Source organism: Ursus americanus, chromosome X (genome assembly GCF_024610735.1).
Source record: "Ursus americanus isolate L20-20 chromosome X, mUrsAme1.1.p, whole genome shotgun sequence".
Classification (NCBI taxonomy): Eukaryota; Metazoa; Chordata; class Mammalia; order Carnivora; family Ursidae; genus Ursus; species Ursus americanus.
Genome location: NC_142164.1, coordinates 15,416,223 through 15,488,311, shown reverse-complemented (window position 1 = coordinate 15,488,311; position 72,089 = coordinate 15,416,223). Strand labels below are relative to the sequence as shown.

The window sequence follows — 72,089 nt, the reverse complement described above, 5'->3', positions numbered from 1 at the left end:
GAGACAGAACACACTAGGGACAATCCACCCCTTGAGGCAGAGCCAGAGCCCCCAAAATGCTCCCCAGCCACAGCTGAGTCAGCAGCCAGGAAAGAGTAGCCCCCCCTACATCAGGGAGGGGAAGTGCCCAAGGAACCCTCCTCACCCAGGGCTGAGAGAGCTCTCAAGGCACAATCCTCCTGCTGGCAGAGATGGACCCTGAGGAAGAGTCTCAGCTCCCCAGACCTCAGAGGGAGCTTCCAGAAAGAGCCCAAACCCCCAGTGCTGAGAAGGCGCCCACGGTGAAGTTCTCCCCCTGCCCCTCGGCTCACACAGAGCCCCCCCTGGGAGAGTTTCCCTCTCGTCTTGAAGCATCAGAGGAACAGCACCCCCATTGGAAGGGACGGAGCACCCACGAAAGTCTCCGCGGGACTAAGAGTCCCCACCAGGGACCAGCGGAACAGCACGAAAGCCCAGCCCCAGCATGGCTGAGACAGAGCACCCAAGGCAAAGTGCGCCCTCGTGCCGAGCTAACCCCCAAGGAGAGTGTCTCACAGGCTGAGGCAGAAGCCCGCAGGGAGAGGAATCCCAGGGCTGAGGTGATGCACCCGAGGAAACATTCTCCCCACAGAGCCTGACATGAGAGCCAGGAAACATCCCCGCTCCTCCCCCACGCCTGCCCCGATCGCCGGAGCCCCTGCCGCCCCCCGAATCCCCACCCTCTGTGTTAGGACTCAGCACCCAAAGACGACCCCTCACCAGCGCTGAGAGCATTACACAAGGAACATCCTCACAGAACTCAAGGCACCACCAAGGACAGATTCCTCTCCAACATGGCGGAGAGAAGCCGCCCCGAAAATGCCTCGCCCTGTGCTGAGATCAGAACCCAACCACGTGTCTCCACAGACCGAGGCAGATTCCCCAGGAAGACACCGCAGCCAAGGGAGAGGCACCTGCAGGGCACAGAGACAGTCCCCAGGGAGATGAATCCGCACTCCCACGATTAAAATACAGACCTTGTTCCCGGAGCCTGGAAGCAACTCACACAGTGGCAGTGAAGTTGTGGCGCCTCTCAGGTGGAACTTTCTAGAAATGTGCCCCCTGGGAGTTGCTGGATATACGCCCCCTAGGGGGTCTGGGAGGGGTACGCACAGGGAGGTGTCTGACCAGAAGGCTCATCTATTATTACTGCCCCAGGGAGGGAGGTGTAAGGGCAGCTGGGGGCCATGGGGATGTTGCTGGCCACACCGTCCTGCAGCAGCCTGCCCCCCCCTCCCCCGAGAAGCTGTGTGCGGTGCGGAGCCTGGTGCTGGAGAAGCCCCATGCTTCCTGGGAGCCGGCTGTGCCAGAAGCAGGAAGCAAGTCTTCCCTGGACGCCTCTCTGGCGCCCCCTACAGGCAGAATTCGGTCACACACGGCACAGGAAAAACATTTATAGGAACCAGAATACTTTTTACATATCAGCGAAAGGGTTCGGTTTGAAGCTGAGAGCGGAGCAATCAAATACTGGCTGACTGTTTTAACAGAAGTAGAGGTGGATTATTTGGTCATCATAATCCTGAGGAAAGCTTAAGACCATTTGGTAAAAATTTGACTACACAAATCCACTTTGGAAGTTGTTCTTGGAGGAGAAACATATGATGTATTTCTTGCACATAAAATGAAAGCAAGACTGCATTGCTCACCGTCATCCCATCTATTCAACACTCCCCACAGCAGTCCTGCCTGGCACCTTAAGATGGTTAACAGGGCTGTGCCCACAGAGGAAGCTCTCAGATTGTTCAGTGACAGATGAGCCCCAGGAGAGGTGCTTTTCAGGGAGTCACCAGGCACATCAAATAGTGACAATTGTCTGGGAATAGAGATTTGTGGGGGACTCCAATCAGTTTAGTCCCCTCCAGTGGCCGACAGGTCGCTGGTGTTCAGAGCTTTGTAGACATGAGGTCATTGATTTCAAGGCCACCATGGAGCTGAAGAGAGGGCGGTGGGAACAGTTCTGGTCACAACAGCCCAGAGCTGACTGTCACTGTACGGATGGAGCCATCCTTCTTGAGTGAATGCTCTTCCAGTTGTTGCTGGGCATGGGTGAATTTGCACAGTTCCGAAACCAGTTATTAAGACAGGGTTTGCCTGTGTTCTCATTGCCTGTATGCTAGAGTGAATTTTCACAGGTCTTCCTCCACCAATGCAGAAGTGCCTCCTCTTACAGGTTACATTTTAAATAAGTTTTATATCCACTGCATCTGACTGTAAATTATTTATATTGCTTTCCTTTTTCTTCTGGAAAGGATCTACCATACACAGTACCCGCATACTGTGAAAACTACCTGTAAACCAGGCCTCCCGGATTGCTTCTCTAGCCAACCGGTTCCTTGAAATGCACATGAGGACGTGGGTGCAGATTCAGAGAATGTTATTGGTTTTTCATTTTGTGTAACAAATTACCCAGATTTGGTGGCTTCAAAAGTTCCCCCAAACACGGTGGCTGAAACAACACCCATTTCTTCTTTCTTCTATCACATTTCTGAAGCCCCGAATTCGGGTTCATCTTGACTGTGGTCTCTGCCTCGGGGCTTAAAAAGCTGACTCACGAGTGTGGCCAAGCCAAGCTGTCCTGTGAAAGGCCAGGGGTGACAGTGGCCTCCACACTCGGTCAGCATTGTTGGCACAACCCAGATTCCTGCCACGTGTGAGTATCGTCCCTGGGTTCTCGACGGCCGTGAGCTGCAGGCCACTCTCACCTTTCAGAGCCTGCCGTCAGGTCCCCCCTCGGGTGGCCCCGTCATCTTCAGGGTGGCGAGGGCACAGACCCCATCGTCCCCATGCAAAACGCTCCTTACTTGCAAACGTGTAGTTTCACACAGGAAGGTCGGCAGAAGGTGTCAAAGTAGAGAACAACGCGGTTGAATATTTTGGAATGAATTTGGTGGTTGATGTGTTTGTGCACAAAATGACTGACCTCTTAAAAGATCCCAGGAGATGACTGAACGTCCCAGTGCTTTCCTATTTTACAATTGAATTGAACTCAGAGGTCAATATGACGTTGGGGGTCATAATTCTATTGTAGACTGTTGATAGAGCTGCTAACTTAGCTGGTTATAAAGAACACTTCTGTGTCATCCTTCTCTTTAAAATTAGAATCAAATGTTTCATGCTTCTAGGAAAATACTTTAAATGTGGCACGTGTTGAGAATAAAAGAAGCAAAATGTGTGTTCTTGCCTCTTGATTATACACCAGATGTGGCTCTTCCCGACCAACATTTCTGATTATTCTGTATGTCCACACTAAAGATAACGTCACGACAGTAATTGACTTGGCTGAAATGAAGAGAAAAAGCTGGCTATAGCCTAGCGGATAAACATGTTTATACATTATAAGACGATGACATTGGGCTAAAATGCTCAGGCCAGGGACACGGTACGGGACCGAGTAGGACAGGTACATACAAGCGTACAGAAAGGCTATTATGCCTGCAAGAGTGATTGTGCCAAATTTGTATCTTGATGGGCTCATTTTTTGATGATAACAACTGGCCGAGTAATATTCTCTATGTCTGTGAGAAAACTATATTTAAGTACAAACTGAGACATGATAAGGCATCAGACCAAATGCAATCAGGACAGTATTGCACACCAATTAGAGACTTCCACCGAAATTTTTTAACATTTATTTATCTATTTGAGAGAGAGAGAGAGAGTACATAGCTGTGAGTGGGCGTGGGGGCGGGGGGGGTGGCAGGGGCAGAGGGAGAGGGTGAGAGAGTATCTCCATCCAACTCCCTGCTAAATGCAGAGCCTGTCCCGGGGTTCCATCTCATGACCCTGAGATCATAACCTGAGCCAAAACCAGGAGTAGTGCATTCAACCGACTGAGCGCCCAGGCACCCCGAGACTTGTACAAATGTTTAAAAGATATGATATCAAATGACATAAAGGCATTATACCAAAGCAAAAGCATATTGTGAAATGGACTACAGTTATCTTATGTAACTTATGTAGGTGGGATGGTATTATGAACAAAGCAGAGAAAGGTAATTTAGCTCTACAACCATAAATCATGACTGTATATAAAGCCGTTTGCTTAAAGGAAAGTCTATTCCCTTGCTTGCATGAATGAAAGAAAGTAACTGAAAGTGTGTTTGATGACCGTGTAGCCATAGCAAAGATGGGAACATATTTCTTGAGTATCCGGTGAAGGGAAGATAAATATAGACCTTAGAAATGCACAAATCACCAGATGCAAGTTTCAGTTTCAAAGGGGAAAGAGTACATATCAAATAGAAAATAAGGAGATTACAAATGTACTAATTTCACATTTGAAACAGAGATATTCCTGATTAAATGAAATGCCCTCGAGGCTTGGAGTTTTTAACGAGGAAAATGTTACTTTGCATGACTACATCCGATTTACAAAAGGAATCTACTAGTGTGATTCATAAATGTGCTGACGATATAAGTTCTTTAGAAATTTTATCGATAGTAATTAGTTTAAGGCAGAGTCAATGTCTAGACCCTGAAACACATCAAAATCGTATATGGATCTTATAAATCTGACTCATGAGTTTTCCTTTGTCCACTCTTGTCCAAACGTACAAGTAGCTTTGAGATTTTCTGAACACCAATCACAGCAGCATCCTGCAAAAGAACTGTCAGGAAGCTTAAGTTAAATAGAAATCATTAGAGATCATTAATTGGCAAGAGAAGTTGGCGCAGACGAAAATTTGCTCATCAAAAATGACTTTGGCAACAAAGCATACTTTGAAAATACGATTGATCGGTTTGCTACCACGAAAGCCAGAAAGTCAAATTATAATAAACTCTGTTTGGGTACAAGAATATTCAAATTGAAAATAAAATTGTAAGTTAAGCTACACCTACTTTTCATTTTTACAATATCTTTTCAATGACTTTTGAAAATATATTTACTTACTTATTTTAATTCCAATATAATTAACATAGTGTTATAATAGTTCCAGGTGTACAATATAGTGATTCAATGAATTTACACATTACTTAATGCTCATCATGGTAAGTGGGCTCCTAATCCCCTTCACCTATTTCACCCACCTCTGCACCCCCTCCCCTCTGGTAACCACCACTTTGTTCTCTATCCTTAAGAGTCTGCTCTTTTGTCTGTCCCTTTTTTCTTTGTTCATTTGCTTTGTGTCTTAACTTGTACATACGAGTGAAATCATATGTTATTTGTCTTTCTCTGCCAAATGAACAAAGAAGAGGTGGTACATACTACTGAGGGTCTTACTTTAGATGGCTGACACAGCGCCGCTCTGAGGAGGTGGCATTTAAGGAGAGAGGAGAAGGGTGACAAGACTTGGGAAGGGGAGTTGAGGCAGTGGGAAATCCAGCTGCAAGGGCCCCTGAATGGGCGCAGGATGCCACATGCAGGGAAGCAGGAGGCAGGGGTGGCTGCAGCGCAGGGATGGGGGAGAGGTGGGGGGTCCCAGGTGTGCTTGGCCAGCTGCACGGCTCTTTTCAACTGCACCTTCCGCGATTGCACTTGTCTGTCCTTCCCGGCTGAATGGTTCAATGTCATGGTTAAAGCAGTTTAAACAGGGGTCTGTGCATCCCACTGCTGCCCACACGAGGGACTTTTGCTAGAAGGGGATAACTCTATTTCTCTCTTTAAGTTCCCTGACCATCATGTTTAGTGATTATGTGAATTTAATAATGAACCCGTGGAAAGTCGGCTTGAACCAGATGATCAGGTGTAGGTGGAGGCCTGCTGCACATCCAAGGGCACAATAATGCGGGACCCTGATTTTCGATCTTCAGAGATGATCTACTTGTTATGCGAAAGCTCTTTCCTGAACCATCAGGGTAAGTTGTCCTAGAGGCAGGACTGGGAGATTAACATCCCAAGGTTAATTTCACACCCCTCATCAAGGCTCCTAAAACCATTCTCTGGCTCCAGAGGCCCTGCTGCTTGTCTGTTCCCGATCATTAGAGTTGGCCTTACCACTTCCTGAGAGGGCCACCATGCCTGTCCCCTCACCTGCCTTGGCCTGAATCTCCTCACGACACAAGGGCTAAATAATCTCTACTCCAAAAATCCTGTGCAGGAGTGGAAGAACTCAGACATTCTGAGTGTGCTCAGGGCCTGGACTCAGTGGCACCCAGAAATTTGTGGGTTCATGCTGAGGGTGATGAGGAGTCATCTCTGGCTTCCTTAATGCTGTGTGACCACTACAGGGAGTCGAACTTTGGGGAACCCAGAGTACAAGAGAGACACTGTCAATGTGCAGAGAGCTACACTACAGGCTGACATGCTCTTGGGGGGCAGGACCACCATCCCTAAGCGGATGTGGGCTTTAACTTTCAGCAGACTCTCTGATGTTAATGTGAACTGGTTTCCTGAGTCAGTCCCCTTGGAGGGAGACGTTGTTGTTCTAGGTGCAGGCGTTCAGAAGTAAGGCCATCCTTTTTTCCTTGATCCACTCCGTGTTGCAGAAACAGTCTGCCTAGGAGCACTCAGCCTTCTGTGCTGGTCTCTCGAACCCAGGAGGCCTCATGCTGTACTTGGAGATCAAAGAGAGTCTTGCCGTGCACTTCACGAAAATTAAAAAAGGAAAAGTTCACTAAGTTGAGGTCAAGAGTCCAGAAGGTGGAGCTCTCACACCCTACCATCTGTGGCTAATTGTGAATCCAACAGGAAGAGAGGACCCTTGCAAATTCGTACTACTTGAGCTACTGCTTTGTAATCACAGCAGAAGGAAGAAAGCTTTTCCTCCTTGCCCAAGCCGCCCAGCCAATGAGGAACAGTCACAGCTCAACCAATGAGGGACAGTCATAGCTTAACCACTGAAGAACAGTCACAGCCCCGCCACGAGGGACCCTCAGCCAAGCCAATGAGGGACAGGCACAACCCAGCCAATGAGGGACAGTCAAGCTCAGCCAAAGAAGGACAGTCAGAGCCTATCCAATGAGGGACATTCACAGCTTACCCAGTGAGAGACAGGCATACTTCAGCCAATGAGACACTGTCCCAGTTCAGACAATGATGGGCAGTCACAGCCCATCCAATGAGGACAGTCACAGCCAAGCCAATCAGGGAAAGGCACAGGCCATCCATTAAAGGATAGTCACAGCTCAGCCAATGAGGGACAGCCACACCCTAGCTAATGAGGAGCACTCAAGCTCACCCAACGAGGGACAGTCACAGGTCAGCCAATGAGGGACAGACCCACCCAACCATTAAGGAATAGTCACATCTCAGACAATGAGGGACAGTCACATCTCAGACAATGAGGGGCAGTCACAGTTCAGCCAATGAGGGACAGTCAGAGCATAGCCATTGAGAGATGGTCATAACTCAACCAATGAGGGACAGTCACAGCCCAGCCAATGAGGGATAATCACATCAAGCCAACGAGGGACGGTCATGCTCAGCCAATGAGAGACAGTACCAGCACAGTCAAAGAGGAACAATCACAGCCAAGCCAATGAGGGAGAGTCACAGCCCAGGCAATCAGGGAACGTCAAGCTCAGCCAATGAGGGAAAGTCACAATTCAGCCAGTGATGGACAGAGCCCAGCCAATAAGGGACATTCACAGCTCAGCCAATGAAGGACTGTCATGCTCAGCCAATGATGGACAGTCACAGCTCAAGGAAAGGGGGACAGTCACAGCTCAGCCAATGAAGGATAATCAGAGCCCAGCCAGTGAGGGACAACCACACCCAATCTAATGAGGGATAGTCAAGATCAGCCAATGAGGGATAGTCACAACTCAGCCAAGGAGAGAGAGTCATAGCCTAGTCAATGAAGAACAGTCAACCTTAGGCAAAGAGGTACAGTCACAGCTCAGCCAATGAGGGACAGTCATAGCACAGCCAGTGAAGCACAGCCACACCCAAGCCAATGAGGGACAGGCACAGACCGTCCATTCAGTAATAGTCACAGCTCAGCCAAGGAGCAACAGTCATAGCCCAGCAAATGAGGAGCAAGGAAGCTCAGCCAAAGAGGGACAGTTACACTAAGCCAATGAGGGAAAGTAACTGCCTAGCCATTGAGGGATAGTGACAGCTCAACAAATGACGGACAGACACACCCAAGCCAATGAGAGACAGTCATGTTCAGTCAAATAGGGATAGTTACAGCTCAGGCAATGAGGGACAGTCACAGCCTGCCAATGAATGATAGTCACAGCCCAGCCAATGAGGAACAGCAACATCCAAGCCAACGAGGGACAGTCATGTTCAGCCAATGAAGGACAGTCATATCCTAGCCAATGAGGAAGAGTCAGAGCCAAGCCAATGAGTGACAGGCAAGCTCAGCCAAGTTGGGACAGTTACAGCTCAACGAGAGAGGGACAGTCACAGCCCAGCCAATGAGGGACAGCCACACCCAATCAAATGAGGGACAGTCAAGCTCAGCCAATGAGGGACAGTCACAGCTCGGCCAATGAGGGACAGTGACAACTCAGCCAATGATGGACAGTCACAGCATAGCCATTGAGGGACTCTCACAGCCTTGCCAATGAGGGACAGTCACATTCTAGCCAATGAGATACCACTCTATTTCTAAAACCCAGCTTCTTCCAGTGGACCCTTCTTTACAGCTGCCCCCTCTCCTCTAACAAGAGCCGTCCTGTCTTTTGTTCTCTGGGCCCAGCGTGTGGTTTTGTGGTAGCTTGCTTGTCCTGGATTTTTATTCTCTGCTTTTCCCAAATAAATGCATTTTGCTGGCAAAATAGCTGACAGTTTTATTTTTAAGGTTCACAACTTCTTCAATTGGGAAGGAAAAGTCCTCGCCCTTGTTAGTCTTCAGATCTCAATTTACTAAGGAATTCAGGTTCCCCTTTTGAAACAAGGGCGCGGTATTGCACCCTTCTCAAGAGCACACGCCATGGAGTGAGGGACTCCCGGGTTTCACTCTGGCTTCAGCTCCCAGGCAGCTGTCTGACCTGGAGCAAGGCCATGCTCTCTGGGGGCTCAGTGTCCTCGGGTGTTCAGTGGAAATCGAGGCCTCTGCCTCATAAGGAGGCTGTGGGGTTGAGGGGAGCAGGATGGGAAGAAGCCATAGCCCACCTTGACACGTTTGAGGCACTCTGGGAAGGTTCTCCTCAGGCTCAGTGCTGCCTGTAGGAGACAGTCATGGCTCAGTACCTCAGGGATGCGAAGGATCTGGGCCAGAGAGAAGTGCTCGGTGGGTCATTTACTGATGGTGAGTGATCTCATTTGGGGAACACACAGAGAGCAGACTCCCCTCTGGGCCAGGGATCCCCTGAGGGACAGAAGTTTAGGCCTGTCTGACAGGTAGCTCTTCCTGGGAATCCTCAGGGCTGAAGAGCTAAGGCAGCGGCTGAGGTAGATGAGAGCTAGGCCCTCCCGCCCCTGGCAGCTCCTGTCAGGGAGGGAGAGTGAGCAGAGAATGTCCCAGATCCAGAGTCAGATGACCAATAAGGACCAAGGCAGAGTGTGGGCCAGGGGCAGGCAGAGGCTGTGGAGTTCGGGGGCAGCACTTGGCCGAGGAGTGGAAAGAACTTGGCTGGGTGATGGGTATTAAGGAGGGCACGTGTTAAAATGAACACTGGGTGTTATACCCAACTAATGAATTGTCGAACACTACAACAAAAACTTATGATGTACTATATGCTGACTATCTGAACGTAACTAAAAAGAGAGAGAGAGAGAGAGAGAGAAGAAAAATAAATTGAAGAAAACAAAAGATAAAAAATAAATGAACTAAATGAAAATAAAAAAAAAAAAAGAACTTGGCTTCAAGCCAGAGCTGGCTGAGTGGTTGGTCTAGGTCCTTCCTTATTTGCACGTAACCTGAGGATATGTACCTAACCTCTTTGTGTTTCCACATCCCCTCCTGCAAACTGAGGCTCCTGACAGCATCAACCTCCCAGGCCTGTCATGAGGATTAGAAATAATTCATTCGGTATTTGCTAGAAGCCATTTAAGTGCCAGCTGCTTATCTACGTGTGAAGGAACAGTGAACTGGACACTTTTTTCATAGCTCTTCCATGAGACACTAGACAAGCAGAGCAACTGTCAGGTAGTGGTAAGTACTCTGCCCAAACTTGAAATAGGATGGAGAGATGCAAAAGGGTGGACAATACTTTTGATGAGGCGGTCAGGGAAGGCCTCCCTGAGGAGACATCTAATGTGAATCAGACTAAAGGGCCTTGGGAGTTAGTCCTTTCTGGCCCTGACCCCTGCAGAACACCCTCTTCCCCAAGGTGGGAGGAAAATGAACAGGCATGGGCTTGAGCTGGTCTTCATGGGGCGTGAGGCTCATGTCTGTGGCTTCTAGCCTGCTCCTCATCTCTTGTTCCTGAATTTCTGCCCTGCTCCAGCATCAGATCAGGATGCGGCCTGACAGAGACCGCCAAATGAGCAAGGACCATTGCATGAAATCGTTTCCATGTAACAAATCCATACTAGCACACGCATCAACATGCATGTGCATGGACACATACAGACACGTGTCCATACGGTCTCCTACTGGTTCTCCTCAGGATGAAGCATCTCTGATACAGATTTGATACTGAGAGTGGTTCCAGAAAAACAGAATCTTGAACGTGAGACCTGTGAGTTGTTTCTGGGTTTCTGTAATTCCTTCTCTAATCTGATTCATAGAAAGGCATTATTGACCCTTTATCCAGTGGTAAATGGCACTGGTAGCTCATGCAAGAAATGATAAAGGAGTTTCTCGAATGATCACACTTAGAGACCTGTAGTCAAGACCAAGCGTCTGGGTGACCACGTGTGTGGTAGCAGTGAGCACTGTGGTCAAAATGAGGAGTATAGTGGAAATGAATGGTTGCTTCTAAACGTGCTGAAAAACTAGGGGACAAAATGTACATGCTCAGGTCCTTAAAGACCCAGCTAAGGTGCACAGAAAGGACCCGAAATAGTCTATGATTGCCTTGAAAACAAAGCATTCTCTTCTGTAGCCTAAGAGCTGAGATTCGGGGAAAGCCAACAAAAAATCTAATCCTACAAGTGGCTGAAACAAAACACACACTATATCCCCACCTCACATGACATTTTAAGTTAATGTGATGGCACCAACTGGGAAGGAATGGGATGCTGGAACTTAGAATGGGTCATATCTGCAGACTCTGGTGCAACTGGGTCTCTTGAACCCCAAAATTCTGTGAAATGCCTTTGCAAAGAGAAACATACTTTCCACTCCCGTCTGCAGAGGTTATTTTCCCTTTGTCTGCAGACATAGATGGTCTCCCCTGAGGGAAGTGCCATGGAGGGCACTGCTGATCCTGCTTCCAAGTGACACCCACCACCTCTCAGTCATTCTAAACTCTCTAACTACACTCAAGTTCCCCCATGCCCCAAAAGTGAGGTACAAATTGTGACCCATGAGGAGTGGCAATATTCACCAAAAGATCTACATGATTTTTTCAAATATGTTTACGTAAGAGCATGGAGAATTTGCGTAGAAATATTTTTAAGAGTGCTGTTTGCAGGTAGAAGGAAAGTAATTGTGAATAAGATCAGATTTATGTATACGGGATCATTAAGGGAGGATGTGGATTCAACGTTATCATTTTCAGAGTTAGGGATGCCTCTCATACTTTGCTTGGTTGGTTGACGAAAGAAGTCCAAAGTGGCCTATTGAAAATTAAGGAGAAATGCCAACAACTTCCTTGGTGGACTTCACAGGAAGATACCGTTAAGCAGACTAGAGTGTTACCCTGAGTTTATCATGTAGAAGTGATTACGTGGGTTGGGAAGTCCAGAAGACACGACATTCACCAAGGTGGTGGTAGGCTATTTTCTAAGGGGAGCCCACGCATCTGTAAAGAACTCTGTGTGACTCTTCTCTTCTCTGTTGGTCAGAAATTACGGTGGGCTTGCCCTTGAGGAAGGACCATGCTACACTGCCAAATATTTATGCTGTTAATTGTTATCCCAACCTTCCCCTGCGGACCTGTGGCCAAGTACTACCATGACAGTACACAGTGAAAAGTTTAGACAGTAATCAGAATTCTTGAAGATTACTCAATACTGGATCAGAATGACACTAATTCCAGGAGACCCAAAGCATCATGGTGGTCCCCCTGGCACAGTGAGGGTCATTAATGGATTTTTATTTCGGTACTGTCTCTCAGTGGTCTCAGGTTTTCTGCTAACCCACACAGTGCTGATTGGTGGCACCATCAAGAATTTGGAAGATGCATGGTGCTAATTCTGCACATGTCCTTTTCATCTTACCTATTTGGCCTGTTTTAACCAAGTTGAAAGCAAAAAGACTATTAATGAGATGCAATGAAAAATGGAGGCTCTAACAGCTAGGATAAATGAGGCAGAAGAGAGAATTAGTGATATAGAAGACAAAATGATGGGATCCCAGAAGAAGGGGGGGCACAGAAGGTATACTGGAGTGGATTATAGTGCAGAACTTCCTTAATCTTGGAAAGGAAACAGGCATTCCAGTCCAGGAGGCACAGAAAATCCCCCTCAAAATCAATAAAAATAAGTGAACACCCTAACATATAATAGTGAAACTTGCAAATCTCAGAAAGAAAGAGTAAATCCTGAAAGCAACCTGGGACAAGAGGTCTGTAACCAGAAGCGTAGAAACATTACACTGGCAGAAGACCTATCCTCAGTGACCTAACAGGCCAGAAAGGACTGGCATGATATACACAGCATGCTGAATGAGAGAAAAAAATGCAGCCAAGAGTACTTTATCCAGCTAGGATGGCATTCAAACTAGAAGGAGAAATAAAATCTTCCAGGACAAACAGAAAGTAAAACAATTTGTGATCACTAAACCAGCCCTGTAAGAAATATTAAAACAGATCCTTTAAGCAAAGAGAGAGCCCAAAAGTAACATAGACCAGAAAGGAACAGAGACAATATATAGAAACAGTGACTTTACAGGTAATACAGTGGCACTAGATTCATATCTTTCAATAGTTACCCTGAATGTAAGTGGGCTAAGTGCTCCAATCAAGAGACACAGGGTATCAGACTGAAAAGCAGCAAGACCCATCATTCTGTTGTCTGCAAGAGACTCATTTTAGACTCAAAGACACGTCCAGATTGAAAGTGAGGGGGTGGAAAACCACCGATCATCCTAATGGACATCAAAAGAAAGCTGGGGTGGCAATCCTTCTATCAGACAAATTAGATTTTAAACAAAACACTGGGTATTAAGGAGGGCACGTATTGCATGGTGCACTGGGTGTTATACGCAAGTAATGAATCATGGAACTTTACATCAAAAACTAGGGATGTACTGTATGGTGACTAACATAACATAATAAAAAATTATTATTAAGAAAACCCCAAACACTGTAATAAGACATGAGGAAGGACACTATATCATAATTAAAGGGTCTATCCAACAAGAAGATCTAACAATTACAAGTATTTATGCCCCTAATATGGGAGCAGCCAGTTATACTAAGGAATTAATAACAGAAGTAAAGAAACACACTGATAATAATACAATAATAGGACGGGACTTTAACACCCCACTAACTGAAATGGACAGATCATCTAAGCAGAAGATCAACAAGGAAACAAGGGCTTTGAATGACTTGCTGGACCAGATGGACTTCACAGACATATTCAGAGCATTCCATCCTAGAGCATCAGGATAGACATTCCTCTCCGGCACACATGGAACATTCTCCAGAATAGATCCCATCCTGGGTCACAAATCAGTTCTCCACTGGTACCAGAACTTTGGGATCATTCTCTGCATATTTTCAGGCCACAATGCTTTGAAGCTTGAACTCAATCACAAGAAGAAATTTGGAAAGAACTCAAATGCATGGAGGCTAAATATCATCCTAGTGAGGAATGAATTGGTGATCTCGGAAATTAAAGAAGAATTTTAAAAATTCATAGAAACAGGGGCGCCTGGGCGGCTCAGTCGTTAAGTGTCTGCCTTCGGCTCCGGGCGTGATCCCAGAGTTCTGGGATTGAGCCCCGCATCAGGCTCCCTGCTCCTCTGGGAGCCTGCTTCTTCGTCTCCCACTTCCCCTGCTTGTGTTACCTCGCTCGCTGGCCATCTCTCTCTCTCTCTGTCAAATAAATAAATAAAATCTTTAAAAATGTTTTAAAAAAATAAAAATTCATAGGAACAAATGAAAATGAAAACACAAATATTCAATACCTTGAGGATGTAGCAATGGCGGTCCCTAGAGGGACGTATATATCATTGCAAGCAATTCTCAAGAAACAAGAAAGGTCTCAAATACAAAACCTAACTTTTCACCTAAAGGATCTAGAGAAAAAAAAATTAAGGAAAGCCTAAATCCAGCAGGAGAAGAGAATTAATAAAGATTACAGCAGAAATCAATGAAATAGAACCCGAAAGAATAGTAGAAGAGATCAATGATGTAGGAGCTGGTTCTTTGAAAGAATTAATACGATTGATAAGGGCACATGTTGTGATGAGCACTGGGTGCGATAGGCAACTAATGAATCGTTGAACACTACATCAAAAACTAATGATGTACTGTATGCTGGCTAACTGAACATAATTAAAAAACAACAAAGACAACAAAAATAAAGTAAAATACAGCATGTACATTCAAAGTTTAAAACAGACAAACAAACAAAAAAAAAGATTGATAAACAGCTGGACAGACTTATCCAAAAGAAAAGAGAAAGGACCCAAATAAATAAAATCATGAATGAAAGGAGAGCTCATAACCAACACCAAAGAAATACAAACAGTTATAAGACCATATTATGAGCAACTATACACCATCAACATAGGCAATCTGGAAGAAATGGATGCATTCCTAGAGACATATAAACTGCCAAAACTGAAACACAAAGAACTAGAAAACCTGAACAGACCCACCACCACCAAGGAAATTGAAGCAGTAATCAAAAATCTCCCAACAAACAAAGAGTCCAGGGCCACTTGGCTTCCCAGGGACATTCTACCAAACATTTAAAGAAGAATTAACAGCTATTCTTCTGAAGCTGTTTCAAAAACATAGAAATGGAAGGAAAACTCCCAAACTCTTTCTATGAGGGCAGCATTACCTTGATCCCCAAACCAGATAAAGACCCCCACAAACAAGGAAATTTACAGACCCATGTCCCTGATGAACATGGATGCAAAAAGTCTCATCAAGATACTAGCCGATAGGATCCAACAGTACATTAAAAGGATTATTCACCATGACCAAGTGGGATTTATTCTTGGGTTGCAAGGTGGTTCAACATCTTCAAATCTATCAATGTGGTATGCTATATTAATAAAAGAAAGGACAAGAACCATATGAGCCTCTCAATAGATGCAGAAAAAGCATTGGACAAAGTACAGCATCCTTTCTTGATTAAAAGTCTTCACAGTGTAGGGATAGAGGGAACATACCTCAATATCATAAAAGCCATATATGAAAAGCCCACAGCGAATATCATTCTCAATCAGGGAAAACTGAGAGCTTTTCCCCTATGGTCAGGGACAGGGCACGAATATCCAGTCTCAACACTGTTGTTCAGTATATTACTGGAAGTCCTAGCCTTAGCGATCAGACAACCAAAAGAAATAAAAGACATCTGAATAGGCAAAGAACAAGTCAAACTCTCAATTTTTGCAGATGACATGATACACTATGTGGAAAACTGAAAAGACTTCACCCCAAAATTGCTAGAACTCATACAGGAATTCAGCAAAGTGGCAGGATATAAAATCAATACACAAGAATCAGTTGCATTTCTATACACTAACAATGATACAGAAGAAAGAGAAATTAAGGAGTCGATCCCATTTACAATTACCCCTCAATACCAGAAGATATGTACGAATAAACCTAACCAAAGAGGCAAAGGGTCTGTACTCAGAGAACTATAGAACACTCATGAAACAAATTGAGGAAGACACAAAGAAATGGAAAAACATTCCATGTTCATGGGCTGGAAGAAGAAATATTGTTAAAATGTCTACACTACCTAGAGCAATGTCTACAATCAATGCAATCTCCATCAAAATGTCAACTTCTTTCACAGAACTGGAACCAATAATCTTAAAATTTGTATGGAACCAGAAAAGACACTGAATAAGGCAAGGAATGTTGACAAAAGAAAACCAAAGGTGGTGACATCACATTTCTGGACTTCAAGCTCTATTACAAAGCTGTAATCATCAGGACAGTATGGTACTAGCACAAAAACAGACACACAGAACAAGGAACAGAAGAGAGAACCCAGAAATGGACCCTCAACTCTATGGCCAACTAATCTTTGACAAAGCAGGAAAGAAGATCCAATGGAAAAAAGACAGTCTCTTCAACAAATGGTGTTGGAAAAATTGGATGGCCACATGCAGAGAAGAATGAAATTGGACCATTTCCTTACACCATACACAAAAATAGACTCAAAATGGATGAAAGACCTAAATGTGAGACACGAATTGATCAAAATGCTAGAGCAGAACACATGTAGGAACTTCTGTGTCCTTGGTCGCAGCAACTTCTTGCTGGACCCGTCTCCAAAGGTTAGGGAAACAAAGTCACAAATGAACTATCTGGATGTCATCAAGATAAAAAGCTTTTGCACAGTAAAGAAAAAAGTGGACAAAACCAAAAGACAACAGACAGAATGGTAGAAGATGCTTGCAAATGTCTTATCATACAAAGGGCTAGTGTCCAAACTCCATAAAGAACTTATCAAACTCAACAACTAAAGAACAAATAATCCAATCATGATATGGGCAGAATACATGAACAGACACTTCTCCAAAGAGGGCATACAAATGGGTAACAAGCATACAAAAAAAATGCTCCGCATCACCTGGCATCAGGGAAATACAAATCAAAACCACATTGAGATGCCACCTTACACCAATGAGAATGGCCAAAATTAGCAAGACAGGAAACAACAAGTGTTGGAGAGGATGTGGAGAAACGGGAAGCCTCTTACACTGTTGGTGGGAATGGAAGCTGGTGCACCCACTCTGGAAACCAGTATGGAGGTTCCTCAAGACATTAAAAATAGAGCTACCCTACAACCCAGCAATTGCACCACTAGGTATTTACCACAAAGATGCAGATGTAGTAAAAAGAAGGGGCACATGCACCTCAGTGTTCATAGCAGCAATGTCCACAATAGCCAAACTGTGGAAGGACCCGAGATGCCCTTCAACAGATGAATGGATAAAGATGTGGTCCATACATACAATGGAATATTACTCAGCCATCAGAAATACCCACCATTTGCATTGACATGGATGGAACTGGGGGGTATTACGTTAAGTGAAATAAGTCAAGCAGAGAGAGACAATTATTGTATGGTTTCACTCATATGTGAAACATAAGGAAAAACATGTAGGACCACTGGGGAAGGGAGGGAAAACTGAATGGGAAGAAATCAGAGAGGGAAAAAAGAATGAGAGACCCTGGAATTTGGGAAACAAACTGATGGTTACAGAAGGGAGGGGGCAGGGGGTGGGGTAACTAGATGATGGGTATTAAGGAGGGCATGTGTTGTGATGAGCATTGGGTGTCACATGCAACTAATGAACCATTGAACACTACATCAAATCTTAGGATGTACTGTACGCTGGCTAACTGAACATAATAATAATAAAAAAGAATATCCATCAAGTAAAGCAAATAAATAAATAAATAAACAAACAAACAAATAAATGAAATTGCAGATGTCTAACTTCACATTTGAAATGGAGATATTTCAAATTATATGATGTGTCCCCAAGGCTTGGAATTTTTAACAAGAAAAATGGTACTTTGTATGACTACATCTGATTTACAAAAAGAAGCGAGTTATGTGATTTTACGTAAGTGTGCTCACAATATAAGTTCTGTAGAAGTTTCATTGATAGCCATTAGTTTAAAGCAGAGACAATATCTAGACTTTGTAACACATCCGAATTGTGTTTGTATCTGATAAATCTGACTCACAAATTTTCCTTTGTCTACTCTTGTCCAATGTAGGAGTACCCTTGAGATTTTTATTGAACAACACTAATCACAGAAGCATCCTGAAAAAGAACTTTCAGTAAGCTGAATTTAAATAAAAATCATTACAGACCATCAGTTGGCAAGAGAGGTTGGTGCACATGGCAGTTTGCTCATCAAAAAGGACATTGACAAAGAAGTATAGTTTGAAAATATGTTTGATGAGTTTGCTATCAGGAAAGCCAGAAAGTCAAATTATACTAAATTCTATTTGGGTACAAAAATGTTCAAATCCAAAATAATATTTTGAGTTAAAGTACACCTACTTTTTAATTTTACAAAATCTCTTTAATGACTTTTGGAAATATATTTTTACTTACTTATTTTGATTCCAATATACTTTATTTTTTTCAGGTGTCTTTGCATTTTATTATCTTTATTATGTTACGTTAGTCACCATACAGTAGTTCATTAGTTTTTGATGTAGTGTTCCATGATTCATTATTTGTGTACAACACCCAAGTGTTCATTGCAATACATGCCCTCCTTAATACCCATCACCGCCAAAGGATCCTCCCACCCTCCTCCCCTCTGAAACCCTCAGTCTGTTTCCTGGTATCCATAGTCTCTCATGGTTCGTCTCCTCCCCTGATTTCTTCCCCTTCATTTTTCCCTTCCTTCTCTTAATGTCCTCCATGCTATTCCTTATGTTCCACATATGAGCGAAAACATATGATAATTGTCTTTCCCTGCTTGACTTATTTCACTTAGAATAATCCCCTCCAGTTCCATCCATGTCAATGCAAATGGTGGGTACTCATTCTTTTATATGTCTGAGTACTATTCCATTGTATATATGGACCACATCTTCTTTATCCATTCGTCTGTTGAAGGGCATCTCGGGTCCTTCCACAGTTTGGCTATTGTGGACATTGCTGCTATGAACCTTGGGGTGCATGTGCCCCTTCTTTTCACTACATCTATATCTTTGGGATAAATACGCAGTAGTGCAATTGCTGGGTCGTAGGGTAGCTCTATTTTTAGTGTCTTGAGGAAGGTCCATACCGGTTTCTGAAGTGGCTGTACCAGCTTGCATTCCCACCACCAGTGTAAGAGGCTTCCCGTTTCTCCACATCCTCTCCAACACTTGTTGTTTCCTGCCTTGTTAATTTTTGCCATTCTAACTGGTGTAAGGTAGTATCTCAAGGTTGTATTGATTTGAATTTCCCTGGTGGCTATTGATGTTGAACATTTTTTCATGTGTCTGTTAGCCATTCGTATGTCTTCTTTGGAGAAGTATCTGTTCATGTATTCTGCCCATTTTTGACTTGATTATTTGTTTTTTGGGTGTTGAGTTTGATAAGTTCTTTATAGGCCTTGGATACCAGCCCTTTATCTGTAGTGTGATTTGCAAGTATCTTCTCTTGTTCCGTGGGTTGCCTCTTTTTTTTTGTTGACTGCTTCTTTAATTAACATAGTGTTATATTAGTTCCAGGTGCACAATATAATGATTCAGCGATTCTATACATTACTCAGTGCTCATCATGATAAGTAGACTCTTAATCCCCTTCACCTATTTCACCCACCCCCACCTCTCACTTTTGGAAATCACCAGGTTGTTCTCTATCCTTAAGAATTTGTTCATGTTTTGTCTCTTTATTTCTTTGTTCGTTTTTTATGTCTTGTACATATGAGTGAAATCATGTTACCCGTCTTTCTCTGACAAATGGATAGAGAAAACGTGGTATATACTACTGAGGGTCTTACTTTAAATAGGGTTACACAGTGCCACTCTGAGAAGGTGGCCTTTAAGGAGAGAGGGGAAGGGTGACAAGACTGACAAGACTTGGGAAGGGGAGTTGAGGCAGTGGGAAGTCCAGCTGCAAAGGTCCCCAAATGGGCGCAGGATGCCACGCGCAGGGAAGCAGGAGGCAGGGCGACTGCAGCACAGGGATGGGGAGAGAGGTGTGGATCCCAAGTGTACTTGGACGGATGCACAGCTCTTTTCCACTACCCCTTCCGTGATTGCACATGTCAGTCCTTCCCAGATGAATGGTTCAATGTCATGGTTAAAGCAGTTTAAACAGGGGTCTGTGCAGCCCACTCCTGCCCACACAAGGGACCTTTGCTAGAAGGGGATAACTATTTCTCTCTTTAAGTTCCCGACCATCACGCTTAGTGATTACGTGAATTGGATAATGAACCCGTGGAAAGTCGGCTTGAACCAGATGATCAGGTGTAGGTGGAGGCCTGCTGCACATCCAAGAGCACAATAATGTGGGACCCTGATTTTTGACCTTCAGAGATGATCTACTTGTTATGTGAAAGCTCTTTCCTGAACCATCAGGGTAAGTTGTCATAGAGGTAGGACCGGGAGATCAACATCCCAAGGTTAATTTCACACCCCTCATCAAGGCTCCTAAAATCATTCTCTGGTTCCAGAGGCCCTGCTGCTTGTCTGTCCCTAATCAGTAAGAGTTGGTTTTCCCACTTACTGAGAGGGCCATCTTGCCTGTGCCTTCACCTGCTGGCCTGAATCTCCTCATGACAGAAGGGCTGAATATTCTTTATCCCATGGATGTTAAGGAGGAGTGGAAGAACTGAGACATTCTGAGTGTGCTCAGGGCCTGGACTCAGTGGCACCCAGAAATTTGTGGGTTCATGCTGAGGGTGATGAGGGCTGATCACTGGGCTCCTTAATGCTGTGTGACCACTACATGGAGACAAACTTTGTGGAGCCCAGACTACAAGGGAGACACTCTCAATTCACAGAGCTATGCCAACATACTCTTGGGGAGGCAAGAACACTGTCCCCAAGGGGATGTGGGCTTTAGTTTCCAGCAGACTCTCTGATGTTAACATGAACTGCTTTTCTGTCAGTCCCCTTGAAGGGAGACTTTGTTGTTTTAGGTGAAGATGTTTAGAGGTAAGGCCTTCCTTCCTTCCTTGATCCACGCCATGTTGCCAAAATTGTCTGCCTAGGAGCACTCAGGCTTCTGTGTTGTTCTCTTGAACCCGGGAGGCCTTGTGCTGTACTGAAGATGACATGCAGTCTTGTCATGCACTTTATGAAAAATAATATAGGGAAATTTCACTAAGTTGGGGACAAAAGTCCAGAACGGTTGCTCTCACACCCAAACCTTTGTGGCCAATTGTGATTCCAACAGGAAGAGAAGAATCATGAAAGGCCATACTACTTGAGCTACTGCTTTACTAACCTAGCCGGAGGAAGAACGATTTTCCTCCATGCCCCAGCAGCAGCAGAAACAATGAGGGACAGGCACAGCCCATCGAATAAGGAAATGTCAAAGCTCAGCCAGTGAGAAAGAGTCACAGCCCAGCCAATGACAGAAATCAAAGGGTGACAGTCACATGCCCAGCCAATCAGCAATAGTCACAGCCCAGCCAATGAGGGACCACACACCCAATCTAATGAGGAACACTCAAGCTCAGAAAGTGAGGGTCAGTCACAATTCAGCCAATGACAGACAAAACCCAGCCAATGATGGACATTCACAGTGTAGATAATGAGAGAGAGTCAAAGCGCAGGCAATGACAGACTGTCACAGCTAAGCCAGTGATGGATCATCATAACTCAGCCTATTATGGACAGTCCCAGCTTAGCCAATTAAGGACAGTCAAGTTTAGCCAATGAGGGACAGTCATAACTTAGCCAATGAGGGATAGTCACAGCCCAGCCAAGGAAAACAAGTCAACCTCAGCCAATGAGAGACAGTCGCAGTCAGGCAATGAGGGAGACTCACACGTAAGCCAAAGAGAGACAGGCACAGTCCATTCATTAAGGGATAGTCACAGCTCAAACAATGAGGGATAGTCATAGCCAGGCCAATCAGGGACAGTAAGCTTAGGCAACAAGAGACAGTCATGGTTCAGCCAATGAAGGACAGCCACAATTCAGCCAATGATGGACAGGCAGAGCCCAACCAATGAGGGACATTCACAGCTTAGACACTGATAGAGAGTCGTATCACAGCCAATGAGAATTCTCACAGCTCAGCCAATGAGGGATAGTCACACCTAGGCCATGAGGGACAGCCACACCCAAGCTGAAGGACAGTCATGATCAGCAAATGAGTTACAGTCCCAGCTCAGCCAATGAAGAGCAGTCACAACCAAGCCAATGAGAAATAGGCACAGCCCATCATTTAAGGGATAGTCACACTCGTACAATTAGGGATGGTCACAGCCCAGTCAATGTGGAACAGTCAAGATCAGCCAAAGAGGGACAGTAACAGTTCAGACAATGAGGGACAGTCACAGCCCAGTCAATGAGGGACAGTCAAGCTCCGCCAATGAGGGACAGCAAAGCTCAGATTATATGAACAGTCACAGCCCAGCCAATGAGGGGCATTCACAACGTAACCATTCAACGATACTCAACTATAGTCACAGCCAAGCCTATGAGAGACACCCACACCCAAGCCCGTGGGGGACAGTCAGCTCAGCCAATGAGGGACAGTCACAGCCCAGCGAATGAGGGACAGTCAACCTCAGGCAATGAGGGACAGTAACAGGGCAGTCAAAGAGCGATTGTCAAGGTCAGCAAATGAGAGACAGCCACACCCAATTTAATGAAGGACAGTCATAGCTCAGCCAATGAGGGACAATCACAGCTCAGAAAAGGATGGACAGTCAGAATTCAGCCAATGAGGGACATTTACAGCTTAGCCGATGAGAGAGCATTACAAGCCACCAATGAGAAACTGTCACAATTTAGCCAATAATGGATAGTCACAGCCCAGCCAATGAGGGACAGTCAGACACAGCCAATGAGGGACAGTCAGAGCCCAGCCAATGAGGGACATTTACAGCTTAGCCATTGAGACATCCTTATAGCCCTGCCAATGAGAGATTGTCACAGCTCAGGCAATAATGGAAAGTCACAGCTCAGTCAATGAGGGACAGTCAAAACTGAGCCAATGCTAGACAGTCAGAGACCAGCCAATGAGGGAAATTCATTGCTTATACAAGGACGGAGGGTCATACCCAACCAATGAAAGACTGTCACAATTCAGCCAATGATGCACACCACAGCTCAGCCAATGAGGGACAGTTAGAGCTCAACCACTGAGGGACAGCCAGAGCCCAGCCATTGAGGGATATTTACAGCTTAGCCAATGAGACATCGTTATAGCCCAGCTAATGAGAGACTGTCACAGCTCAGGCAATAATGGACTGTCACAGCTCAGCCAATGAGGGATAGTCAAAACTAAGCCAATGATGGACAAAGACCAGCCAATGAGGGACATTCACAGCTTACACAATGAGAGTCATAGCCCAGCCAATGAGAGACTGTCACAATTCAGCCAATGAAGGACAGTCAGAATTCAGCCAATGAGGGAGCATCAGAGCCCACGCAATAAGGGACATTTATAGCTTATCCAGTGAGAGAGCGGCATGGCCCAGCCAATGAGAGACTGTCACAGCTTAGCCAATAACGGAACGTCACAGCCCAGTCAATGAGGGACAGTCACAACCCAGCCAATGAGGGACAGTCACAGCCCAGCCAATGAGTGATAGTCATGGCCCAGCCAATGAGGGACAGCCACACCCAAGTTACCAGGGACAGTCAAGCTCAGCCAATGAGGGACAGTCACAACCCAGCCAATTTGGGACAGTCAAGCTCAGCCAATGAGAGACAGTCACAGCTTAGTCAATGAGAGAGTAATAGAGCAGCCAATGAGAGACTGTCACAGCTCAGCCAATGATGGACAGTCACAGCTCAGCCAAGGACGGACAGTCATGACCCACCAATTGAGGGACAGTCAAATTCAGGCAAAGAGGGAGAGTAAGAGCTCAGCCAATGAGGGAAAGTCACAGCACAGCTAATGACACTGTCAGAGCCCACCATGTGAAGGATAGTCACAGCTTAGACGGTGAGAGAGAGTCATACCCCCTAGCCAATGAGAGACTTTCAGAGCTCAGCCAATGATGGACAGCCACAGTGCAGCCAATGACGGACAGTCACAGCTCAGTAAATGAGGGGCAGTCATGGCTTGACCATTGAGAGATAGTCACATCTCAGTGTATGAGGAACAGTCACAGCCCATCCAGGAACAGCAAAGCTCAGCCAAAGAGGGGCAGTTAGAGCTCAGCCAATGTGGAACAGTCATAGCCCTGCCAATGAAGGATAGCCACAGCCCAAACAATGAGGGACAGTCACACTTCAGCCAATGACTGACAGTCAGAGACCAGCAAATGAGGGACATTCACAGCCTAGACTATGAGAGACAGGCACAGCCCAGCGAATGAGAGACTGTCACAGCTCAGCCAGTGATGGACAATCACACCTCAGCCAATGAGGGACAGTCACAGCCCAGCCAATGAGGGACAGTCAAGCTCAGCCAATGAGCGATAGTCAAAGCCAGCCAATGAGTGAGAGTCACACCCAAGATAATGAGGGACAGTCAAACTCAGCCACTGATGGACAGTCACAGCCTATCCAATGAAGGACAGTCAAGCCCAGTCAATAAGGGACAGTCACATTCAGCCACTGAGGGACAGTCAGAACCCAGCCCCTAAGGGACATTTACAGCCTGGCTAATGAGAAAGCATTATAGCCCAGCCAATGAGAACCTGTCACAGCTCAGCCAATAATGAAAACTGATAGCTCAGCCAATGAGGGACATCAAAACTGAGCCAATGATGGACAGAGACCAGCTAATGAGGGACAGTCACAGCTCATCCCATGAGGGACAGTCATAGATTAACCACCGAGTGACAGTCACAGCCCAGCATATGAGGGACATTCACAGCCCATCCTGGAACAGTCCAGCTCAGCCAAAGATGGACAGTTACAGCTCAGCCAATGAGGGACAGTCACAGTCCAGCCAGTGAGGGACAGTCAGAACATAGCTCATGTGGGACATTCACCACTTAGCCAATGAGAGAGCATCATACTGCAGCCAATGAGAGACTGTCACAGCTCAGCCACTGATGGACAGTCACAGCTCAGCAAATGAGGGACAGTAAAACCTCAGCCAATGAGGGACAGTATAACCAAGCACAGGAGGGATAGTCAAGTTCACGCAAAGAGGCACAGTCACAGCCGGCTCAATGAGGAACAGTCAAGATCAGCCAAAGAGGGACAGTCACAGCTCAGCCAATGAGGGACAGTCAGAATTTAGCCAATGAGGGAGAGTCAGAGCCCACGCAATAAGGGACATTTGCAGCTTAGCCAATGAGAGAGCAGTGTAGCCCATCCAATGAGAGACTGTCACAGCTCAGCCAACGAAGGCCAGTCAATACTGAGCCATTGAGGGACAGTCACAGCTCAGCCAGTGAGGAACAATCACAGCCCAGCCAATTACGACAGTCAATCCATCATTGGCTGGGCTGTGACTGTCCATCATTGGCTGCGCTATGACTCTCTCTCATTGTCTAAGCTGTGAATGTCCTTCACTGGCTGGGCTCTGACCTTCTGTCCTTGGCTGAATTATGACTGTCCCTCATTGGCTGGGCTATGACTCTCTCTCATTGTCTAAGCTGTGAATGTCCCTCATTGGCTGGTTTCTGACTGTCCTTCATTGGCTCACATTTGACTATCCCTCACTGGCTGAGCTGTGACTTTCCATTATTGGCTAAGCTGTGACAGTCTCTCATTGGCTGGGCTATATCGCTCTCTCATTGGCTAAGCTGTAAATGTCCCTATTGGGTGGGCTCTGACTCTCCCTCATTGGCTGAATTCTCACTGTCCCAAATTGGCTGAACTGTGGCTGTCCCTCATTGGCTGAGCTTGACTGTCTCTCATTGGATAGGCTACGAATCTCTCTCATTGTCCAAGCTGTGAATGTCCCCCATGGGCTGGCTTCTGACTGTCCATCACTGCCTCAGTTTGACTGTCCCTCATTGGCTGAGCTGTGACTTGCCATTATTGGCTAAGCTGTGACTTTCCATTACTGCATGAGCTGTGACAGTCTCATTGCATGGGCTAGAACACTCTCTCGATGGCTAAGCTCTAAACGTCCCTCATTGGCTGAGTTGCGATTGTCCCTCATTAGCTGAGCTGTGACTGTACCTCATTAAATTTGGTGTGGTTGTCTCTCTTTGGCTGACCTTGACTGTCGCTCATTGGCTGGGCTATAACTGTCCCTCATTGGCTGAGCTTGACTGTCCCCCATAGGCTTGGGTGTGGCTGTCCCTCATAGGCTTGACTGTGGACTATCGCTGAATGGCTAAGCTGTGCATGCCCCTCATTGGCTGGGCTGGGACTGTCCCTAATTGTCTGAGCTTTGCTGTCCCTCTTTGGCTGAGCTTATGGAATTCAGTAGGTTTATTATCTACCTCAACATCCTAAAGTGACAATTTCAAAAAAGGCCTGGAATAATCTTTTAAAGTCAAAGTTCTGGTTCTAACTTGGCAGCCGTACCTTGAGCGGCTGGGGTAATATAATTTAGAGGATGTCAATCCTCTACCTCATTAGCAAGTATATTGAGCTCTCTCTCCCATAGCCAATGACTCACATCTTTATTAATGAAGGGATGGCAATGAGAGGGGCTCCTCTCACTATTATTCTTATGTATTCAGTAGCCAACTTTTGCTTCTTGTCCCCACAACATTAGGCTTCTCTGCACTGGAGGTCTTTTTCCAAAGGAGAAAGGCTTTCCACAAGAGCCCTAACAATGACTCCATTGAAATGGAAACAGACACTGCCAAGGGTTCAGGCCAGAGTGCTCCTCTCCCTCAGTCATCAGGCAAACATGGCGTTCCTGCACAGCGTGGGGAGATGGGACCCGACTGGTAAGGACACAGGGCTGCAACGACACGAGACCCTGAGGAGGACTATGTCCACGGTGTGTGGGTTTTTCTTAGCACGCTCATGGTTGTGATTAAAGTCAAAGGAAAATTAAAACAACTCAGTGGAGGCAGGACAGCTAATGGTCGGGTCCACTGGTAAGGAAGGTGTGAGTCATCCTCTCAGGCCAAGCCTTATGACCAGCGGAGGCGCTGTCTCAGGCAAAAGGAAAAGAAATGGAGAGTGTATGGGGTGCAGGCTGGCTCGGTCAGTGGATCACAACACTCTTGATCTCGGGGTTCTAAGTTCGAGCCCCATGTTGGGTGTAGAGATTACTTAAAATGTAAAATTAAAAGAAAGAAATTGCTAGTGTAGAAGATGCTATAAATACCAGCGACAGGCCTGTGACCTGCTGAGGAGCTAGGATATAGTGTCAACCCATGACTTAACGACATTCCCCCTCTTCAGGGGAAAACAAACAAACGAACAACAAATTATCCTTTTAAATGCATTGCCAAATCAAACTTTACTAACAGGAATTTATAACATTAAAGTTTCAATGGTATTTCATAGCCTCCAGAAGACAATTTTTTAGCTAACTTGTGCTCGGAGGCATCAACAATTTCCGGTAGCATTCCAGGATGGCCAACTGGTTATGCTTTCTCAATGATCACTGCGGTAATAGGATTAGAAGACTTGGGAGTCTTCATCTTTGTTGAGAAACTCCTCATATTCTATTTTTTCTAGTAAATTCCCAAGGCGACTTACTAAGTCTTGCCTTTTAAATCTGAAAATAGAGAAACAAGTCATTAACCAAAGGATATCCAAAGGATCTATGATGCAGGAGGCTCTGTAGAAATGCAAAAAGAAGATCAATTTAAAAGAGAACAGAAAACACATCTGCAAGGCAAGGGACAATCCAGCAAATTCAGAGGGCCAGTTCAGGGTCAAGGTCCACCTCAAACTCTGGTGTGAACAGAAGGCTCTTCAAGCTTGGAAGAAGGATAGACTCAAACACTATCAATCTAAATAACTGGAGACAACGTGAACTGTGAGTGAGGACCAGGGTTTGAGAAACGCCAGGCAGGCCCGACCCCACCCCTCACCCAGCAGCGCACTGGCCCCACCGGGAAACATACTGCACAGTTCCTCCCACACTCACCTTGCCGCTTCCTTCATGGCGTACACAACAAAATTTTTCTGCACTTCTGGAGGTCCTTCCACCCCTTCAAGCAATTTGGAGATTCTTTCATATTCTGGGGATATGTAGAGAAAAAAAACCTTCAACATCTCTAAAGTACAAAGAGGAGGTAGAAGTCAGTCTTGGAGTCTCAGCCATCATTCAAGGGCTAGAACGTTACAGAGAACCTGTGCTTTCCATGCTTACATTCAGACATCCGGACACAGCCACCAGTGGAATCTGGTACACAGTAACCACTTAAGAAATACAAGAGAACAGGACAAAAAGGTGTATGGGGACATTTCAGTCAAAATAAAGAGGAGCCATTCTAATTGTGAAAATCCAATTCTGGCAAAGGATGAGCCTCAAGAGGTTGGTTGAATCTAGTCTGAATCATAGAATGGGAAAGACTTCCTGTGGTTTCAAGGACAGAAGTGCTTATTCTACTTACTTCCTCCAAGCTGTCGAATTTCCATCTTTAATTGCTCTTTGATTTCCGTATTGATTTTCACCGGAATCGGCAGCTGATCTGGCATATCTCCAGACACAGACGTTGCTGTGACCTTGAGGTCATCTGCAGAGAGACAGCTGGGAATGATTCCTCCCACCAGGGCATGACCACCAGCTTTGTGAATCAGCCCACCCTTGCTGACGCTGGTCAAGTCCTGAGACAAACAATCCAACTTACCGTGTGGAATACCGTCTCCTGCCATATTCATAAGCTCCGGAGGAACAGATGTTGACCAGAAGCCAGCAGGTGGGGATAGACCACCTTCCCTCCCCTCCCCGTGGGTAATGTGAACTACAGGTGCACCCGGAAACCTAACTGACCGTGGAGCTGCAATGACGTGCATTTCAGCGACCCCCCCCCACACACATCCATGTGCTCCACAGTCTCTAAAATTTTCATTTCATAGCAGGTGAATATACCAGATAATTGTATCAGACCTGAAATTCTGACCTCAGGAATGATAATACAGCAAGGCAGCTCTTCTATTCCTGACACTACATATACCCTCAGAGATAGACGTGGACAGTGTAACCAATTAGCAAACATTCACAGAGCCCTGGCACTCGTGACTTCATGTTGCCTGGATGCACTCTACGAAGTGGCAAGCTGAAGGTGTCACTTGATGTCGGGATGCCTGATATTGGCACTCCATCACCAGAAATCCCAGTCAGCAAATGGATCTTTGTCATCTGGGTTTTGTCTCAAAAATGAATATTGGCACTCCCAGTTGGACACGTCTACTTCATTCACTCATCCTCTGTGCCAAGCATCAAGCCAACAGTGGGGATCAGCCATGAACCAGACAGAAGAAACCCTCTCCTTTTGGAATGCATAACCTCTGTGGACGTCAGCAGGTAAATGTGCAATGAACAAAGGTGATAAGAGGGTTTGAATTCATGTGAGGAAGGAAGGAAGCAGGGTTGTGAGTGAGAGCAGGAGGGAAGCCTCCATGACGGTGTGGTCAGGCAGGGCCCTCTGAGGAGGTGACCCCTGGGCAGAGCCAGGAGCAGGAGAGCGGCCTGTGCACACGCAGAGGAGGAGTTCTAGCTGCCGGGAGGACAGGGCAGGATCCCTAGGAGGGGACGAGCCGGGGCCATGGAGCACAGTTCAGAGGGAGAGAGAACAAGAAGGTCACAGAGAGGACACATGATGGCAGGAGAGGATGGCAGGGCCAGGTCATGCAGGGCATGGAGACCAGTGTCGGGAGCTCAGACTCTGTTCTGAGCACTCAGGGGAGTTGATGACCATATGCATGTAATGGTCTGATTTCTGTGTGGCCACAGTCACTCTCGGTTCACGGGAACCCATGAGCTGTATGGGGTCAAGTGGAAAAGCAGGATGCGAGCTCAGCAGCCAGGCGAGCAGCTTGCTCAATCCCGAGGCGGTGTGCGATGAGGGACAGTGTAATGGTGGGACTCTGGAATGATGACGGTGTTAGGAGGAGAGAAGGAAGGACAGAGAGGAGAATGAGGGTGTATCTTTCTATGAAGAAACCAGTAGAGTCAAGTGGTGGGGAAGCCAGCAATGTTTCCGTGAAGGACAGAGTGACCACCTGGTCCAGCGTGGCTGAGAAATTAAGGCAGCATCACCAAAAGCCAGTGACCTTGATGGGAACTGCTCCCGTGGCGTGGAGGAGCCAGAGGCCAGGCTACCCTGGCTCAGGTCATGGAGGGGAGGGGAGGCCTGGCATTCTCACCATCTTCCATGGACACGGCTGAGCCCCCGGTGTGGGATGGTCCCTCTCCTTCCTCCTCCACTGACAGCAGCCGCATGCTCAGCCTTTTCTTAATCAGAGATGGAGTGATGGATTTCCCAGGACGTTTCACTTGGCTTTTGGGCCCAACAGCGGACTCCTCTCCTTTCTCACTCATCGCTTCCTGAGGAGCAACAAGAAACATGTCCCATTAATGAGAAAACTGCAACCCTTCCGAAACAGTATGGCAGTTTCTCAGAGAGTGAAACTAGAACTACGTCATGAACCAGCATTTGCAGTACTAGGTATTTACCCAAAGGGATACATGACCTCAAGGGAGAAGGGCTTCCCGCCTGGCACCCTCCATGGTACCCGCCTGCAGAAGTGCAGAGAGAGCCCTTCTCCCTCTCACAGCTGCTCTGCAGTCTCTTAATTGTTAAAAGTGGAGTCTGGGCACCGTGGGGAAGCGCTGGCAAATGGACGTTCTTCACACTAAGATCCAAATCTCATAAGAATATTGCCTTTTTAAGAGAAGATGTCAGGCTATGGGCATAGTGATTGTGAAAAGTGGTCGTTGCCGGCTGGTACAATTTCTGCTATTTCCAAATGCATCTTGTCTTTGCTCTTTTACTTGCCATGGTGAACACAATTTGCATAGGTTGCTTTCAATCGCAGGAGCAGAAACCTCTCCTGTGTTTAGCTAAAATGATACAAGAAACCAACAGCTAAGTGGACATTAGCATCAAATGAGCTGAATCCTGTATGAATAATATGACCAAACGTTGGCTCCCTTCCCCAGGTTCTCTTCTGCTTCTTAGAAGCCACTTCATCCCAGTTCTGGCTCCTCCTCATGATTGCAAAGTGGCTGCCAGGCTCCTCAGTTACGTGCTACTCAAGTCCTGTGTAGCAGGAGAATGCGGTTACATCCTTCCCTAGCGCTCCCAGAAGACGTCCTAAGGTTTGCAGGGTGGAATCCTTTTGTGCACATGTCCACCTCCAGCAATCATTTTGCTCTCTGGGGCACCATTCAGAATGTGCCAGTTTGGTGGGCTCAGCCCCCAGATAGCAAATGCATAGATTGAAAGATACCACCCTCAATAGGCTTGATCATGGCCTCACACAGAGTCCTGCATTCAGTCATCAGAATATCATTTCTTCTCGAGCAGGCAAACACTGGCAACCCTGCCAATAAACCCCAATCCTTAATTTCATGCACACCATGTTCTCTAAAGAAAATGAAATCAAAGAAGTACTTCTTAGCAACACAACAAAAGGTCCTTCAAAACTGTACAACATACTCTAAATCAATACTTATTAGTGAACTCTAGGAGAACATCACATGACCGATTCTGTGCGACACACGTGGAATGACGAACAGAGAGGAAAACTTACAGCTTTACATTTTGTTAGAGAAGAACCATTGCTGCAAATGAATGAGGTCTGTCCATGGAAGAAGGTGTAAAAAGACTACAACAAACCCCAGGAAAGTAGAGTGAGGTCTATGCTGTGTTCTGACACTTGTGTCTCCCACAACCATGCATTGAAATCCAACCCCCCAGGGGAGCTGGTATTAGGAGATATTAGGGTCCCTTGGCAAGTGCCGAGGTCCAAATGGTGGCCCACTCCCGAATCGGATCAGTGCTACAGAAAGGGGGCTGCAGAGAGAGCCCGAGCCCTCCCACCACAGAGGGCAGAGCAAAGGTGCCTGGCTTGAAACAGGCCGCGGACCTTCTCTCGATCGCCCTGGTGCCGGCAGCCTGGTCCTGGTATCCTGGCCTCCACGGCCCTAGGCCACAGATTTCTGTCCTTGTCATCTTCCCAGTTTCTGGCATGTTGCTATGGCAGCCTGCACAGACTGAGACGGCTCCTTGGCATGATTATCAATGACAATTCATCCTCAGATAAAAAGTACTAGCCACCAAGCAGGAGAGCGAGCCCTGCATCCAGAGAAGAGCTCTGTGACAGACAGCGGGAACACCCAGACTGACTTTATAGCAAATTTGGAAACAGATGAAATAGACTCTTTTCTAGAACAATGAAACATTCCAAAACTCACCAAGAAGAAACAGAAAATCTGAAGGCTCCTGTATGGGGTACGACGTTTAGCACCAAATGACGAGCCTTTCTATCCTGAAGGCTGTCCTGACGAGTCCTTCAAACATTCACGAGGCAAATAAGACCAGACTTACACAAACTCTTTTGGAACAGAGGAGAAAGGGTGTGAGTTCCCTGCTCATTTTATGAGGCCAAGATAAACATGTTACCAACATGTACCAAAAACACTGCAAGAAAGAAAACGAAAGAACCACATCTCTCTCCTGAATATAGACGCACAACACAATTGGTTAGCAAGTGAAATTAAACAGGACATAAAAATCCAAAGGTCATGTGTCTTGCTGGAAGGAAGATTCGTTTCACCCTGGAAAATTCATCAGTGAAATGCGCTACATAAACAGCAAAAACCAGAAAAAAGACACAGGGCCGCTTTCATAAATGGGTTGACGTTGGATTCACGGTAAAAATCATCAGCAACTCAGGTGAAAGGCAACTTCTTAAACCTAAGAAAAGATACCTCTCCCGCCCCAAAAATGTACACAAGTGCCGTATTTAATGGTGACAGAAGACAAGGCTGTCCGTTGTGTTTTCAAGAACATACCGGAGGAGAAGTGAGGTTGTAATTGTTCATAGTTGACATGTTTTTGTACATAGAATATCCAAAAGGAATTAAAATCCTGAGAATTAATAAGTGTACAAGCGTCAAGCTACTGGATAAACAGCAAGAATCAAAAACACGTGTATTTCTGTGTAATAACAAACCAGTTAGAAAAAGATATTTCGAGTACCATTAAAGCAGTGTCAAGAACATCAAGGGGCACCTGGCTGGTTCAGTCAGTGGACGGTGGGACTGTCGATCTTGGGGTTGTATGTTCGAGCCCCACATTGGGTATAGAGATTAATTAAAAATAAAAAATCTTAAAAAAAAAAGAAACCCATAGGATAAACCTAGCAACAGGTGTGCTGAGCACGACACGTGAAATATAATCCTCATGGACAGAAATGAAAGGCCTCAGTAAATGGAGAGAAATACATACCATGTGGATTGGAAGACTCATTACGTCATTATTGTCATTTCTTCCCAGAAAAAGTATCGCATCATATTTAACATATAAGTAAATATTTAAAATTTAAATGAACCCATCCTGTTCCTTTTGGGGGAAATACCTGAGCTGATAGTAAACAGTATGTGGATATCAAAGGGCCTAGAACAGCTGAGACCACATTTAAGCAAAAGCAGCAGGTTGGAAGGCGCGCACTGCCAGACAGCAGACGTACCGCGACGGAAGGGCAGCGACAGCTCTGTGGTGTTGGAGCAACGGTGGGCGGATACTCCAGTGCCACAGGACAGAGTCGAGACATACATCTGGAATCAGCAGGTGCTAGATGGCTGACACGGGGACCTGCAAGCCTTTGTGGTCCTTTCAGTAAGTCCACCTGCTCCCTACGGGGAACTGCACCTCTGCTCTGATCCCCTTCCCATCCATACAATTTGATCTCCGGTGAACAGGAGTTCTAGAAGGAAACTTGGGATATCACCTTCGTGGCTTTAGAGTAGGCAAAGCTTTTGAAAACAATGAAAGCCCTGACCATGAAGGATAGAATGATTAGACTTAATTAAACCGAGAACTTCTTTTCATCAAAAAGACACTTCTATTATGAAAGTGACATACAGGGCATCTGAGTGGCTAAACTGGTTAATGTCTGCTTTCGGCTCAGGTCATGGTCCCAGGATCCTGGCATGGAGGCCAGCATTTGGCTCCCTACTCACTGGGGAGGCTGCTTCTCCATCTGCCTCTCTCTCCTGCTCGTGCTCTCTGTTGCGCTCTCTCTCTCTCTCTCTCTCTCTCTCTCTCTCTCTCTCTCTCTCTCTCTCTCTCACGTGTGCCTGGATTCTACCTCTAATAAATAAATGAAAATTAAAAACAGAGAGAGAGACATGGGGCACTTGTATGGCCCAATTGTTTAAGCATCTGACTTTTGATTTCAGCTCAGGTTATGATCTCAGGGTGGTGAGATCAAGCCCCATATTGGGCTCACACTGGGCTGGAAGCCGAATGGAGATTCCCTCTGTCACCCTACCACTCCTCCTCCCCCACTCGTGTGTCCACGCTCTCTCTCTTTTAGAAAAAAAAGACAGTGACCAAAAAAAAAAAAAAAGATCAGCAAAAGACACACAAAATTATATATTTAAATATGTGTAAGAATGAATATATGTTGAACTACAAATCAATTTTAAAAATAAAAATATCTCAATAATATGTGGGTAAAAGTCCTGGAAAGGCTCTTCATAAAAGACATATATGAATGGCCAATAAACCACATTATTCAGTACAAAATTCATATTTAGTCATAATGAAAGATCCCTGCACACCCACCATGGTGACTGAGATTAAAGACTCCCTATACAGCAAGTGTTTACGAGTATAGAATGCAACCAACTCTCACACATTGTCAGCCCCAGATTCCCACCTTGATGACCAAGGTCACACATAAAAGGTTAGAAATAGAACCCCTGCAAGACTGACATACAGAAATCAAGGAAAATGACTCCACCCCAGGCTGAGCATCCAAGTAAGAACAGGCCACCCCACAGTGCATTAGAGCAGCCAACTACGACCTCACCACAAAGGCTGAGACAGAACACACTAGGGAAAATCCACCCCTTGAGGCAGAGCCAGAGCCCCCAAAATGCTCCCCAGCCACGGCTGAGTCAGCAGCCAGGAAAGAGGAGCCCCCCTACATCAGGGAGGGGAAGTACCCAAGGAACCCTCCTCACCCAGGGCTGAGAGAGAGCGCTCAAGGCACAATCCTCCTGCTGGCAGAGATGGACCCTGAGGAAGAGTCTCAGCTCCCAGACCTCAGAGGGAGCTTCCAGAAAGAGCCCAAACCCCCAGTGCTGAGAAGGCACCCACGGTGAAGTTCTCCCCCTGCCCCTCGGCTCACACAGAGCCCCCCCCTGGGAGAGTTTCCCTCTCGTCTTGAAGCATCGGAGGAACAGCACCCCCATTGGAAGGGACGGAGCACCCATGAAAATCTCCCCGGGACTAAGAGTCCCCACCAGGGACCAGCAGAACAGCACGAAAGCCCAGCCCCAGCATGGCTGAGACAGAGCACCCAAGGCAAAGTGCGCCCTCGTGCCGAGCTAACCCCCAAGGAGAGTGTCTCACAGGCTGAGGCAGAAGCCCGCAGGGAGAGGAATCCCAGGGCTGAGGTGATGCACCCGAGGAAACATCCCCCTCACAGAGCTTAAAATGAGAGCCAGGAAACACCCCCTGTGCCTCCACACCCCCCACTGAAACTTCGAATCCCTGCTACGCCCCAAACCCCCTCCGCCCCGCTTAGGACTAAGATAGCACCCAAAGATGCGTCCCTGAACCAGCCGGGAGAGAATTACACAAAGAACATCCCTCACGGAACTCAGAGACACCACCAAGGACAGATTCCTCTCCAACATGGCGGAGAGAAGCCGCCCCGAAAATGCCTCGCCCTGTGCTGAGATCAGAACCCAACCACATGTCTCCACAGACCGAGGAAGATTCCCCAGGAAGACACCGCAGCCAAGGGAGAGGCACCTGCAGGGCACAGAGAGAGTCCCCAGGGAGATGAATCCGCACTCCCAGGGTTGAAATCCTGACCTTGTTCCCGGAGCCTGGAAGCAACTCACACAGTGGCAGTGAATTTGTGGCGCCTTTCAGGTAGAACGTTCTGGAAATGTGCCCCTGGGTGTTGCTGGATATACGCCCCCTAGGGGGTCTGGGGGGTGTGCACAGGGAAGTATCTGACCAGAAGGCTCATCTATAATTACTGCCCCGGTGAGGTAGGTGTAAGGGCCGCTGCAGGCCATGTTGTGATGCTGGCCACACTGTCCTGCAGCAGCCTGGCCCCCCGAGAAGCTGTGCGAGGTACGGAGGGTGGTGCTGGAGAAGCCTAACGCCTCCCCCCCCCCACTCCACTGTGCCAGCTGCCCAGAACCAGGAAGCTAGCTTTCCCCCCGGCACGTCTCCGGTGCCCCCTACAGGCAGAACTCGGTCACACACGCCACATGAAAATTTTTTTTTTAGTTTCAAATTGTAAGTTTATTTCATTCAGGATTACACTTCTTTGTACAACTGAGCACTCAAGGCTCTCTACATAGGAGATGATTAATAAATATTAGAGTAATGAATTTATATATATAAAATACATGAACTTTAGGAAACAGGGAACTACTTAAAAAAAAAAAACACCTTATTTGTGGAGCACCTGAGTGGCCCAGTGGGTTAAGCATCCAACTCTTAATTTCAGCTCAGGTCATGATCTCAAGGTTGTGAGATCAAGCCACTCTTAAGATTTCTAGGAACCAGAATATTTTTTACATATCAGCGAAAGGTTTCGGTTTGAAGCTGAGAGTGGATCAATCAAATACTGGCTGACTGTTTTAACAGAAGTAGAGGCAGATTATTTGATCATCATAATCCTGAGGAAAAATTAATCGCATTTGGTAAAAATTTCTCTACAGAAATCTGCTTTATAGGTTATTTTTGGGGGAGAAACATATGAAGTATTACTTGCACATAAAATGAAAGCAAGACAAGATTGCTCACCGTAATCTGATTTGCCTGTGTTCTCATTGCCTGTGTGCTAGAGTGGATTTTCACAGGCCCTTCCTCCACCAATGCAGAAGTTCCTCCTCTTGCAGGCTACATTTTAAATAAGTTTTATATCCACTGCATCTGACTGTAAATTATTTATATTGCTTTCCTTTTTGTTCTGGAAAGTATCTAGCATATGCAGTACCCGCATATTGTGAAAACTACCTGTAAACCAGGCCTCCTAGACTGCTTCTCTAGCCAACTGGTTCCTTGACATGCACATGAGGACGTGGGTGTAGATTCAGAGAATGTTATTGGTTCTTAATTTTGTGTAACAAATTATGCAAATTCAGTGGCTTCAAAAGTTCCCCCAGGCTGAGAGTTAAGATGGCAGGGGAGTAGGGGTCCCCTTTTTAGCTGGTCTTCTGAGTTGAGCTGGATAGGTACCAGACCATGCTTAACACCCACAGAATCAACGTGAGATGCAGGAAGATACATCTGGACCTCTATAAACAAACATCACCAGCGCTGAGTATTGAGGTACGAATCGGGGAGCTGTGAAGCCGCGCACAGATATCGGAAGATAAACGGAAGGGGGAGGGAGCCCCTGCATTCGGGCGCCGGGAAGCGGTAGCCACCTGCACTGGGGAGCGGGCCGGACTCATGGACCGGCACCCGTGAGAGAGCAGACTGAGACCGTGAGCCGGGGAACGTGCACAAGCAGTCTGAAAACTGGAGTTCCGGAGCGCATGGGCATGGCTGGCAGCTGGCGGTATTAGAAACACAAAGGACAGAGACGAGCCGGCCCTGGAAGTGAGGGACTGGACGCCAGCTGTGGGGCACACATCCCGGGATGCTGCAGGGTTGAGCAGCACCAACAAAATAAGAGTTAAAGTGGCCAGAACATCAGTGGAGAACGGTCTGTGATCCCTCTGTTCTGAGACAGAAGCTGGGATTCGGCTACTGCTGCTCTGACTCTTAGAAGAGGCACAGAAAACCGCCAGGGAAAGCCGCCAGAGAACAAAAGCCTGGAAATACCAGCTCACAGTGTACCCATCCCCATCCCCCCTCGTAGGGGACGCGGAGACCCTACCCAAACAGGGTTGCCTGAGTACTGGCGCAGCAGGCCCCTCCCCCAGAAGGCAGGTTGAAAAATCAAGAAGCCCACATCCCTAAGGTCCCTATAAAAAAAGTGCGCACTGCCTGGGTCCTGGTCAATAATTTGGGCTCTGAGCAACCCGTAACCTCTCCTCATCAGAATGACGAGAAGGAGAAATCCCCACCCCCAGCAAAGAAAAGACAATGAGTCTGGGGCCTCTGCCACAGAACTAATGGATATGGATATAACCATATTGTCAGAAATGGAGTTCAGAGTAACAATGGTCAAGATGATGTGTAGGCTTGAAAAAACTATTAATGACAATATAGAATCTCTAAGGGCAGAAATGAGAGTGAATCTGGCAGAAATTAAAAATGCTATGAATCAAATGCAGTCAAAACAAGATGCTCTGACGGCCAGGGTGAATGAGGCAGAAGAACAAATCAGCAAATTGGAGGAGGGGTTAGTAGAAGAGAAAGCTAAGACAGAAACTTGGCTCAAAAAAATCCAATCTCAAGATTGTAGGTTACGGGAGATTACTGACTCAATGAAACGTTCCAATGCCAGAATCATCAGCATCCCCGAGGGGGTGGAGAAAAACAGAGGTCTTGAAGAGATATTTGAACAGATTATAGCTGAAAACTTCCCTAATCTAGCAAAGGAAACAAACATTCGTGTCCAAGAGGCAGAGAGGACCCCTCCCAAGCTCAACCACGACAAACCTATGCCATGTCACATCATAGTGCAAGTCGCAAATATTAGATCCAAGGATACAATATTGAAAGCGGCCAGGACAAAGAAATTTCTCACATACCAAGGGAAAGGTATCAGAATTACGTCAGACCTGTCTACACAGACCTGGAATAAGAGAAAGGGTTGGGGGGGCATTTTTAAAGCTCTTTCAGAGAAAAACATGCAGCCAAGGATCCTTTATGCAGCAAGGCTGTAATTCAGAATTGATGGAGAGATAAAGACCTTCCAGAATCGCCAGTCACTGACCAACTTCGTAACCACAAAACCAGACCTCCAGGAGATATTAAGGGCGGTTCTATAAGAGTAAAAAGGCCCCAAGAGTGATACAGAACAGAAAGTCACAATCTAGGGGCGCCTGGGTGGCACAGCGGTTAAGCGGTTAAGCGTCTGCCTTTGGCTCAGGGCGTGATCCCGGCGTTCTGGGATCGAGCCCCACATTAGGCTCCTCTGCTATGAGCCTGCTTCTTCCTCTCCCACTCCCCCTGCTTGTGTTCCCTCTCTCGCTGACTGTCTCTATCTCTGTCGGATAAATAAAGAAAATCTTTAAAAAAAAAAAAAAGAAAGTCACAATCTATAGAAACAAAGACTTTACTGGCAACATGGCATCATTAAAATCATATCTTCAGAAGATATGAACAGTCACTTTTCCAGTGAAGACATACAAACGGCTAACAGACATATGAAAAAATGTTCAAAATCATTAGCCATCAGGGAAATTCACATCAAAACCACACTAAGATACCACCTTACGCCAGTTAGAATGGCAAAAATTGACAAGGCAAGAAACAACAATTGTTGGAGAGGATGTGGAGAAAGGGGATCCCTCCTACATTGTTGGTGGGAATGCAAGTTGGTACAGCCACTCTGGAAAACAGTGTGGAGGTCCCTTAAGAAGTTAAAAATTGGGCTACCCTATGACCCAGCCATTGCACTACTAGGTATTTACCCCAAAGATACAGACGTAGTGAAGGGAAGGGCCATATGCACCCCAATGTTCATAGCAGCATTGTCCACAATAGCCAAAGCGTGGAAGGAGCTGAGATGCCTTTCAACAGATGACTAGATTAAGAAGTTGTGGTCCATATATACAATGGAATATTACTCAGCTATCAAAAAGAATGATTTCTCAACATTTGCTGCAACATGGACGGCACTGGAGGAGATAATGCTAAGTGAAATAAGTCAAGCAGAGAAAGACAATTATCATATAATTTCTCTCATCTATGGAACATAAGAATTAGGAAGATCGGTAGGGGAAGAAAGGGTAAGGAAAGGGGGGTAATCAGAAGGGGGAATGAAGCATGAGAAACTATGGACTATGAGAAACAAACTGAGGGCCTCAGAGGGGAGGGGGGTGGGGGAATGGGATAGGCTGGTGATGGGTAGTAAGGAGGGCACGTATTGCATGGTGCACTGGGTGTTATACGCAACTAATGAATCATTGAACTTTACATCAGAAACCAGGGATGTACTCTATGATGACTAACATAATATAATAAAAAAAACATTAAAAAAATAAAAAATAAAATCATATCTCAAAAATCAGTCTCAATGTAAATGGCCTAAATGCTCCCATAATGCGCCACAGGGTTGCAGATTGGATAAAAAGACATGACCCATCCATTTGCTGTCTACAAGAGACTCATTTTGAACCTAAAGATACATCCAGACTGAAAGTAAAGGGATAGAATATCATCTTTCATGCCAATGGACCTCAAAAGAAAGCTGGGGTAGCAATTCTCATATTAGACAGATTGGATTTTAAACTGAAGACTATAGTTAGAGACACAGAAGGGCACTATATTATTCTTAAAGGATGTATCCAACAAGTGGATATGACAATTATAAATATATATGCCCCCAACAGGGGAGCAGCAAGATACACAAGCCAACCCTTAACCACAATAAAGAGACATATAGATAAAAATACATTAATAGTGGGGGACCTCCACTATCAGAAATAGACAGAGCACCCATGCAGAAAATCAACAAAGAAACAAGAGCTTTGAAGCCATACTAGACGAGATGGACCTCATAGACATATATAGAACACTACACCCCAGAACCAAAGAATACTCATTCTATTCTAATGCCCATGGAACATTCTCAAGAATAGACCATGTTCTGGGTCACAAAACAGGTCTCAACTGATACCAAAGGACTGAAATTATTCCCTGCATATTCTCAGACCACAATGCTTTGAAATTGGAACTTAACCACAAGGAAAAATTTGGAAGAAACTCAAACACTTGGACACTAAGAACCATCCTGCTCAAGAATGATTCGATAAACCAGGAAATCAAAAATCAATTTAAACAATTTATGGAGACCAACGAGAATGAAAACACAATGGTCCAAAACCTATGTGACACTGCAAAGGCAGTCCTAAGGGGAAAATACATAGCCATCCAAGCCTCACTCAAAAGAATAGAAAAATCTAAAATGCAGTTTTTATATTCTCACCTCAAGAAGCTGGAACAGCAACAGAGCAACAGGCCTAATCCAAGCACGAGAAAGCAGTTGATCAAGATCAGAGCAGAGATCAATGAATTAGAAACCAGGAGCACAGTAGAGCAGATCAACAAAACTAGAAGCTGGTTCTTTGAAAGAATAAATAAAAATGACAAACCACTGGCAAGACTTATCCAAAAGAATAGAGAAAGGACCCAAATTAATAAAATTATGAATGAAAAGGGAGAGGTCACAACCAACATTAATGAAATTGGAAGGATTATTAGAAACTTTTATCAATAGCTCTTATGCCAATAAATTAAGCAATCTGGAAGACATGGAGGCCTTCCGGGAAACCTATAAACTACCAAGACTGAAAAAGGAAGAAACTGATTTTTTAAAAAGACCAATTAATTATGAAGAGAATGAAACAGTGATTAAAAACCTTCCAAAAAACAAAACACCAGGGCCTGACGGATTTCCTGGGGAATTCTACCAAACATTCAAAGAAGAAATAATACCTATTCTCCTAAAGCTATTTCAAAAAATAGAATCAGAAGGAAGGCTACCAAACTCATTCTATGAGGCCAATATTACCTTGATCCCCAAACCAGGCAAAGACCCCATTAAAAAGGAGAATTACAGGCCGATTTCCCTGATGAATATGGAAGCAAAAATTCTCAACAAGATCCTTGCTAATAGAATCCAACAATACATTAAAAGGATTATCCATCATGACCAAGTGGGATTCGTCCCTGGGATGCAAGGGTGGTTCAACATTCACAAATTGATCAGTGTGATAGATCATATCAACAAGAAAAGAATCAAGAACCATAAGAGGTTCTTATTGATGAGGTTGAAGCTGGGGGCATCACATGGCCGGATACAGCATGCTTTCCTGATTAAAACCCTTCAGAGTGTAGGGATAAAGGGTACATTCCTCAATTTCATAAAAACCATCTATGAGAAGCCTTCAGCAAATATCATTCTCAATGGGGAAAAGCTGGAAGCCTTTCCCTTAAGATCAGGAACACGACAAGGATGCCCACTCCTGCCATTATTATTCAACATAGTACTAGAAGTCCTTGCAACAGCAATCAGACAACAACAAGGGATAAAAGGTATCCAAATCGGCAAAGAAGATGTCAAACTGTCTCTTTTCGCAGATGACATGATACTCTATATGGAAAACCCAAAAGAATCCACTCCCAAGCTATTAGAAGTTATAGAGCAATTCAGTAATGTGGTGGGATACAAAATCAATGCTAAGAAATCAGTTGCATTTCTATACACGAACAATGAGACTGAAGACAGAGAAATTAGGGAATCCATCCCATTTACAATAGCACCAAAAACCATACATTACTGTGGAATTAACCAGAGACGTAAAGGTTCTCTATTCTAGAAACTACAAATCACTCTTGAAAGACATTGAAGGCACAAAAAGATGGAAAAATATTCCATGCTCATGGATCAGAAGAATTAACATAGTCAAAATGTCCATGCTACCCAGAGCAATCTACACTTTCAATGCCATCCCGATCAAAATACCAATGACATTTTTCAAAGAACTGGAACAAACAGCCCTTAAAGTTGTGTGGAACCAGAAAAGGCCCCGAATCACCAAGGAATTGTTGAAAAGGAAAACCAAAGCTGGGGGCATCACATGGCCGGATTTCAAGCTGTACTACAAAGCTGTGATCACAAAGACAGCATGGTACTGGCACAAAAACAGACACATAGACCAAGGGAACAGAATAGAGAACCAAGAAATGGACCCTTAGCTCTTTGGGCAACTAATCTTTGACAAAGCAGGAAAAAACATCCAGTGGAAAAAAGACAGTCCCTTCAATAAATGGTGCTGGGAAAATTGGACAGCTACCTGCAAAAGAATGAAACTTGACCACTCTCTCACACCATACACAAAGGTACACCTGCTTTTCGTTTTTACAATATCTTTTCAATGACTTTTGAAAATATATTTACTTACTTATTTTAATTCCAATATAATTAACATAGTGTTATAATAGTTCCAGGTGTACAATATAGTGATTCAATGAATTTACACATTACTTAATGCTCATCATGGTAAGTGGGCTCCTAATCCCCTTCACCTATTTCACCCACCTCTGCACCCCCTCCCCTCTGGTAACCACCACTTTGTTCTCTATCCTTAAGAGTCTGCTCTTTTGTCTGTCCCTTTTTTCTTTGTTCATTTGCTTTGTGTCTTAACTTGTACATACGAGTGAAATCATATGTTATTTGTCTTTCTCTGCCAAATGAACAAAGAAGAGGTGGTACATACTACTGAGGGTCTTACTTTAGATGGCTGACACAGCGCTGCTCTGAGGAGGTGGCATTTAAGGAGAGAGGAGAAGGGTGACAAGACTTGGGAAGGGGAGTTGAGGCAGTGGGAAATCCAGCTGCAAGGGCCCCTGAATGGGCGCAGGATGCCACATGCAGGGAAGCAGGAGGCAGGGGTGGCTGCAGCGCAGGGATGGGGGAGAGGTGGGGGGTCCCAGGTGTGCTTGGCCAGCTGCACGGCTCTTTTCAACTGCACCTTCCGCGATTGCACTTGTCTGTCCTTCCCGGCTGAATGGTTCAATGTCATGGTTAAAGCAGTTTAAACAGGGGTCTGTGCATCCCACTGCTGCCCACACGAGGGACTTTTGCTAGAAGGGGATAACTCTATTTCTCTCTTTAAGTTCCCTGACCATCACGCTTAGTGATTACGTGAATTGGATAATGAACCCATGGAAAGTCAGCTTGAACCAGATGATCAGGTGGAGGCGGAGGCCTGCTGCACATCCAAGGGCACAATAATGCGGGACCCTGATTTTTGACCTTCAGAGATGATCTACTTGTTATGCGAAAGCTCTTTCCTGAACCATCAGGGTAAGTTGTCATAGAGGCAGGACCGGGAGATCAACATCCCAAGGTTAACTTCACCGCCCTCATCAAGGCTCCTAAAACCATTCTCTGGCTCCAGAGGCCCTGCTGCTTGTCTGTTCCCAATCATTAGAGTTGGCCTTACCACTTCCTGAGAGGGCCACCATGCCTGTCCCCTCACCTGCCTTGGCCAGAATCTCCTCACAACAGAAGGGCTAAATAATCGCTACTCCAAAAATCCTGTGCAGGAGTGGAAGAACTCAGACATTCCGAGTGTGTTCAGGGCCTGGACTCAGTGGCACCCAGAAATTTGTGGGTTCATGCTGAGGGTGATGAGGAGTGATCGCTGGGGTCCTTAACGTTGTGTGCCAACTACATGGAGATGAACTCTGGGGAACCCGGAGTATAAGGGAGACAGTCTCAATGAGCAGAGAGTTATGACACAGGCCGATGTGCTCTTGGGGGGTGGGAACACCATCCCTAAGGGGATGTGGGATTTAGCTTCCAGCAGACTTTCTTCCTTGATCCACTCCATGTTGCAGAAATTGTCTGCCTAGGAGCACTTAGCCCCTGGGAGCTCCTGTCAGGGAGGGAGAGTGAGCCGAGAATGTCCCAGATCCAGGGTCAGATGACAAACAAGGAACAATGGGAGACTGTGGGCCAGGGGCAGTCAGAAGCAGTGGAGTCAGAGGGCAGCCCTGGAGGAGTGGAAAGAACTTGGCTTCAAGCCAGACCGGTCTCTGTTTCGTTGGTCCAGGTCCGCCCTTATTTGCTCATGACCTGGGGCTATGTACCTAACCTCTGTGTGTTTCCACATCACCTCCTGCAAACTGAGCCTCCTGACAGCATCAAACGCCCAGGCTGGTCGTGAAGATTAGAATGAATTCATTTGATATTTTGTAGAAACCATCTAAGTGCCAGCTGCTTATCTAGGTGGGAAAGAACAGTGAACTGGACACTTTTCTCATCGATCTTCCATGAGACACTAGACAAGCAGAGCAACTGTCAGGTAGTACTAAGTAGTCTGCACAAACTTGAAATGGGATGGACAGATGCGAAAAGGTGGGCAGTAGTTTAAATAGGGTGGTCAGGGAAGGCCTCCCTGAGGAGGCATCTATTGTGCATCAGAGTAAAGGGCCTTGGGAGTTAGTCCTTTCTGGCCCTGACCCCTGCAGAACACCCTCTTCCCCAAGGTGGGGGGACAGGCATGGGCTTCAGTTGGTCTTTGTGGGGCGTGAGGCTCATGTCTGTGGCTTCCAGTCTGCTCCTGATCTCTTGTTCCTGAATTCCTGCCCTGCTCCAGCATCAGATGAGGATGCAGCTCGACAGAGACTACTGAATGAGCAAGGACCATTACATGAAATCCTTTCCCTATTAACAAATCCAGAAGACAGGACATTCACCAACATTCTGGTAACTATTTTCTAGGGGAAGCCCAGGCATCTGTAAAGAGCTCTGTGTGGCTCTTCTCTTCTCTGTTGGTCAGAAATTACTGTCGGCTTGCCCCTGAGGAAGGACCATGCTACACTGCCAAATATTTATGCTGTTAATTGTTGTCCCAACCTTCCCCCGATGGACCTGTGGCCAGGTATTGCATGACACTGCAACACGGAAAGGTAAGATAGAAATCAGAATTCTTGAAGATTACTCAATACTGGATCAGAATGACACTAATTCCAGGAGACACAAAGCATCACTGTGGTCCACCAGGCACAGTAATGGAGGTCAGGTCATTAATGGAATTTTACCTCAGTACAGACTCTTCATGGTTCTCGGATTTTCCGTTAACCTATCCAGTGGTAATTGGTGGCACCATTAAGAATTTGGAAGATGCATGGTGGTGATTCTGAACATTTCCCTTTCATCTTACCTATTTGGCCTGGGCAGAACTTATAGATCTTGGAGAAGGACAGCCAGTTATAAACTTAGGTGGTTGTTGACTTCAATTACAGCAGCTATTTCATTTGTGGCTCCATTGCGTTAGCCATCAACACATTCCTGGGCATCTGGTATATCTATTTGGTTGAGCAAATGCTTTTTTTCTCCTTTAGAAAATATCCCCAGAAAGAGTTTGCCTTCAGCTGGAAAGGGCACCACCACTTCCTACTTCAGGCTTCTATCAGCTCTCTGAGCCAATGCCAGAAACCGTTCCTTAGGGACCTTGATCACCTTCCCCTTACAATGGACATGGAACTATTCCTTTCATTGATGTCATTATTCTGATTGAGAAGTAGAAGCTAATAGACACATTGGCAACACACTTGAAAGACAGACATAGAAATTAATGCCCACACAAAATCAGAGGCCTTGCCACTTAGTAAAATGTTCAGAGATTTAGTAGTCTGGGGCAGGACAAGATTGTGCTTCTACAGTGAACAGCAAATTGACAAATCTCAACCTTCTTACCATTAAAAAAGGGAGACAGCAAAGAGGTGGCCTACGAAGTGCTGGTGGTAACACATATGTTTATGGTTTTGTGGTACTATGACCACCCGAAAAGTGACCTGAGAACCGGCCAGCTTGGAGTGAGGCCCAGAAGAATAAAGTTCTCTGAGGTTACACCTATGGCCTCATGGGGAGCTCCCTGTGACCGCTTGACTGGAAAAGAGAAAGCATCATGCCTGATTTTCAGCTGGGACATTGCGATGTGCAGGCACTTGTTCATATTAGTGTTCTAATAGTGCCTAGTAAGTCACCCCATATTTAGCAGTGTGAAATGACACAAAAGTATGATCAAGGAGTTCCACAGGTCAGAGGTCCAGGCAGGCTCGATTGGGTTCTCTGCTTCGGGTCTCATGCAATTGAACTCAAGGTGTTGGCCATGCTGGGTCATCAACTGACTGCTTCCAAGCCCTTTCAGTTTATGGGAAGCTCTAGTGTCTTAAGGCTGTAGGACTGAGGTTCCCATTCCCTTGCTGTCTCTCGGCTCAGGCCACTCTGAACTCCTAGGACGACCCCCATACCTCCCTAGATGCACCCTTCCATCTTCCAAGCAGTAATGCAGTGTCACGGTCATGGAAGGAGGGATGCAGTTCGTGCATGGACCATAAACAGGAACTTGCACTCACCAACACCGATGCTGTGGCAGGTATGGCTGACTGCTCCATCTGCCAGCAGTGCTCACCAACCCTGAGCACCTGAGCCGGCACCATACCCCCAAGTGGTCAGTCGGCTAACTACCAGTTGGCAGACTGATTATTTTGCTTTCCTTTCATCAGGGAAAGGTAGCTCTTTGTACTCAAATAGATGCTGATTGTGGAAATGGATCTTCCTTCACACCCATAGATATTTGAGAAAACCAACATTTATGGATTTAGAGAATGCCTTAGCCACTGTCATGGTATTCCACACAGCACCACTGATAAACAAGGAAATTGCTCTCAGGGCACATGCTTATGGAATTCAGTAGGTTTATTATCCACCTCAACATCCTGAAGTGACACTTTCAAAAAAAGTCCTGGAATGATCTTTTAAAGCCACAGTTCTGGTTCTAACTTGGCAGCAGTACCTTGAGGGGCTTGGGTAATATAATTTAGAGGATGTCAATCCTCTTCCTCATTGGCCAGTATATGGAGCTCTCTCTCCCATAGCCACGATTCTCATCTTTATTAATGAAGGGATGGCAATGTGAGGGGCTCCTCTCACTGTTACTCTTATGTATCCAGTAGCCAACTTTTGCTTCTTGTCCCCACAACTTTAGGCTTCTCTGCACTGGAGGTCTTTTTTTTTTTTTTTAAGATTTTATTTATTTATTTGACAGAGAGAGAGAGAGACAGCCAGAGAGAGGAAACACAAGCAGGGGGAGTAGGAGTGGAAGAAGCAGGCTCCCAGTGGAGGAGCCTGATGTGGGGCTCGATCTCATAACGCCAGGACCACGCCCTGAGCCGAAGGCAGTCGCTTAACGACTGAGCCACCCAGGAGCCCCTGGAGGTCTTTTTCCAAAGGAGAAAGGCTTTCCACAAGAGCCCTAACAATGACTCCATTGAAATGGAAGCAGACACTGCCAAGGGTTCAGGCCGGAATGCTCCTCTCCCTCAGTCATCAGGCAAACATTGGGTTCCTGCACAGCGTGGGGAGATGGGACCCGACTGGTAAGGACACAGGGCTGCAACGACGCAAGACCCTGAGGAGGACTATGTCCACGATGTGTGGGTTTTTCTCAGCACGCTCATGGTTGTGATTAAAGTCAAAGGAAAATTAAAACAACTCAGTGGAGGCAGGACAGCTAATGGTCGGGTCCACTGATAAGGAAGGTGTGAGTCATCCGCTCAGGCCAAGCCTTATGACCAGCGGAGGGGCTGTCTCAGGCAAAAGGAAAAGAAATGGAGAGTGTATGGGGTGCAGGCTGGCTCGGTCAGTGGAGCACGGACTCTTGATCTCGGGGTTGTGAGTTCGAGCCCCATGTTGGGTGTAGAAATTACTTAAAATGTAAAATTAAAAGAAAGAAATTGCTAGTGTAGAAGATGCTATAAACACCAGCGACAGGCCTGTGACCTGCTGAGGAGCTAGGATGTAGTGTCAACCCATGACTTAACGGCATTCCCCCTCTTCAGGGGAAAACAAACAAACGAACAACAAATTATCCTTTGAAATGCATTGCCAAATCAAACTTTACTAACAGGAATTTATAACATTAAAGTTTCAATGGTATTTCATAGCCTGAAGAAGACAATTTTCTTAACTAACATGTGCTAGAAGGCATCAACAATATCCGGTTCCGTCCTAGGATAGCAAACTGGTTCAGCAATCACACATTGATAACATCATAACGGAATTACAAGTTTGGGGTGTGATTATCTTTCTTAAGAAGGTGGTCAGATTCTAATTTTGCTAGTGCCTTCTACAGGTGCCTTATTAAGCCTTGTCTTTTAAATCTGAAAATAAAGAGACAACTCGTTAACCAAAAGACACCCAGAGAACCCATGATGCGAGAGGCCTTGTGGGGGACAGAAAGGGAGCTTACAATCTACGTGAGAATAGAAAATCGTGGTAAGGGACAATAGAGCAAATAGAAAGTGCGTCAGTTCAGGGTCAACACCTACCTCAAACTGGTGTGAAGAGAAGTCTCCTTGAACTTGAAAGAGTGAGTGAGACTCAGATAATGTCGATCTAAATATCAACAGAGGAAACATGAAATCTGAGTAAGGATCATGGTTGAGAAAGAGCAGGAAGGGTCCGACGCCACCCCTCACCCAGCACCACATTGGCCCCACTGTGCTACAGAGTTCCTCTCTATACCCACCTTGCTGTTTCCTTGACGGAATATAACACAAATTTTTCCCCGTAATTCACGAGGTCCTTGCACTCCTTCAAAAATTTGAAGATTCTTTCATATTCTGGAGGTATTTAGAAAAAAAAACCTTCAACATCTCTAAAGTACAAAGAGGAGGTAGAAGTCAATCTTGGAGTCTCAGCGATCATTCAAGGGCTACAATGTTACAGAGAACCTGTGCTTTCCGTGCTTACATTCAGACATCCGAACATAGCCACCAAGGGAATCTGGTACACAATAACCAGTAAAGAAACACAAGAGAAGTCCATTGGCATGAAAGATGGTACTCCATCCCTTTACTTTCAGTCTGAATGTATCTTTAGGTTCAAAATGAGTCTCTTGTAGACAGCAAATGGATGGGTCATGTCTTTTTATCCAATCTGCAACCCTGTGGTGCTTTATGGGAGCATTTAGGCCATTTACATTGAGACTGATTATTGAGAGATATGATTTTAATGATGCCATGTTGCCAGTAAAGTCTTTGTTTCTATAGATTGTGACTTTCTGTTCTGTATCACTCTTGGGGCCTTTTTACTTTTATAGACCCCCCTTAATATCTCCTGGAGGGCTGGTTTCGTGGATATGAAATTGGTCAATGACTGGCGATTCTGGAAGATCTTTATTTCTCCACCAATTCTGAATGACAGCTTTGCTGGATAAAGGATCCTTGGCTGCGTGTTTTTCTCTGAAAGAGCTTTAAAAATGCCGCCCCAACCCTTTCTCTTATTCCAGGTCTGTGTAGACAGGTCTGACGTAATTCTGATACCTTTGCCTTGGTACGTGAGAAATTTCTTTGCCCTGGCCGCTTTCAATACTGTATCCTTGGATCTAATATTTGTGAATTGCACTATGACGTGACGTGGTGTAGGTTTGTCATGATTGACCTAGGGAGGGGTCCTCTCTGCCTCTTGGACACAAATGTTTGTTTCCTTTGCTAGATTAGGGAAGTTTTCAGCTACAATTTGTTCGAATACCTCTTCTAGACCTCTGTTTTTCTCAACTCCCTGGGGGATGCCGATGATTCTGACATTGGAACATTTCATTGAGTCAGTAATCTCCCGTAACCTACATTCATGAGAATGGATTTTTTTGAGTCCAGATTCTATTTTAGCTTTTTCTTCTACTAACCCATCCTCCAATTCGCTGATACGTTCTTCTGCCTCAAAAGAAAGCTGGGGTAGCAATTCTCATATCAGACAGATTGGATTTTAAATGAAAGACTATAGTTAGAGACACAGAAGGGCACTATATTATTCTTAAAGGATGTATCCAACAAGTGGATATGACAATTATAAATATATATGCCCTCAACAGGGGAGCAGCAAGATACACAAGCCAACTCTTAACCACAATGAAGAGACATATAGATAAAAATACATTAATAGTAGAGGACCTCAACACTCCACTATCAGCAATAGACAGAGCACCCATGCAGAAAACTGACAAAGAAACAAGGGCTCTGAATGCCATACTCAACGAGTTGGACCTCATAGATATATATAGAACACTACACCCCAGAACCAAAGAATACTCATTCTAGTCTAATGCGCATGGAACATTCTCAAGAAAAGATCATGTTCTGGGACACGAAACAGGTCTCAACAAATACCAAAAGACTGAAATCATTCCCTGCATATTCTCAGACCACAATGCTTTGAAATTGGAACTCAACCACAAGGAAAAATTTGGAAGAAACACAAACACTTGGAGACTAAGAACCATCCTGCTCAGGAATGATTCGATAAACCAGGAAATCAAAAATCAATTTAAAGAATGTATGGAGACCAACGAGAATGAAAACACAATGGTCCAAAACCTACGTGACACTGCGAAGGCAGTCCTAAGGGGAAAATACATAGCCATCCAAGCCTCACTCAAAAGAATAGAAAAATCTAAAATGCAGTTTTTATATTCTCACCTCAAGAAGCTGGAAAAGCAACAGAGGGACAGGCCTAATCCATGCACGAGGAAGTAGTTGACCAAGATTAGAGAAGAAATCAATGAATTAGAAACCAGGAGTACAGTAGAGCAGATCAACAGAACTAGAAGCTGGTTCTTTGAGAGAATTAATAAAATTGACAGACCACTGGCAAGACTTATCCAAAAGAATAGAGAAAGGACCCAAATTAATAAAATTACGAATGAAAAAGGAGAGGTGACAACCAACACCAATGAAATTGGAAGGATTATTAGAAATTTTTATCAACAGCTTTATGCCAATAAATTAAGCAATTTGGAAGAGATGGAGGACTTCCTGGAAACCTATAAACTACCAAGACTGAAAAAGGAAGAAACTGATTTTTTAAACAGACCAATTAATTATGAAGAGATTGAAACAGTGATAAACAACCTTCCAAAAAACAAAACTGCAGGCCCGGATGGTTTTCCTGGGGAATTCTACCAAACATTCAAAGAAGAAATAATACCTATTCTCCTAAAGCTATTTCAAAAAATAGAATCAGAAGGAAGGCTACCAAACTCATTCTATGAGGCCAATATTACCGTGATCCCCAAACCAGGCAAAGACCCCATCAAAAAGGAGAATTACAGACCGATTTCCCTAATGAATATGGATGCCAAAATCCTCAACAAGATCCTGGCTAATAGGATCCAACAGTACATTAAAAGGATTATCCATCATGACCAAGTGGGATTCATCCCTGGGATGCAAGGGTGGTTGAACATTTGCAAATCAATCAGTGTCTTAGATTTTATCCAGAAGGAAAAATTAAAAAATCATAAGATCCTCTCAATTGATGCAGAAAAAGCATTTGACAAAATAAGGCATGCTTTCCTGATTAAAACCCTTCAGAGTGTAGGGATAGAGGGTACATTCCTCAATCTCATAAAAACCAACTATGAAAAGCCTACAGCAAATATCATTTTCAATGGGGAAAAGCTGGAAGCCTTTCCCTTAAGATCAGGAACACGACAAGGATGCCCACTCTCGCCACTATTATTCAACATAGTACTAGAAGTCCTTGCAACAGCAATCAGACAACAACAAGGGATAAAAGGTATCCAAATCAGCAAAGAAGAAGTCAAAATGTCTCTCTACACAGATGACATGATACTCTATATGGAAAACCCAAAAGAATCCACTCCCAAACTATTAGAAGTCATAGAGCAATTCAGTAATATGGCGGAATACAAAATCAATGCTAAGAAATCAGTTGCATTTCTATACACGAACAATGAGACTGAAGAAAGAGAAATTAGGGAATCCATCCCATTTACAATAGCACCAAAAACCATACATTACTGTGGAATTAACCAGAGACGTAAAGGATCTATATTATAGAAACTATAAATCACTCTTGAAAGACATTGAAGAAGATACAAAAAGATGGAAAAATATTCCATGCTCATGGATCGGAAGAATTAACATAGTTAAAATGTCCACGTTACCGAGAGCAATCTACACTTTCAATGCTATCCCGATCAAAATACCAATGACATTTTTCAAAGAACTGGAACAAATAGTCCTTAAATTTGTATGGAACCATAAAAGGCCCCGAATTGCCTAGGAACTGTTGAAAAGGAAAAACAAAGCTGGGGGGCATCACAATGCCGGAATTCGAGCTGTACTACAAAGCTGTGATCACAAAGACAGCATGGTACTGGCACAAAAACAGACACATAGACCAAGAGAACAGAAGAGAGAACCCAGAAATGGACCCTCGGCTCTTTGGGCAACCAATCTTTGATAAAGCAGGAGAAAACATCGGTGGAAAAAAGACAGACTCTTCAATAAATGGTGCTGGGAAAATTGGACACCTGCATGCAAAAGAATGAAACTCGACCACTCTCTCACACCATACACAAAGACAAACTCCAAATGGATGAAAGACCTCAATGTGAGACAGGAATCCATCAAAACTCTAGAGGAGAACATAGGCAGCAACTTCTACGACATCGGCCACAGCAACCTTTTTCGTGACACATCTCCAAAGGCAAGAGAAACAAAAGATAAAATGAACTTGTGGGACTTCATCAAGATAAAAAGCTTCTGCACAGCCAAGGAAACAGTCAATAAAACTAAGAGGCAGCCCATGGAATGGGAGAATATATTTGCAAATGATGCTACAGATAAAAGACTGGTATCCAAGATCTACAAAGAACTTCTCGAACTCAATACACAAGAAAGAAATAAACAAATCAAAAAATGGGCAGAAGATATGAACAGACACTTTTCCAATGAAGATATACAAATGGCTAACAGACACATGAAAAAATGTTCAAAATCATTAGCCATCAAGGAAATTCAAATCAAAACCACACTGAGATACCACATTACACCAGTTAGAATGGCAAAAATAGACAAGGCAAGAAACAACAATTGTTGGAGAGGATGTGGAGAAAGGGGATCCCTCCTACATTGTTGGTGGGAATGCAAGTTGGTACAGCCACTCTGGAAAACCGTGTGGAGGTCCCTTAAAAAGTTAAAAATTGAGCTACCCTATGATCCAGCCATTGCACTACTGGGTGTTTACCCCAAAGATACAGACGTAGTGAAGAGAAGGGCCATATGCACCCCAATGTTCATAGCAGCAATGTCCACAATAGCTAAATCGTGGAAGGAGCCGAGATGCCCTTCAACAGATGACTGGATTAAGAAGTTGTGGTCCATATATACAATGGAATATTACTCAGCAATCAGAAAGAACGAGTTCTCAACGTTTGCTACAACATGGACGGCACTGGAGGAGATAATGCTAAGTGAAATAAGTCAAGCAGAGAAAGACAACTATCATATGATTTCTCTCATCTATGGAACATAAGAACTAGAATGATCAGTAGGGGAAGAAAGGGATAAAGAAAGGGGGGGTAATCAGAAGGGGGGATGAAACATGAGAGACTATGGACTATGAGAAACAAACTGAGGGCTACAGAGGGGAGGGGGGTGGGGGAATTGGATAGGCTGGTGATGGGTAGTAAGGAGGGCACATATTGCATGGTGCACTGGGTGTTATACACAACTAATGAATCATCGAGCCTTACATCGAAAACCGGGGATGTACTTTATGGTGACTAACATAATATAATAAAAAATCATTATAAAAAAAAAAGAACTTCTCGAACTCAATACACGAGAAAGAAATAAACAAATCAAAAAATGGGCAGAAGATATGAACAGACACTTTTCCAATGAAGACATACAAATGGCTAACAGACACATGAAAAAATGTTCAAAATCATTAGCCATCAGGGAAATTCACATCAAAACCACACTAAGATACCACCTTATGCCAGTTAGAATGGCAAAAATTGACAAGGCAAGAGACAACAATTGCTGGAGAGGATGTGGAGAAAGGGGATCCCTCCTCCACTGTTGGTGGGAATGCAAGTTGGTACAGCCACTCTGGAAAACAGTGTGCAGGTCCCTTAAAAAGTTAAAAATTGACCTACCCTATGACCCAGCCATTGCACTACTGGGTATTTACCCCAAAGATACAGACATAGTGAAGAAAAGGGCCATATGCACCCCAATGTTCATAGCAGCATTGTCCACAATAGCTAAATCGTGGAAGGAACCGAGATGCCCTTCAACAGATGAATGGATTAAGAAGATGTGGTCCATATATACAATGGAATATTACTCAGCTATCAGAAAGAACGAGTTCTCAACGTTTGCTGCAACATGGATGGCACTGGAGGAGATAATGCTAAGTGAAATAAGTCAAGCAAAGAAAGACAATTAGCATATGGTTTCTCTCATCTATGGAACATAAGTACTAGGAAGATCGGTAAGGGAAGAAAGGTATAAAGAAATGGGGGTAATCAGAAGAGGGAATGAAGCATGAGAGACTATGGACTCTGAGAAACAAACTGAGGGCTTCAGAGGGGAGGGGGTGGGGGAATGGGATAGGCTGGTGATGGGTAGTAAGGAGGGCACGTATTGCATGGTGCACTGGGTGTTATACGCAACTAATGAATCATCGAACTTTACATCAAAAACCAGGGATGTACTGTATGGTGACTAACAGAATATAATAAAAAAAACATTAAAAAAAAAAGAAATACAAGAGAAAAAAGAAAAAACGGTTTACTGGTACTTTCAGTCAAAACAAAGAGGAGCCATTGTAATTGTGAAAACCCAAATCTGGCAAAAGATGAGCCTCAAGCGGTCTGTCGAATCTAGTCTGAATCATAGAATGGGAAAGAATTCCTATGGTTTCACTGGTAAAAATTCTTATCCTACTTACTTTGTCCATATCGTTGAATTTCCCTCCTTAATTGATGTTTCATTTCAGCACTGATTTCCACTGGTAGTGGCAGTTGATCTGGAGCTTCTCCCAACACAGACATCACTGTGACCTTGGGATCATCTGCAGACAGACAGCTGGGAATGATTCCTCCCACCAGGGCATGACCACCAGCTTTGTGAATCAGCCCACCCTTGCCGACGCTGGTCAAGTCATGACACAGAGAATCCAACTTACCGTGTGGAATACCATCTCCTGCCATATTCATAAGCTCGGGAGGAACAGATGTTGACCAGAAGCCAGCAGGTGGGGATCTACCACTTTCTCTCCCCTCCCCGTGGGTACCGTGAACGACAGGTGCATCTGGAAACCTAACTGAAAGTGGAGCTGCAACGACATGCATTTCAGCAACACCCCACACACATCCATGTGCTCCGCCGTCCCTACATTTTCATTTCATAGCAAGAATATACCAGATAGATGTATCAGACCTGAAATTTTGACCTCAGGAAAAATAATACAACCAAGAAACCTCTTCTCCGCACAACACATACCCACAGAAACAGACTTGGACGGTGTAACCAATTAGCAAACATTCACAGAGCCCTGGCATTCATTACTTCATGTCGCCTGGATGCCCTCTACAAGGTGAAAACCTGAAAATGTCACCTCATGTCAGGATGCCTGATATTGGCACTCCATCACTAGAAATTCCAGTCAGCAAATGATCTTCCTCATCTGGCTTTTCTGTCTCAGGACATCAATTTTTTTCTACACCAAGTCTGACACCTCTACTTCATTATTTATCCTCCTTTGTGCCAGGCATGTGACAAAACCTGGGAGATCGGTAGGGAACCAGACAGAGAGAACGGACAAAGACAATCCCTAACCTTACGGAACTTACATCCTCATGGGGAAGTCGGACGGTATGTGTAAAAAAGGCAAAGGCATTAACACAGTTTGACTTTGTGTTAGGAAGGAAGGATGCGAGTGAGAGCAGGAGGGGAAGCCTCCATGACTGTGTGGTCGGGAAGGACCCTCTGAGGAGGTGACCCCTGGGCAGAGCCCAGCACAGGAGATAGAGGCAGCCTGTGCACATGCAGAGGAGGAGTTCTAGCTGCCATGAGGACCATGCAGGGTCCCTAGGAGAGGTCTAGCCAGGGCCATGGAGCACAGTTCAGAGGGAGAGAGAGCAAGAAGGACACAGAGAGGAACCATGATGGCAGGAGAGGTTGGCAGGGCCAGGTCATGCAGGGCATGGAGACCAGTGTTGGGAGCTCAGACACTGTTCTGAGTGGTCAGGGGAGGTGATGACGGGTTACAGGATAGGCATGTCACCATCTGATTTCTGTGTGGCCACGGTCACTCTGGGTTCACGGGAACCCATGGGCTGCACAGGGTCAAGTGGGAAAGCAGGATGCGAGCTCAGCAGCTGGGGAGCAGCTTGCTGCGTGATGAGGTGGTGTGCGATGAGGGACAGTGTAACGGTGGGACTCGGGAACGATGACAGTGTTATGAGGAGAGAGAGAAGAGAAGAAAGAATAATGAAGGCATATCCAATAAGGAGAAGAAAATGGGTAGAGTGCGGAGTTTGGGAAACCAGAAATGCTTCCATGAAGGACAGAGTGAACACCCGGTCCAGTGTGGCTGAGAACTTAATGGCAGCATCACCTGAAGTCAGTGACCCTGATGGGAACTGCTCCCGTGGGGTGGAGGAGCCAAAAGCTGGGCTGCCCTGGGTCAGGGCAGGGAGGGGAGGGGAGGACAGGCATCCTCACCATCTTCCAAGGACATAGCTAAACCCCTGGGGTGGGATGCTCCTTCTCCTTCCTGTTTCACTGACAGCAGTGCCATGCTCAGCATTCTCTTAGATGGAGGAGGACTCATGGGTTCTCCACGACGTTTCATTTGGTTTTCAGGCCCAACAGTGGACTCCTCTGCTTTATCACTCATCACTTCCTAAGGAGGAACAAGAAACAAATTCCATTAATGACAAAAACGTAACCACGCCCAAACTGCAGTCTATATTTGTATATGCGACATGCAACTGCATCAGTAATATGAGTTTTCCTAGAGGCCAAGGTTTACCCCGCCCCACAAACACTCTGTTCTCAGTCAACCCAGCCTAATTTCCATGATGTCTATGGGGGAAATGGAGGAAGCTAATATTCCAGCGTAGTCCAAAGGCGAATATTGTGCACGATGAATCGGATTGCTTGCAGAGGAGAGGTAGTCCACGATGGTGGAGGAGTAGGAGATCTTAGTTTCCTGTAGTCCATGGAATTCAGCTAGATAGCTGTCAGTCATTCTGAACACCTATGAACTTAACTGGAGATCTAAGAAAAGGATAGCTGAACTCTACAAATAGAAAAGCGACCACTTTCTGCAAGGTACGAGGTGCTAAGTGAATCTTAGGCGATGTATGGGAAGATAAACCGCAGGGGGAGGGAGCCTCCATCAGCTGGTGTAGGAAAGTAATATAGCAGCAGAGAATAAGATCACAACTTTTAGAACTGTGCTCCAGTGGGGGACATCCACGCTTGCAAGGTGCTCAGGTGGTGAAGTTGGGCAGAACCCTAGGTGGGAAAGTGTGGTCTCAGGATCCTCAGGGTCACAGGATGACTGGGGGTGCCTGACTGCAGCAGAGTTCCCAGGCATCAAAGCAGGGAATCCAGCCACAATCAGTGAGCTCAGGAGTGGATTCTCAGCTTGGGGTTTCCATATACTATGAACCAGGGCACAGTCAGGCAAGTGGTCCCCAAGCAGGGGCCCAGCGATTGGCAGGACCATCACAGCACCCTCCTCCATCCCCCTGGAGGAACGGCACAAGTGCACCCTGCAGGAGTCTGCACGGTTTGGAGACTCAAAACAGGGTCGTGTGTCTGACATAGAAACAATCAGTCACAGGCCAGGTGAGCACGGAGTGCAGATGGAGACCAGGGAGACATGAGTGGTTGACTGCTTTTCCCTGAGGGCACACTGAGGAGTGGGGCCCTGAGCTCTGGGCTCTGGGGCTGGAGATTGGGAGGCCGCCATTTTCATTCACATCCTCTAAAGCTGCGCAGAAAGCCTTCAGGGAACAAAAGCCACGTAGAGCAAACCTGAGCACTTTAACTTAGTCTGCCCCCTTGGATGGGCGGTGCAATTCCACCCAGGGCAAAGACACCTGAGAATCAGTGCAACAGGATGAAGTTAAGATGGCGGAGGAGTAGGGGACCCCTTTTTCAGCCGGTCCCCTGAGTCGAGCTGGATAGGTACCAGACCAGCCTAAATAACCACGGAATCAGCCTGAGACGCAGGATGATGCATCTGGATCTCTACAAATGAACATCTCCAGCGCTGAGTATTGAGGTACGAAGAGGGGAGCTGTAAACCGTGCACGGATATCGGAAGATAAAAGGAAGGGGGAGGGAGCCGCCGCGTTTGGGCTCCGGGAAGCGGCAGCCACCTGCACGGGGGAGCGGGCGGACTCACAGAGGGCACCCGCGAGAGAGCGGACTGAGACCGGTGAGCCGTGAACGCGCGCGCCACCAGGCATCTCCCGGAACACCGGAATCCCGGTGTGCTCAGGGGATCCAGACTGAGACCGGGAACTCCCGGAGCGCGCGCGGGGTGGCTGGCGGCTGGCGGGCCACCTGCACGGGGGAGCGGGCGGACTCGCGGTCGGCACCCTCGAAACAGCAGACTGAGACCCTGAACCGGGTGCGCGCGTCACCAGGCTTCTCACGGAACTCCGGAATCCCGGTGTGCTCACCGGGCATAGACTGAGACCGGGAGACCCGGGAGCGCGCTGGGCGGCCGGTGGCTGGCGGCATTAGAAACACAAAGGACAGAGACGCGCTGGCCCTGGAAGTGAGGGCAGGGACGCCGGGTGTGGGGCGCACATCCCGGGACGGCCGCAGGGTTGAGCAGAACCAACAGTAACAGAGTTAAAGTGGCCAGAACATCAGTGGAGAATGGGCCGCAATCCCTCTGTTCTGCGACAATGCAGCCTCTGCTGCTCTGACCCTCAGAAGAGGCATAGCCGGCTGCCAGGGAAAGCCGCCAGAGAACAAAAGCCTGGAAATACCGGCTCAGAGAGTGCCCATCCCCATCCTCCCTCGCAGGGGACACGGAGACTCTAACCAAACAGGGTTGCCTGAGTATCGGCGCGGCAGACCCCTCCCCCAGAACACAGAAGGCAGGCTGAAAAATCAAGAAGCCCACAACCCGGGGCACCTGGGTGGCGCAGTCATTGAGCGCCTGTCTTCGGCTTAGGGCGTGATCCCAGCGTTCCGGAAAGGAGTCCTTCATCGGGCTCCTCCGCTGGGAGCCTACTTCTTCCTCTCTCACTCCCCTGCTTCTGTTTCGTTCTTGCTGACTGTCTGTCTCCCTCTCTCAGATAAGTAAATAAATAAAATCTTTAAAGAAGAAGCCCACATCTCTAAGATCCCTATAAAACAAGGGGCACGGCCTGGGACCCAGTCAATAATTTTGGGCTCTGGAAACCCCGCAACCTCTCTTCATCAGAATGACAAGAAGGAGAAGCCCCCCCCCAGCAAAGAAAAGACAGTGAGTCAGTGGCCTCTGCCACAGAAGTAACGGATATGGATGTAACCAAATTATCAGAAATGGAATTCAGAGTAACAATGGTCAAGATAATGAGTAGACTTGAAAAAAGTATTCAGGAAAATATTACTGAGAATATAGAATCCCTAAGGGCGGAAATGAGAGCGAATTTGACAGAAATTAAAAATTCTATGAGCCAAATGCAGGCAAAACTAGAGGCTCTGACGGCCAGGGTCATGGAAGCGGAGGAAAGGGTTAGTGAATTGGAGGATGGGTTAATAGAGGAAAAAATAAAAATAGAAGATGGTCTTAAAAAAATCCACGCCCACGAATGTTGGCTACGGGAGATTACTGACTCAACGAAACGATCCAATGTTAGAATCATCGGCATCCCCGAGGGGGTGGAGATAAACAGAGGTCTAGAAGAGATATTTGAACAAATTGTAGCTGAAAACTTCCCTAATCTAGCAAGGGAAACAAAAATTCGTGTCCAAGAGGCAGAGAGGACCCCTCCCAAGCTCAACCATGACAGACCTACACCACGTCACGTCATAGTGCAATTCGCAAATATGAGATCCAAGGATACAGTATTGAAAGCAGCCAGGGCAAAGAAATTTCTCACGTACCAAGGCAAAGGCATCAGAATTACATCAGACCTGTCTACACAGACCTGGAATAAGAGAAAGGGTTGGGGGAGCATTTTTAAAGCTCTTTCAGAGAAAAACATGCAGCCAAGGATCCTTTATCCAGCAAGGCTGTCATTCAGAATTGATGGAGAAATAAAGACATTTCAGAATCGACAGTCACTAGCCAATTTCATAACCACGAAACCAGCCCTACAGGAGGTATTACGGGGGTTCTATAAAAGTAAAAAGGCCCCAAGAGTGATACAAAACAGAAAGTCACAGCCAATACAAACAAAGACTTTACTGACAACATGGCAGAATTAAAAGCATATCTCTCAGTACTCAGCCTGAACATTAATGGTTTAAATTCTGGCTTCAAACGCCACAGGGTTGCAGATTGGATAAAAAGAAATGACCCATCCATTTGCTGTCTACAAGAGACTCATTTCGAACCCAAAGATGCATTCAGACTGAGAGTAAGGGGATGGAGTACCATCTTTCACGCAAATGGACCTCAAAAGAAAGCTGGGGTAGCAATTCTCATATCAGATAAATTGGATTTTAAACTACAGACTATAGTTAGAGATGCAGAAGGGCACTATATTATTCTTAAAGGAAGTATTCAACAAGTGGATATGACAATTATAAATATATATGCCCCCAACAGGGGAGCAGCAAGATACACAAGCCAACTATTAACCAGAATAAAGAGACATATAGATAAAAATACATTAATAGTAGGGGACCTCAACACTCCACTCTCAGAAATAGACAGAACACCCTGGCAAAAACTAAGCAAAGAATCAAAGGCTTTGAATGCCATACTCGACGAGTTGGACCTCTTAGATATATATAGAACACTACACCCCAGAACCAAAGAATACTCATTCTATTCTAATGCCCATGGAACATTCTCAAGAATAGACCATGTTCTGGGACACAAAACAGGTCTCAGCCGATACCAAAAGATTGAAATTATCCCCTGCATATTCTCAGACCACAACGCTCTGAAATTGGAACTCAACCACAAGGAAAAATTTGGAAGAAACTCAAACACTTGGAGACTAAGAACCATCCTGCTCAGGAATGATTCGATAAACCAGGAAATCAAAAATCAAATTAAACAATTTATGGAGACCAATGAGAATGAAAATACAACAGTCCAAAACCTATGAGATACTGCAAAGGCAGTCCTAAGGGGGAAATACATAGCCATCCAAGCCTCACTCAAAAGAATAGAAAAATCTAAAATGCAGTTTTTATATTCTCACCTCAAGAAGCTGGAACAGCAACAGAGGGACAGGCCTAATCCACGCACAAGGAAGCAGTTGACCAAAATTAGAGCTGAAATCAATCAAGCAGAAACCAGAAGTACAGTAGAGCAGATCAACAGGACTAGAAGCTGGTTCTTGGAGAGAATCAATAAAATTGACAGACCACTGGCAAGACTTATCCAAAAGAAAAGAGAAAGGACCCAGATTATTAAAATTATGAATGAAAAAGGAGAGGTCACGATGAACACCATTGAAATTGGAAGGATTATTAGAAATTTTTATCAACAGCTATATGCCAATAAACTAAGCAATCTGGAAGAGATGGAATCCTTCCTGGAAACCTATAAACTACCAAGATTGAAAAAGGAAGAAATTGATTTCTTAAACAAGCCAATTAATTATGAAGAAATTGAGTCAGTGATAAACAACCTTCCAAATAACAAAACTCCAGGCCCGGACGGTTTTCCTGGGGAATTCTACCAAACATTCAAAGAAGAAATAATACCTATTCTCCTAAAGCTATTTCAAAAAATAGAAACAGAAGGAAAGCTACCAAACTCATTCTATGAGGCCAATATTACCTTGATCCCCAAACCAGGCAAAGACCCCCTCAAAAAGGAGAATTACAGACCGATTTCCCTAATGAATATGGACGCCAAAATCCTCAACAAGATACTTGCTAATAGAATCCAACAGTTCATTAAAAGGATTATCCACCACGATCAAGTGGGATTCATACCTGGGATGCAAGCGTGGTTCAATATTCGCAAATCAATCAGCGTGATACATCATATCAACAAGAAAAGACTCAAGAACCATATGATCCTCTCAATCGATGCCGAAAAAGCATTTGACAAAATACAGCATCCTTTCCTGATTAAAACCCTTCAGAGTGTAGGAATAGAAGGTACATTTCTCAATCTCATAAAAGCCATCTATGAAAAGCCGACTGCAAATATTATTCTCAATGGGGAAAAGCTGGAAGCCTTTCCCTTAAGATCAGGAACACGACAAGGATGCCCACTCTCGCCACTATTATTCAACATAGTACTAGAAGTCCTTGCAACAGCAATCAGAAAACAAAAAGGGATCAAAGGTATTCAAATCGGCAAAGAAGAAGTCAAAATGTCTCTCTTCGCAGACGACATGATACTCTATATGGAAAACCCAAAAGAAGCCACTCCCAAACTATTAGAAGTTATAGAGCAATTCAGTAACGTGGCGGGATACAAAATCAATGCTCAGAAATCAGTTGCATTTCTGTACACGAATAACGAGAACGAAGAAAGAGAAATCAGGGAATCCATCCCATTTACAATAGCACCAAAAACCATACGTTACCTTGGAATTAACTTAACCAGAGACGTAAAGGACCTTTATTCTAGAAACTATAAATCACTCTTAAAAGACATTGAGGAAGACATAAAAAGATGGAAAGATATTCCATGCTCATGGATCAGAAGAATTAACATAGTTAAAATGTCCATGCTACCCAGAGCAATCTACACTTTCAATGCTATCCCGATCAAAATACCGAGAACGTTTTTCAAAGAACTGGAACAAATAGTCCTTAAATTTGTATGGAACCAGAAAAGACCCCGAATCTCCAAGGAACTGTTGAAAAGGAAAAACAAAGCTGGGGGCATCACAATGCCGGATTTCGAGCTGTACTACAAAGCTGTGATCACAAAGACAGCATGGTATTGGCACAAAAACAGACACATAGACCAATGGAACAGAATAGAGAGCCCAGAAATGGACCCTCAGCTCTTTGGGCAACTAATATTTGATAAAGCAGGAAAAAACATCCGGTGGGAAAAAGACAGTCTCTTCAATAAATGGTGCTGGGAAAATTGGACAGCTACATGCAAAAGAATGAAACTTGACCACTATCTCACACCATACACAAAAATAAACTCCAAATGGATGAAAGACCTCGATGTGAGACAGGAATCCATCAAAATTCTAGAGGAGAACATAGGCAGCAACCTCTACGACATCAGCCAAAGCAACCTTTTTCATGACACATCCCCAAAGGCAAGAGAAACAAAAGATAAAATGAATTTATGGGACTTCATCAAGATTAAAAGTTTCTGCACATCCAAGGAAACAGTCAGAAAAACTAAGAGGCAGCCCACGGAATGGGAGAAGATATTTGCAAATGACACTACAGATAAAGGACTGGTATCCAAGATCTACAAAGAACTTCTCAAACTCAATACACGAGAAACAAATAAACAAATCAAAAAATGGGCAGAAGATATGAACAGACACTTTTCCAATGAAGACATACAAATGGCTAACAGACACATGAAAAAATGTTCAAAATCATTAGCCATCAAGGAAATTCAAATCAAAACCACACTGAGATACCACCTTACGCCAGTTAGAATGGCAAAAATAGACAAGGCAAGAAACAACAATTGTTGGAGAGGATGTGGAGAAAGGGGATCCCTCCTACATTGTTGGTGGGAATGCAAGTTGGTACAGCCACTCTGGAAAACCGTGTGGAGGTCCCTTAAAAAGTTAAAAATTGAGCTACCCTATGATCCAGCCATTGCACTACTGGGTGTTTACCCCAAAGATACAGACGTAGTGAAGAGAAGGGCCATATGCACCCCAATGTTCATAGCAGCAATGTCCACAATAGCTAAATCGTGGAAGGAGCCGAGATGCCCTTCAACAGATGACTGGATTAAGAAGTTGTGGTCCATATATACAATGGAATATTACTCAGCAATCAGAAAGAATGAGTTCTCAACATTTGCTAGCACATGGACGGCACTGGAGGAGATAATGCTTAGTGAAATAAGTCAAGCAGAGAAAGACAACTATCATATGATTTCTCTCATCTATGGAACATAAGAACTAGAATGATCAGTAGGGGAAGAAAGGGATAAAGAAAGGGGGGGTAATCAGAAGGGGGAATGAAACATGAGAGACTATGGACTATGAGAAACAAACTGAGGGCTACAGAGGGGAGGGGGGTGGGGGAATGGGATAGACCGGTGATGGGTAGTAAGGAGGGCACATATTGCATGGTGCACTGGGTGTTATACACAACTAATGAATCATCGAGCCTTACATCGAAAACCGGGGATGTACTGTATGGTGACTAACATAATATAATAAAAAATCATTATTAAAAAAAAAAAAAAGAATCAGTGCAACAGGCCCCTCCCCCAGGAGATCTGCAAGAACATCAGCTAAGACCCATTTTCCCATCAGAGAGAACTGCAAAACTCCAACACTAGTGGAAAATAGGGTATAGAATTCATGTTTTTTTCCCCACGATTCTTTAGTCTTTAAATTTTAATTTTTTTCTCTTCCCTTTTTCAAACCATTTCTTAATTTATCAACTCTTTTCTTAAATCTTTTTGAATTTTTATTTTTACAGTTACATTCTATCTTTTCATTCTATTTAATTTTATGTTGTACATGTATATATATATTTTTTTCTTTCTTTACAATTTTGGGATGCAATTTTCTCTAACAAACAGACCAAAATACACCCAGAATCTAGTGTATGGTTCTGTTCTCTTCACCTGTCTGATCATATTCTCTCTTTGTTTTTTTCTTTTTCTTCTTTTTTTTTTGTTACTGCCTTTTTAGCTTTCATCTTAACAGCTACATTATATGCTATCAATGTATTTAATTTTATTTTTGAATATATATAAGTTTTTCTTTCTTTACAATTTTGGGATTTCGTTTTCTAGCAAACAGACCAAAATACACACAGGAGGGGGCACCTGGGTGGCTCAGTCATTAAGCGTCTGCCTTCGGCTCAGGTCTTGATTCAAGGGTCCTGGGATCGAGCACCCATAGCAGGCTCCCTGTTCAGTGGGAAGCCTGCTTCTCCCTCTCCCGCTCCCCCTGCTTATGTTCCCTCTCTTGCTGTATCTCTGGGTCAAATAAATAAATAAAATCTTTCAAAAAAAATACACACAGGATCCAGTGGATTGCTCTATTCTGTTCACCTAGCTGATTATATTCTCTCATTTTTAAAATTTTTGTTTTCGGTTTCAGGTCTCTCCTGATTTGTTTAGTGTGTATTTCACTGGGGTCACTGTTGCCATTTAGTATTTTGTTCTCTCTCTCATCTACTCTTCTCTGGACAGAATGCCACAGCAGAAAAACTCACCTCAAAAGAGAGAACAAGAGGCAGTACTAATCAGCATGGACATATGTAAGAGGTCAGAACTAGAGGTCAAGGGGCGCCTGGGTAGTGCAGTCGTTAAAGCGTCTGCCTTCAGCTCAGGGCATGATCCTGGTGATCCGGGATCGAGTCCCACATCAGGCTCCTCCGCTATGAGCCTGCTTCTTCCTCTCCCACTCCCCCTGGTGTGTTCCCTCTCTCGCTGGCTGTCTCTCTGTCACATAAATAAATAAAATCTTAAAAAAAAAAGAACTAGAGGTCAAAATAATGACTATAAAGATACCAGCTGTTCTTGGAAAAAGCATAGAAAGCACTAGAGAAACCCTTTCTGGAGAAATAAAAGAACTAAAATTTAACCACGTCAAAATAATAAAGATTATGAATGAGATGCAATAAAAAATGGAGGCTCTAATGGATAGGATAAATGAGGCAAAAGAGAGAATTAGTAATACAGAAGATAAAATGATGGAGAATAAAGGAGCTGGGAAAAAGAGAGACAAACTACTGGATCAGGAGGGGAGAATTCAAGAGATAAGTGACACCATAAAGTGAAACAATATTAGAGCAATTGGGATCCCCGAAGAAGAGGAAAGGGGGGGAAGAAGGTATACTGAAGCCAATTATAGTGGAGAACTTCCTTAATCTGGGGAAGGAAACAGGCGACCAAGTCCAGCAGACACAGGGAAACCCCCTCAAAATCAATAAAAATAGGTCAACACCCCGAGATATAATAGTGAAACTTCCAAATCTCAGAGACAAAGAAAATCCTGGAAGCAGTTCGGGACAAGAGTTCCATAAACTACAAGGGTAGAAACATTAGACTGCCAGCAGACCTATCCACAGACACCTGTCAGACCAGAAAGTACTGGCATCATATATTCAGGGTGCTAAAGGAGAAAAAATATGCAGCCAAGAATACTTTATCCAGCTAGGATGGCATTCAAAACAGGAGAGATTAAAAAACACTTTCCGGAGAAATAGAAACTAAAACAATCTGTGATCACTAAACCAGCCCTGCAAGAAATATTAAAACGGATCCTTTAAGCAAAGAGAGAGCCCAAAAGGAACATGGATCAGAAAGGAATAGAGACAACATATGGAAATAGTGACTTTACAGGTAATACAATGGCACTAAATTCGTATCTTTCAATACTTATTCTGAATATAAATGGGCTAAATTCCCCAATCAAAAGACACAGGGTGTCAGATTGGATTAAAAAGCAAGACCCATAGATATGCTGTCTGCAAGAGATTCATTTTAGACCCAAAGACACCTCCAGATTGAAAGTGAGGGGGTGAAAAACCACTGATTATGCCAATGGACATCAAAAGAAAGCTGGGATGGTAATCCTTCTATCAAACAAATTAGATTTTAAACCAAAGACTGTAATAGGACATGAGGAAGGAGACTATATCATACTTAAAGGGTCTATCCAACAAGATCTAACAATTACAAGTATTTATGCCCCTAACATGGGAGCAGCCAATTATATTAACCAATTAATAACAAAAGTAAAGAGACACACTGATAATAACACAATAATAGTAGGGGACTTTAACACCCCACTCACTGAAATGGACAGATCATCTAAGCAGAAGATCAACAAGGAAACAGGGGCTTTGAATGACACACTGGACCAGATGGACTTCACAGACATATTCAGAGCTTTCCATCCTAGAGCATCGGAATAGACATTCCTCTCCAGTGCACATGGAACATTCTCCAGAATAGATCCCATCCTGGGTCACAAATCAGTTCTCCACTGGTACCAAAAGTTTGGGATCATTCTCTGCATATTTTCAGGCCACAATGCTTTGAAACCAGAACTCAATCACAAGAGGAAATTTGGAAAGAACTCAAATACACGGAGGCTAAAGAGCATCCTACTAAGGAATGAATGGGTCAACCAGGAAATTGAAGAATTTTAAAAATTCATGGAAAAAAATAAAAATGAAAACACAACTCCTTTGGGATTCAGCAAAGGTGGTCTTAGGAGGGAAGTATATAGCAATACAAGCCTTTGTCAAGAAACAGGAAAGGTCTCAAATTCGCAATCTAAATTTTCACCTAAAGGAGCTGGAGAAAAAACAGCAAAGAAAGTCTAAATCTAGAAGGAGAAGAGAATTAATAAAGATTAGAGCAGAAATTAATGAAATAAAAGGAGCACAGGGAAAAGGAGGGAAAACTAAACAGGAAGAAATCGGAGGGGAGGGCAAACCATGAAAGACTCCGGACTCTAGTAAACAAACTGAGAGTTACAGCAGGGAGGGGGGGGTTGGGGTATGGGGTAACTGGGTATTGGGTATTAAGGAGGGCACTGTTGTGATGAGCACTGGGTGTTATACACAACTAATGAATTGTTGAACACTACATCAAAAACTAATGATTTACTATATGCTGGCTAACTGAACATAATAAATTTAAAAATGGATTTAAAAAAACCCAAAGTAGGGGCGCCTGGGTGGCACAGCGGTTAAGTGTCTGCCTTCAGCTCAGGGCGTGATCCCGGCGTTATGGGATCGAGCCCCACATCAGGCTCCTCTGCTATGAGCCTGCTTCTTCCTCTCCCACTCCCCCTGCTTGTGTTCCCTCTCTCGCTGGCTGTCTCTATCTCTGTCGAATAAATAAATAAAATCTTTAAAAAAAAAACCCAAAGTAACAGTTGAACAGATCAATGAAACTAGAAGCTGGTTCTTTGAAAGAATTAATAAGATTGATAAACCCCTGGCCAACTTATCCAAATAAAAGAGAAAGGACCCAAATAAATAAAATCATGAATGAAAGAGGAGAGATCACAAGCAACACCAAAGAAATACAAACAGTTATAAGAACATATTATGAGCAACTATACACCATCAACATAGGCAATCTGGAAGAAATGGATGCATTCCTAGAGACATATAAACTGCTAAAACTGAAACACAAAGAACTAGAAAACCTGAACAGACCCACCACCACCAAGGAAATTGAAGCAGTAATCAAAACTCTCCCAACAAACAAGAGTCCAGGGCCACTTGGCTTCCCAGGGACATTCCACCAAACATTTAAAGAAGAATTAACACCTATTCTTCCGAAGCTGTTTCAAAAACATAGAAATGGAAGGAAAACTCCCAAACTCTTTCTATGAGGCCAGCATTACCTTGATCCCAAGACCAGACAAAGACCCCACCAAAAAGAAGAATTACAGACCCATATCCCTGATGTATATGGATGCAAAAAGTCTCACCAAGGTACTAGCTAATAGGATCCAACAGTACATTAAAAGGATTATTCACCACGACCAAGTGGGATTTATTCCTCGGCTGCAAGGGTGGTTCAACATCTTCAAATCTATCAATGTGGTATGCTATATTAATAAAAGAAAGGACAAGAACCATATGAGCCTCTCAATAGATGCAGAAAAAGCATTGGACAAAGTACAGCATCCTTTCTTGATTAAAAGTCTTCACAGTGTAGGGATAGAGGGAACATACCTCACTATCATGAAAGTCATATATAAAAATCCCACAGCGAACATCATTCTCAAAACTGAGAGCTTTTCCCCTAAGGTCGGGGACAAAACAGGGATGTCCACTATCATCACTGTGGTACAACATAGTACTAGAAGTCCTAGCCTCAGTAATCAGACAACAAAAAGAAATAAAAGGCATCTGAATTGGCAAAGAAGAAACCAAACTCACTCTTTGGAGATGACATGATACTCTATGTGGAAAACCCAGAAGACTCCACCCTAAAATTGCTAGAACTCATACAGGAATTCAGCAAAGTGGCAGGATGTAAAATCAATGCACAGAAATCAGTTGCATTTCTATACACTAACAATGAGATAGAAGAAAGAGAAATTAAGGAGTTGATCCCATTTACAATTGCCCCCCAAACCATAAAATACCTAGGAACAAACCTAACCAAAGAACCAAAGGGTCTGTACTCAGAAAACTATAGAACACTCATGAAAGAAATTGAAGAAGACGCAAAAACATGGAAAAACGTTCCATGCTCATGGACTGGAAGAAAAAATATTGTTAAAATGTCTATGCTACCCAAAGCAATCTATACATTCAGTGCAATCCCTATCAAGATATCATCAACTTTTTTCTCCACAGCTGGAACCAATAATCCTAAAATTTGTATGAACCCAGAAAAGACCCCAAATAGTGAAAGGAATGTTGAAAAAGAAAACCGAAGGTGGCAACATCACATTTCCGGTTTTCAAGCTGTATTACAAACAGTGTAATCATCAGGACAGCATGGTATTGGCACAAAAACAGACATACAGATCAATGGAACAGAATAGAGAACCCAGAAATGGACCCTCAACACTATGGCCAACTAATCGTGATAAAGCAGGAAAGATCTAATGGAAAAAAGTCTCTTCAATGAATGGTGTTGGAGAAATTGGACAGCCACATGAAGAAGAATGAAACTGGACCATTTCCTTAAAGCATACACAAAAATAGACTCAAAGTGGATGAAAGACCTATGTGTGAGACAGGAATCCATCAAAATGCTAGAGGAGAGAACAGGTAGCAACCTCTGTGACCTTGGCTGCAGCAACTTCTTGCTAGACATGTCTCCAAAGGGAAGGGAACAAAGTCAAAAACGAACTCTTGGGAATTCATCAAGATAAAACGCTTTTGCCTAGTAAAAGAAACAGTGGACAAAACCAAAAGACAACTGAAACATTGGAAGAGGATATTTGCAAATGTCTTACCAGATAAAGGGCTAGTATCCAAAGTCTATAAAGAGCTTATCAAACTCAAAACCCAAAAAACAAATAATCCAATCAAGAAGTGGGCAGAAGACATGAACAGACATTTATTCAAGGAAGACATCCAAATGGCCAACAAATACATGAAAAAATGCTGAACATCACTGGGCATCAGGTAAATAAATATAAATCAAATGCACTGTGAGATACCACCTCACACCAGTCAGAATGGCTAAAATTAGCAAGTCAAGAAATGGCAGATGTTGGCAAGGATGCAGAGAAACGGGAACCTTCTTACAGTGTTGGTGGGAATGGAAGCTGGTGCAGCAACGCCAGAAAACAATATGGAGGCTCCTCAAAAACTTGAAAATAGAGCTACCCTATGACCCACCAATGGCACTACTGGGTATTACCCCAAAGATACAAATGTAGTCATACAAAGGGGCATCTGCACCCCAGTGTTTACAGCAGCAATGTCCACAACAGCCAAACTATGGAAAGAGCCCAGATGTCCATCAACAAATGAATGGATCGAGTAGATGTGGTGAATATGTATACAATGGAATACTACTCGGCCATCAAAAAATGAAATCTTGCCATTTGCAATAATGTAGATGGAAGTAGAGCATATTTTGCTAAGCAAAATAAGTAAATCAGAGAAAGACAATTATCATGTGATCTCACTCATATGTGGAATTGAAGTTACAAAACAGAGGATCATAGGGGAAGAGAGGAAAAATAAAACAAGATAAAATCAGAAAGGGCGACAAATTATAAGAGACTCTTAATCATACGAAACAAACTGAGGGTTGCTGGAAGGGAGGGGGTGGGGAGATGGGGTAACTGGGTGCTGGACTTTAAGGAGGGCACATGATGCAGTGAGCACTGGGTGTTATACAAGACTGATGAATCATTGACCTCTACCTCTGAAACTAATAATTCATTGTATGTTAATTAATTTAATTTAAATTAAGAAAAAAAGATTGCTTGCAGAAGGTGAACCTCTCTTCCAGAATTGAATAAACACATGATTACCTCTTTGAGGAAGAGTAAACCATTCTATGTCAACACTTTCAGGTCAGGGGACGAAAATCCCTTTTTTCTCCCCGATTTGATTTAATGCAACATTATCAGTACCTCCTGAGTCTTCACAGAAGGCCCCTTGTAGACGGTGAGGGGAGAGGATTTCAGAATCTTTCATCCCCTCGCTTCCAATGGCAGGGAATTCAAATATGTCAGTCTAGGAGTCACATGTTGGGCACTTTTCCATGTTGCTCATAGATCAAATGGGACATATCTGTATGACAGACTAGCTGTAAGGTCTTCTCCTCCAAGGATAACCCCCACATTTGCCCCACTATATTGGAATCAACTGGCGATACAAATACCTTTTCTGAACCATGGACAGTTCCCATTAAGGAGGACTGCAAAAGGGGGAAATGATTTTCATGGAGCATCTCAGACCAGCCAGGTCTTCTTCTAAAT

The 72,089-nt window shown here is 44.7% G+C and overlaps 1 protein-coding gene across 1 annotated transcript; it reads right to left on the bottom strand.

Moving 5' to 3' along the window:
* Positions 1 to 27,121: 27,121 nt before the first annotated feature.
* On the bottom strand, positions 27,122 to 48,918 carry LOC148106830 (cancer/testis antigen family 45 member A8-like). Its single transcript, XM_087859656.1, has 5 exons — positions 48,856 to 48,918; positions 29,996 to 30,176; positions 28,240 to 28,362; positions 27,771 to 27,864; positions 27,122 to 27,395 (listed from the first exon to the last, which is right to left on the bottom strand). The coding sequence occupies exons 2-5, from the start codon at positions 30,168 to 30,170 to the stop codon at positions 27,296 to 27,298; spliced, it is 492 nt and encodes a 163-aa protein (XP_087715782.1). The 5' UTR covers positions 30,171 to 30,176; positions 48,856 to 48,918; the 3' UTR covers positions 27,122 to 27,295.
* Positions 48,919 to 72,089: the final 23,171 nt, after the last annotated feature.

Bases quoted from the DNA above. Each gene is read 5' to 3' on its own strand.
- LOC148106830 (XM_087859656.1), bottom strand. From the start codon at position 30,170: ATGAGTGAGAAAGGAGAGGAGTCCGCTGTTGGGCCCAAAAGCCAAGTG. The intron at 28,363-29,995 runs GTGAGAATGCCA...GTCTCTCTGCAG, and splicing joins AGCCGTGTCCATGGAAGATG to ATGACCTCAAGGTCACAGCA. The intron at 27,865-28,239 runs GTAAGTAGAATA...ACATATCCCCAG, and splicing joins AATTCGACAGCTTGGAGGAA to AATATGAAAGAATCTCCAAA.